This window comes from Neomonachus schauinslandi, chromosome 5 (genome assembly GCF_002201575.2).
Source record: "Neomonachus schauinslandi chromosome 5, ASM220157v2, whole genome shotgun sequence".
In the NCBI taxonomy this organism is placed as follows: Eukaryota; Metazoa; Chordata; class Mammalia; order Carnivora; family Phocidae; genus Neomonachus; species Neomonachus schauinslandi.
The window spans coordinates 46,956,870-47,028,958 of NC_058407.1; the positions used below are offsets into that span (position 1 = coordinate 46,956,870).

Below are 72,089 nucleotides of genomic sequence, written 5' to 3' on the forward strand. Positions count from 1 at the left end.
TCTCATTTATCTAAATCCAACTGGTGGTAGGGAATGTGTGTGTAGGGAGGCGGGGAAGCACTTATTCAGGGATCCAGGATGACCAAGACCCTGCCAACTTCAACATGTGACTTCCACACGGTGGCTTCTAAGGTCACCCTTGGTGTTGATATCCAGCAAGCAGATAGGGAAAAAGAGTGTGCAGGAAGACAAGGTTTTATATGAGCCAGGCCTAGAAGAGACATGTATCACTTCTGCCCACATTCCACTGCCCAGAATTAGACTCTCTGCCCGAGCCCAGTACAAGGCCCTGTCCTGGCTGGACAGCTGCTTCCTACAGCGGGACACTGTGGAGGAAAAGCACAAACCTTAGGTTGGCAATTAACTGTTCTCTGCCACAGACGCATCCTCATTTATTTAAGCTTCAGGAGGCCAGCTTTCCTCTTCTCTCTCTGCTGCTTTTCTATTTGTCTTTTGTCAAAGGCAAATTGTAAACTATGGAAAACTATTACCTGGGAAGTGTAGGTACACTGGTTCAGATGTGGTGGGGGTAGGGAGGAACACTCTCAAGGAAAAGCCTTTAAAAGATGTATATCTTTGACCCAAGAACACATCTGAAGGACCTGTCCTAAGGAAATTAGTGGATGACTGCTCACACTGCATGTATGAGGATGCCTGTAAGCCAGCTAGGTGCCCGACATTAGAGACCTGTATGCACTTACGATGCCTCCGTATAATGGAATACAATTGGTTAAAATAATTGTGTAGATACCTACAAACACAAAAATATGTCCACACGTTGTGACAAAAGACTCCTAAACAGTGTTAAGTAAATTTTTAAAAATACATTGGTTACTTGTGGCAAAAAGGCTAGAGGACATACATTAAAATGTTTACAGTATTTATCCCTGGTAAGAGGGCTATTTTCTTGTTACACATTTATATAATGTCTGAATATTTTATCATTGGAAAAAAAGGTGAAGCTATTTTCAGCTTGAAACAAACAAACAAAAAAATGTAGATAAAGGCAACGGGAGCTTAGGTGACTGAAAGCAAGTCTGTGAATCAGACCTGGCCTCCCAGACCCTGTCACCCGACACTCAAGTGGCTATCGTGAGCACTTTTCTCTGTTGAAGTGACTGGCTTTTGTCAGGCCGATCGCAGGTTATGACGGGAGAGAATGGGCCTCCAGGCAGTCCGCAGCAGCCCCCGCCCCCGGGGCGCCCCGTCGGCGACTCAGTGGGCCAGGGCTCACTGTGCCTCCGGCCTCGGCATGGGGAACGCCATCAGGGCCCTGGTGGCCTTCGTCCCCACTGACTGCTGCCAGAGCTACGTGGTCAAAGACCTCTGGGAGATGCCGACGGACAAGATGGTGGACCTGAGTGGGAAGCAGCTCCGCCGCTTCCCCGCGCACGTGTGCTCCTTCCAGGAGCTGGTCAAGCTCTACCTGAGTGACAACCACCTCAACAGCCTGCCTCCTGAGCTGGGGCAGCTCCAGAATCTGCAGATCTTGGCCCTGGATTTCAACAACTTCAAGGCTCTGCCTCAGGTGGTGTGTACTTTGAAACAGCTCTGCATCCTCTACCTGGGTAACAACAAACTTTGCGACCTCCCCAGTGAGCTGAGCCTGCTCCAGAATCTCCGGACCCTGTGGGTGGAGGCCAACTGCCTCACCCAGCTGCCAGATGTGGTCTGTGAGCTGAGGCTCCTTAAGACGCTGCACGCCGGCTCCAACGCCCTGCGTCTGCTGCCAGGCCAGCTCCAGCGCCTCCGGGAGCTGCGGACCATCTGGCTCTCAGGCAACCTGCTGACTGACTTCCCCGCTGTGCTGCTGCACATGCCCTTCCTGGAGGTGATCGATGTGGACAGGAACAGCATCCGTTACTTCCCCAGCCTGGCCCACCTGTCAAGCCTGAAGCTGGTCATCTATGACCATAATCCTTGCAGGAATGCACCCAAGGTGGCCAAAGGTGTGCGCCGTGTGGGAAGATGGGCAGAGGAGACGCCAGAGCCCGACCCCAGGAAAGCCAGACGCTATGCCTTGACCCAGGAGGAAAGCCAGGACGGAGAGGCACCTGCCCTGCCTTCTCTACTTCTTCCTCCCAACTCCTGAAAAGCTTCAGCTGTCAGTCAAGGCCAAGGACACAACCCCAGTGTCTTCTGGACACCTCTCCTTTAGAGTGCAAAGGATTGCTCTGGGATATGTGGGGTGCCTCTGCCAGTGGGGGCTGATCAAGTGAGAAGAAATGCCTCAATCACACCAAGAAGGAAAAATTTCTGGCCAACATCTCTCCCAAAGCGAAGCTGTGTGCTCTGGGTAGCATGAGGACTTCTTTGCAAGAAAATCCGCTTCTCCAAACAGCTATTTTGAAATACTGAAGAGTCAGAAGGGCCAGGACATTTTGTCCTTCTCCACTCTCCAGAAGTGGCTGTTCACGATGCTCATGAACTCCTCAAATAAGGTATTTATTGAAGAATTCGCCTGGCTCCAGCCCTTTACAGGCTATATTGTGTTACTATGAATGACCATAAGTGATAGGAAAATACTACTAATTCAGGCCGCTTATAAAAGACATTTTTACCTACTCGGTCAGACTCACAGACTCTGTGCTGTTGCAAAGGCTCAAGATGAAGCTTCTTCCCTGCAGCTCAGTGCATGCTGGGAGAAGACCCGATGGAAAATGCCTCCTGGTGGAGTCCGGCTGCCATTTTACACTTGACAGAGGTTCATGCTGACTTAGCTGGTTTTCCCTAAAGGGTATGACCCAAGATCTGCTCTCAACTGCTTCCTGTTACCACAATGCTAGAAGTCATCTAGAAAGTACAACCTCTTGTTGGCCATGTGGTCTTATTAAAATCAAGTAGTTGTAATCCTGCCTGCCTCTGTAGGGCAGAGTCCCTGTTTATTCACATTAATGAAGCAGAGCTGAACTGAATCCCCTTCCGTCGAGGGAAACATTTCCAGAGCCATATTAGGATAAAGGCAGTAGGTGAAAAATGTTTACTCGAAACAAGCATCTGGAAATCTGAGTTGCAGGTTGTGGTATACATAGGACGCTTCTGCCTCTAGCCGCAGCTTCTCAGCCTTTGCTCTGATTTCTGTTGATTTTTGTAGATACAGTCTTTTGATGGTCAGTGTATAGCTTAGATATTTTGGCCGTTTTTTAAAATGTAAATTGTGACCTTTTCTTCTTCCCACAAGTACATCAACCTTAAAGATACTGCTGTCAGTGGGTGATTTAATATAATATAGTCCTTTATGTTTTTGAACCCTTCCAGCACGGACACAAAAAGTGTCCTCTTTACTAAAACTTTCATGTGTTTAGCTTTTGAAAAGTTACTTTTGCCATAAAAGCAACTTTACCCAGCAATGTTTGGTTCTAAAATGACACTGCACAGATTATTTTCAAGTGTTTTCCTACTATAAATATTTCTTGCTAAACCAGAGGAAGAAAACGTTTCATATCACAATCTCTTCCTATTGCTACCTCCCAATCTGTAGAATATTTGCAACCCACTGATTAGACTGCCAACAGATCCCTTTAATCATTCAATATAATAGGCTGTCAAATATTTAACTGCTTTAGTAACCAGTCCAGATTTCCATTAGGCAACTAGGATTTACAGTTTATTTTCTCATGTCTGACTGACTGAAATGAAACTATACTCAGTTGATGCTAGAAACGTTATGCCAACAGAACTGCCTTCTCAGCTGTATCTACAGCCAGCCTTATAGATGGCTCTGATTTCTTTTGACCCTGGCTTCCTCCTCCTAAGATGAATGGGCCCACCTTTTCCACAGCTGTAGGCTATAGCCATAAAACAGAGTGATGCCAACTGACCTATACAGAGTTCTTGTGTACAGAGTTAACTGGTCTGAATCAAATGTCAAATTATAAACATTTGGCACGTAGTCCAGTGGTTTTCTTCTAAAATAACATACAACAAACATTTCTCAAACAATATGGTTAAGGGTTCACCACTGCTTTTGCTACCCAAAAATGTTTTCACTACAGGATTTCAATCAATTTTATAAAGTAACCATGTAAATGCATAGTAACATTTCTGTAACCCTCTGATGTTTTTTTGAAATTCTGACATAATTAAAAAGTTAAAAAGGGGAAAATGAAGCACCAAATGTAACTTTTTACTCGTAATTTTAAAAGCCCTGAAACCCAAAATGTTATGCATCAGAGAAAAATCTTTTTTTAAAAAAGATTTATTTGAGAGAGAGCATGCGAGTGCACACATGGGGTGGGAGGGGCAGAAGGAGAGCAAATCCTAAGGACCTATTACTAGGCAAGATTCGGGGTGTGGGGGATCAATATAGTACTGACACAACCAGATAGGAGTGTTAGAAGTCACCACCCATGAGGCTAGATGAACAGTGAACAGCAATGTTACCCTAATCAGGTAAGAGCTAAAAGGCATGAAGAAAGGGGCTACCAGCAAAACTGTAGTTGATAGGTCTCACAGGGATGCAGCCATTTCCAGAGACAAAGAGCAAGAGCCGGAAGAAAGTATCAATTCCCTATCCCCATATCTTGCCAGTGCCTCCTGAGTTAAACCACAGAAGTGGTGAGGCAGTCAGCAAGGAAAAGTGGGTTGGCCCATGGCCTCCAAGCAGGCAAAGAATGGATCGTGGCTTGAAGACAGTAAAAGGAGAATAAAGAGTATACATATTACCCTTCAAAGAAAAACTGAAAGCTACTTAAAATAGATTTAAAAATCCTAAGCACTTAAGACAATTTTTCATGTGCTTACTATTAACATACATTCCAAATCTCTATTTCCATGTCACAAAAGTTTTGTGAAAAACTGCTTCTGTATTTACTGTTTCTGAGTTACAAGAAACTCCATCCTAAAACTGTTATAGGAATAGTGGGGCCTAGCTTGGTATTTAAGTTCTGACTGAAAAGACATTAAAATTTGTGAACCTGAGATAGTCTAGGTCTATGACAACAATGTAAGGTCTTCAAAGGATATGAATTCAAAGAGGAAAAGAGGCATGGGTGTATTTTTGGATGTACCAATGAAGCTCCCATGTTTTTATCTCTTTTTAGATTAATACTTAACAGGTGTATTCTTTTTAAGACCTCTGGAGAAAACATGCCCAAGTACCCTTTTAAGATCTTACTCCAGGCTATCTAGTACTCTCAGACAGATGTTTAAACCCACTTCTACTGAAACCTCTGTAGGGTTTCTTGGTCATGATATGCTCACCTGTTGCACCCGAGGTATGGAGGTGAAAACAGATGTTATGATGTGATAAAGTACTTAAAAAAAAAAAAAATCAGTGCAATTCTCTTTGATAATCTCAGGAAAAGCTTCTCCTTCATGTCAATGTTGGAGGATACACACTAGGACCACAAAGAAAAACACCAGTTCTCCCAGTTTTAATTGCTTCTACAAAAGTAATATTAAAATGTTGAGACAAACTTTTTAGACAAAACCAAGACAGACTGGGGGCACTTGGCCAGCTCAGTCGGTAGAGCATGTGACTCTTGATCTCAGGGTCATGGGCTCAAGCTCCACGTGGAGCCTACTTTAGAAAAACAAACACAATAAAACAGGTTGTTTTATCAGCATTTCTTTGAAAACCCTTTTGCTCCTCTATGGGAATAAAATGTCTCTCCATTAAGGTAGCAGAGATACCCTGTAAAAAAAACAACCTACTGCTAGGCTTTCTCTCATTTCTGCTATACATCGAGGCATTAATAACCTCCAAATCTAAATTCACCTTTAAACCATTAACTCAGTACATACCTATCCCTATTCCCACTCCTTCTCGAATCCATTTGCCAAAAACAAAAAATCCTAACTGATCAACAATGCCTAAATCTAACCACATCCATCTTTTTTAAGATATTACCCATTAAAGCATCAAAGGTGCTTGAGAAACAGCTTGTAACAAATGACTTTTAAAACAGGACTCTTTCAAACTTGAAGTAACAGAAACCACGACCATTTTGCCCTATGTAAGAGACAGTACTTAGACAACACAAAATCAAACTGAGTACTAAACTTTAAGATACTTTCACTAAATAAAATTAAACAGCTAATAAAGGTTACATATGATTACAAACCAAGAGATTAACCTATGTTTATCACATCTGACTTTGACTTGACAAGATCATTATTTCATAAACGTGTACGGTCCATCATCAGTTAAGCCAAACAACTCCATACTGAGAGTATAATCATTTGCTCCCATTAAACAACAAAAAAAAGTACAAGCCACCACTAAGACAGATAAGAAAAATTAATTGTTCAAATTTTTATTTTGATGCACAGTATGAGAAATGAACTTTTAAATCAACTAAATTTTATGGATAATGAAACAGCAAATAAATTAGACCCATGTTAAAATAGAAGGTCAGTTAAATGTCCAAACTTAAGGATATAAGAGCCACAGATAAACTTCGATTCCACAGTCTTCTTCAAAAGGTCGAAGTCTTTCAAACACAACTTTGCTATGAACTAACTGGTCCAGAGCTCAACAGCACATGGGAATGTTTAACAGGGGTGGTGATCAGGGACACGTTTCCTGCAAGTATTACAAAACAAACACTTAAGAAAACGCAATGGTAAAATTGAAAAACATGACTGTAACCAAGGGTTTATATTAAATATAAACACAGCTGAAATCCTAATTTTATCAAAACCATTATAACCAATTCCTTATAACAAGGATGTTTCTACCTCATTACTAACATCCCTCAATTATTATTGTATTAGTAAGAAGACAGTACAAAATCTGTGGAATGTGAAGATCATAGATATTTAGCAATTCTCAACTTCTCATCCAAACAACCTATTTAACAAATACATATTCTCCAAAAAAAAGGTTAATTCATGTTTTCAACTAATGTGTGAGGGCATTTTACCAAATCAAAGACAAAGACAGTTTACTCTTAACCAGAAGTTGTAAAATGACAAGGCTTGGGGCGCCTGGGTGGCTCAGTCGTTAAGCGTCTGCCTTCAGGTCATGATCCCAGGGTCCTGGGATCGAGCCCCACGTTGGGCTCCCTGCTCTGCAGGAAGCCTGCTTCTCCCTCTCCCACTCCCCCTGCTTGTGTTCCTGCTCTATGTCTCTCTCTCTCAAATAAATAAATAAAATCTTTAAAAAAAAAAAAAAAAAAGACAAGGCTTTGGGACCTCTAGATGAAAATCTCTGGATCATTATACTAAATAATGAAAATGAATGCCAGTAGATACGCTAATGACAGGGTCAGGTAACTCACCAAAGTATGTAAACAGTGCCTTTCAACACATCTTAGGTGTTAAACTTTTACTCTCTGGTGAGAAAATAGTGAATCTCTCAAGGAGGAGGCATGGCAGGGTACTAGAGAATTTTTTTACTTAAGCACTGTTTTACTTTACTTTTTTACTTTACTTAAGCACTGCTTCCAGAGTCAAGTATAGCAATCATTCTAGAGAAGCAGAGAAAGTATAAGAACAGATCCAAAGAGTACAGCATACTGGGGCAATATAAAGAAAGATCTTCCAACCCTGGAAGCTTATGGGAATATGATTAAGGATGCTGAAAGATATCAATACAGAAAAATTTCTCCAGCAGCTGTCACGGGGAAACTAATCTGGAAAACGAGTCCCCTGGAAGTTAAGTATAAAAAAGTTCCAAGGTTGAGGTAAACACAATTACTCATGTTTCTTTACTACAAATTACTGAGTATGTCTACTAAATTTAATAGACACTTAAACCACTAAAACAGTGGTATCAGATCAAATGAGGTATTCTAGTGTATTTCAAATGTGGTTGAGGGTGCCAAGTCATTGCAAAGATTTCTGAGGGTGGGGGTGGTTATGTGACCTTGCCGTCAAGCCAGAAAACTTTATAGACCTGTTTCCTTTTGCTATCATTCTGCTTAAAAAGACAGGAGAGGGGCGCCTGGGTGGCTCAGTGGTTAAGCGTCTGCCTTCGGCTCAGGTCATGATCCCAGGGTCCTGGGATCGAGCCCCGTGTCAGGCTCCCTGCTCCGCGGGAAGCCTGCTTCTCCCTCTCCCGCTCCCCCTGCTTGTGTCCCCTCTCTCGCCGTGTCTCTCTCTGTCAAATAAATAAATAAAATCTTTAAAAAATAAATAAATAAATAAAAAATAAAAAGACAGGAGAAAACAGAACCACACTCAACCATCTTTGCTGACACAGCTTCCAAGAAACTTTCTCTCAACTCCTTCCCTCACCAATGCTCCATTCCAAAATAGGACCATTCCTCATTACCCTACCCTAACCAGTACCAGAGAAAGAGAATCTTCAGATTTTCCAGCCCAGTCCTCCTTCCACTACACCACAGTAGATTTAAATACCACTCCCCTTTTCTCTCCACATCCAAATCACTATTTTCTCCTCTTTCCTTCTTCCAATAATAAGAGGATGACAGCTGCCATTTACAGAAGCAAGCCACTGAAGGGGTGCTACTGGGTTCCACACAGAGATTCCTCATAACAGAGTCCACTTGAGGTGCAATCTCCTGATAGTGCTCCTCCTTCCCTCCTGTTCCCAGGGACGAACTCCCCTGTGGTCCCCGTGCTCCATCTAAAACCAAGCCCTTCTCTCGTTCTCTCATTCCTCTTCACAGCTACTCAGTGGGCTGCTTCCTCTACCGCATCCATCACCCCGCTAGCAGATCACTTCCACGTACAGCACTGACTGTTCACAGTAGAGACCCACGTCCTCTAGCTCCCATCCCACTTCCCTGCTTCCATTCACAAGAGACTCCCCGAAAGCAGTCTATATACACTTCCGCCGATTCTTCCTTTCCTGGCTCTGTCAAACCTACTTCAGATTTTTGTCCCCTCTACTCCACGAAACTGCTTGTCAAGAATACCAATGACCTCTGTTGCTAAATCTAATCTTTAAGGTCAATTTTCAGTTTTTATCTTACTGGACCAATATATTTTATCACTCCCCAACCCTAAATACTTCCTTTGTTTAGCTTCTGAGGAAAACCCCATCCCTGGTTTTCCTCCTACCTCAGTGGCACCCAGGCCCCCAACCTTTAAAATTTTGTATTATGGAAAATTTCAAATGTACAGAAAAGCAGAGATTAATATAAAGAAGCCCCACGTATCCATCACCCAGTTAATAATTATCCTTTACCTATACTTCACGTTCCTTTTTAGTGTCCTCTGCCAGTTGCTCTGAATCTTTCCAAACTTATTACTGGAATTCTCAAGTGTCCAGTGCCTAAAACCCCTTCCTTCCTTTAGCTACATTCCCTCTCTTGGGGACACAACCGGTCTCATGGCTTTAAATACATGTAGGCTAACAACTCCTAAACTTACAATTACAGCTCAAGCTTCTCTACTTCAGCTTCAATTACCCAACTGCTTCCTCAGTGGAAAGCTCAAATGTCCAAGTCTGACAACCCCACCCTCCTTTCCCAAAGTCTTCTGCTTCTGAGATAAGAAAAACTCATTTATCCCAACAAAAACCTTGGCTTATCCTTCATTCCCTTTCCTCTCACAGCTTTTATCCAAACCATAATCAAATTCTGCTGGCTCTACCTTCAAAACCTTTTATCAACCCCTTCTCACCACCCTTACCTCTATTTCCTGGTGCAAGCAATCATCGTCTCCCATCTACCTGAACCACCACCGTAACAGGCAAAATTAACGTTTTAGTAACTACTAGTAAGAACAATTAAAATTGTTAAACTGAATCTCCAAAAGTTAAGATTTTCTGGCTACTTAACTATTTTTTGTGTGAATGAGTTTCTGTAAGAATTTGACATCTTAGAAAAACTGATGAGGGGCCGCAGGGTGGCAAAGCTGGATAAGCGTCTGACTCCTGGTTTCAGCTCAGGTCATGATCTCAGGGTTGTGAGATCGAGCCCCGCACAGGACTCCGAGCTCAGCGAGGAGTCTGCTAGTTTCTCTTTCCCTCTCCCTCTGCCTCTCCCTGCGCTCGTGCGCTCTCTAAAATATATAAATCTTTAAAACAAAACTGCTGAAATAGGAACATGTAAGGAACTCTGCACATTACGAGCTTAAGATAATCTATATGAAAAACTGTACAGGACAGAAAATGACTAGAGCAAACTCAGCCTAGTGAAAAGACATTCGTTCTTAACACTACAGCCCTCGCTCCCATGTAATCTGGTTCTTGATCTTTCTGAGCCTGGCTCTTCATGGACCTTTCAATCCTGAGAGCTCCGCTGTGTCACCCATACCTCTCTCCCTCTAAGCTTTTCTGACTTAAAGAGTTGTGGCTACATATTTTAAATAATGTGCATAATACCTTTAGCTAGGCAGAAATGCCTTTTTCTTTCAACTACAATTACCAGATACACACATTTACCTATTTCGTGCTTTCTAAAAAATGTTTAAGGGCTACGATACCTTGGTGCTGCTTTGATAATGTTGTCCACACGAAGAATCACCTCTGCTGCTTCAGCTGCACTCAAAAGAACTTGTCGCTTTACTTGGAAACTTTCTGTTATACCCAGTACTGCCATATCTCCGATGGTACCTTCCTTCATATCTAAAAAGAGAGAATATTTACTAAATAAACATTAGTTTTAACAACTAAATTATCAAAATATCTCTAATGACTTACAACAAATGAAGTTAATCCTGTTATAAAAAATAAGATTACAAGACTCAACTATTCAATTTATTTAGAGCATTCTCATCAGCCTAAAACTCAAGGGAAGACTTTTAGAAAATTAAAAGGTCAACTACTGATCATCTGTACTAACGGACAACTAGCTCAGGTAACGGAAAATTTACACAGAACACTCAATCGCCTATCTTTATTACATACATAAATGTGTATGTATATACATGTACATATATATATATATGTAAAATTACTGCAGAAAATGTGCTCATCACTAATTACCATGGATTCTTAAGAACTGAAAGAATTCAAAACTCATCTACTTTTCCTCTTGTGAGAATCATACTTCACCTCCTGACAGATCATTATTCATTAGCTCTCTCTTCTCCAGCGATGGGATTATCTACCCTCTATGACTATTCCTGTAATGTCTTGGGACAGTTCATTGGGAAATTTTTCAATTTGAATTAAATTTGCCCTTTTGGCCACTTTTATCTATGTAAAGACCTGAACTCAAGAATGCCTCATAATAAGTTTCCTATGAGAGTGGGATTTAATATTTATTATAAGAAATTTAATAAGGTTTATACTTATTTCAGAATATTAGTACTATTTATGTATTTAAATCCTACAGTCAACACATAATAAACTAATTACAAGTCTTCTAACTAGTTTTATACCCCTTATGGAAGAACAGTTCTGACAGTGTTGAGAATACGAAGTTAAACATTCTCCTAGGACATATAATGGTTACGGAGGCAAGCACCATAGAAATCTTCTCTATGCTTATCCTAAGAATTCATCTTAAAAAAAAGAGAGAGAATTTGGTAAGGAGTTATTTCTTAATTACTACAGTCGTTTTCTTACCCAGTCCAGCAGTTGTATTGCCTTCACTATGGGCAGCTCGGAGCTGTGCCACCAGATCCGCACTGTCATAGCCTGCATTATCAGCTATGATAGTTGGCAACTATAAAGTGAAAAAAACAAATGGTAACTATTCTACAATAAGAGAGGTGATTTAGTCCTAACTAGGACAGCTTTTTAAAATTACGCATTTAGAAACAATGAAGTATTGTTCCTTTTAATTACTGCTCATAAAAAAGATAAGCTCCCGAATCAAATTTAAGTGGTGTGAACCAGTTCTTTTTCTTAAAGCCAAAAATTAGCAAACATGTCCAAGAGAGAAAAATGTATTCATTTAAAAAACCATCAATACTCACAAAATGTGTAAGTTCAGATGTCTTTACCAACTTACCATTCTTAGGGCTTTAGCATAAGACTCCATTGCAACAGCTTCTTTGCCTGGTGTTCTACTGGCAAGCTGTGTCACAGCATGAGCCATCAGCATCTCAGAACAACCTGCAGATGAAAATGAAATTCCAATAAATTACGATGTTTAGTTATCTCCAACACACTGACTTACTGATTTCCCTTAAGACACATCAAGCATTTTAAAATTAAGTGCAAACGCATTATATACAAACTTTCTAAAAATCATTAAAGCCAAAACCATTACTGTACTTTAACAGAACATGTTTAATATTTTTAAAACGCTTACCTCCTCCATAAACTGTTCTAGAATCCTTCACAGTTTGGGCAAGAACACAAAGAGCATCATGCAAAGATCTTTCTGCTTCATCTATAATTTGTTGAGTGGCACCACGAAGAACAATGGTACAAGCTTCACCTAAAGTTAAAAAATAATATTCTTAGGTCACAGTGAATACAAAAAATAAGAGTTTGCCTTCTATTATTTATGCAGATACTGGTTATGATTATTATTTGGTTTTAAAAGCTAACATGTCCTCTGCTGTTATACATTCTTTTTGATAATTATCCATGTTCACAATAGTTCTAAATTATCTAAGAAACAATCATGTTGAATATACACTGTTCACATAGGCAAGGTTAACATGAGTTTGACCTCAAGAGACTGAAATAAACATGCATCCTATGCTTCTCACTAATTAAGACACACCATACTCTAGTAAACAGAGTATTTCTTTTAACTTCAACAGAGCCTATCAAAGATTTAGGAACCTAAATCAGGATCTACATAATCACTCACCAAGGGCCACCCCAGAAAAGTGGATGAGTTTATCTTCTCCAATCATGACTTCCTCAATAAGCTTGCAACTTCCGAGCTTCACTAGTTCTGGGTGGTCAAAGGTAGAGGCAATTTCACCACCTATGAACATAAACATATGTTAATTAAATGCACAACACGTTTAAAATTTGTTTCCTAACCAGAACTAATGAACAGACATTTTTTAAGTTCACTTTTAAGTTCATTTTAAGAAGCACTTCATTTGGGTGCCTGGGTGGCTCAGTTGGTTAAGCGACTGCCTTCGGCTCAGGTCATGATCCTGGAGTCCCGGGATCAAGTCCCGCCATCGGGCTCCCTGCTCAGCGGGGAGTCTGCTTCTCCCTCTCCCGCTCCCCCCTCTTGTGCTCTCTCACGCTCTCTCTCTCAAATAAATAAATAAAATCTTTAAAAAAAAAAAAAAAAAAAAGCAGCACTTCATTTAAACTAATCTTTAAAAATCACCCTCATGAGAGATGCTCTATTATCTGACATAAAACTAATAAAACTGAGGTAAAGAGATACTTAAGAGTTTCTTCCAAGGTTACATAGCTCAAACAAATAATACAGTGAAGCTGGGATTCAAATCCACGTAATCTGTCTTTAGACTTATATGTACACACTGTATAATACTATTTCCCAAAGGTTATTTTTTTCCCCCCAAAGGTTAAATTGGGACTTTAACATTTACTTTTAAGTCTGAATTTAAACTCCGATTCTCTTGAATCTAGTCTACAAGACCAGTAGCCTTATGATCCAACTTCCCAAAACATGAAAGTATTTGACTAGTTCTATTATGTCTACAAGATGACACTAGAAACTGCTTACAGGACACCTGATATCTGCTAATCATCATGATAACTGAAATCTCAGAATGCCCCTATAAGGCCCAGAAAAAGGGGAAATGTATACTGAGAATTTCCCAGAGCAAACCAAATGAGGTATCAAAAAAGTAAATTATTCTGGGGCGCCTGGGTGGCTCAGTCGGTTAAGCAACCAACTCTTGGTTTTCACTCAGGTCATGAGATCCAGTGGTGCAGCCTCGCACTAAGCGTGGAGTCGGCTTGTCCCTCTCCCTCCCCCTCTGCTGCTCCCCTCCCATGCACTCTCTCAAATAAAACAGTTTAAAACAAAAAGCAAATTTATTTTTATATCTTATTTCTATTCCTATTTTCCCTACATCTCCCATGGTGTAAGCTGAAAGATTCAGCCATTTCCTTCCCTGGTTCTTAATTGCAAAACTTCGGTTTCCATTTTAAAATCCTTTTCTCTAGTTCTTCACTCTTTTAATAAAGTAGATTCCCTCTACCATCATCAGCCAACCCCTCTTTTCCTACTCCTTACTGTTAAGTCTGAATAATTGATACTTTATATCTATTTTACAAAAAATTTATTAGAAAGAACTCTGGTCTTTCCAACTCTACTGATTTATGATGATCTATTTAGCTGACTTTTTGACTTCTGATTGGCCTGAGCCTGAGACTGCTGTATGTTCTAGGTGTGAGACACAACAGATATTTGGGACACCCCATACCCCCAAAATGAGACTAATTTGGTTTACGAGAATTTTCATTTATCCTAAATTCACTAACTTACCTACATTAGCTAACAAAATATTTCTATAGACATTTACAAGTACCAATTTCATGCATCCTGACACCACATAAGCTAAGGATGGGAGGCACCACAGGGCCAACTTTGCAGTGGGTTGTGCTTGGTGCAGTCAATATTCTTCTGAGTGTACGTGGCAATTTCATGTATCAAGTCCTTAAGATATCAACTTACCCCATGAATGTCCTATCATCCACATTTATTTCTTATGTTATTATCTTTAATTTTGTTGCCTTAAAGGAGGAATTACACCATAAATTTTATCACCTTAAGCATCAAATACATATGGCTCTTAAAGAACTTTAATTAAAGCAAGTAAACCCACTTCAAACTAATTAATGAAAGAAAAATCTCTCCTTTTAGGTCAGAAGACCACGCTTCTCAAAATATTAAAAATGGATTAAGAAGTTATTCTGAGATGAAACCAATTCTACCCTTTACAATAATTAGTATACTTTATTTTTTAATACTCATGGCACTTGAAAACTAAATTCAACATCCCTAGTGGCTTTATATCTCAAATCCCTCTCCGTAATTCTCATTTCAAGATCTCAAACCAACTTTCCAACCCATTCATTCATTTTCAAGGGCCTGAAAATTAGAGAGTAAGGGCTGCAAAACTTAGTTTTTCAAGGCCTACTTAACAGTTACTTTAAAAACTATTGCTACAACAAAGTCAACAAGTTGCAACGCTATGTCATTTTGACAGACACATTATCTTACTTATAAACATTTCTATTCCACACAACTGGGAGTATGAAACTCATACCTCTGTTGACTGGTATTACAGTATACTAACTTTTCATTATTCATTGCTGGATTGTTTCACACTTATTTCAACATTACTTCCACAATTTTTTTAAAAAGATATATTTTATTTGACAGTGGGGGGGGCGGAGTGCAAGCACACAAGGAGGAGCAGCAGGCAGAGGGAGAAGCAGGCCTCCCGCTGAGCAGGGAGCCCGATGCGGGGCTCGATCCCAGGACCCTGGGATCATGACCCCAGCCGAAGGCAGACGCTTAACCGACTGAGCCACCCAGGTGACCCATTACTTCCACAAATTTAAAAAAATTAACAAACACAATGTTTAAAAGCACTTGACCCACTCTCTGACATATAGTTAAACGTTCACTAAAGGTTACTCTTATAACTTACTATCACAAAGGACGCAAAGCATTGGACTACTCAGCACTAGAAATAAACAAAGGAATAAACTAGATAAAACTTAGTCTTTTTTTAAGCTTTAGTTTCTTTAGAGGAGGGGTAGATCATTGGTCCTGTGGGTTTGTGAGAAAAGATCTAGTACCTTTAAAACAATGTAACAAAGATGGGGCTCCTGGGTGGCTCAGTACTTGAGCATCTGCCTTGGGCTCAGGTCATGATCCCAGGGTCCTGGGATCAAGCCCCACATTGGGCTCCCTGCTTGGTGGGAAGCCTGCTTCTCCCTCTCCCACTCACCCTGCTTGTGTTCCTGCTCTCGCTCTGTCAAATAAATAAATAAAATCTTTAAAAAAACAAAACAATGTAACAAAGGTATCTATAACCTATGGCAAACATGGCAGAAAATTCAGTCTCTAAGGATGTCAAAAAACTGTAAATCAGATTTCAGAATATTTATACTCTAAGCCCTTTAGAGTATTTCTTTGTACTCTCAAAAGTTACATTTACTAACATTCAATAAATCCAAGAGTGATTAGTGTTAGAAATTAATGCCTTTTTTCTCATACCTGTGACAAGAGCTAGGCGTTCCACACCTGCAAAATCTGCATGTTCAATCGCCATAACACCAGCAGCACCAAAGAGCTGTTCAGGGTAATTATAAATTAACTGCCTATAAATAAAATAAAAATGTTAAAAATTGCTATTTCACAAGACTAAAATACATTAGACTAAGAAACATGGAACCATTTTTACCTTACCAATAAAGAAATACAAATTAGAAATACCATATACAAGAATTCATAAGCCACACAACTTAGTGCATCCATGCTAGCACTGCAAACAAGTTGTTTTTTATGTTGCTATTGACAGGATAAACTGGACCATAACTCTGAAAAGCAACGTAGCAGAAATGCATCAAAAACCGTATCAATGTTCAAATGCTTTAATTCCACTCCTGAGGCTCTACATCAAGAAAATGAATTCAGGTATTAAAAATCTTTAATGAAGGTATGTATAAAAATTTTTACAGAGAACAGCAAAACCTGCCAATATCCTCAATGTCCACTACGAGTGTGTTTGTGTACATCACAATTTATCAATTATAAAAACTGTAATGTTAAGTAAAAATTTACATTGTTAGGTTAAAAAAGTTTATAGCATGTGTTCACAGCTAAGTGAAAAACTGAAACTTGAACACCACACACATACATACACAAGTCAGCTTAATAAAAGAATGAATTTCAGGAAGGTTAGACCTCAGATTTTGTTCCTTCTTTATACTTTTCTGTTTTCCAAAATGAGGAGATGTTATTTTTTAATAGGAGTACAAAAGGACAGGTTTAAGTTTGGAACTTAAAAAAAGGCCAAAAAATTTTTTTAATTAGGTGTAAGGGACAGTGCGCTCAGTTTAGTTTCCAACTCTTGATTTCGGCTCAGGTCATGATCTCAGGGTCGTGGGATTGAGCCCCACGTCAGGCTCTGTGCTGGGCATGCAGCCTGCTTAGGATTCTTTCTTTGCCCCTTCCCGCAAATATTTGATTTTTCATCAAATATTAACTGTCTGTCAAAGTTAACCACTGCCATTTCATTGCTAGAAATGTGCTGTTCCTCTTCGTATTTTCACCATTTAAAAAAATCCAAGAGATCTAAGCAGAGGTAAAATTAGACACAAAGGCCCTGAGGTGGGAATGAGCAAACAGTTCAAAGCAGTGGGTTCAAGCCCCCTGAACCTGGAGGGGAATAGAGGACTTCTTGCCAAAACTCTAGCCTGGGCTTCTGGGGCAAAGGCGGACATGGTGAGTATAAGACTCCTCCACTGCCCACTCTAGACACTGCAATGAGGTGGCACACACTACCACTGGATCCTAGATACTTGACCCTATAATATCAGGGTAGAAGCTGGCCAGAGAGCCATGGAAGAAAGCTGTGAGCCCAGAGTGCCTACCACCTGACACAGATTCCATGTTATGCTGCCTCAGGCCACTGGAGTGGATGTAGTCATGACTTTTTATAGAGCCTTTTCTAGTTTTACTGAAAAAAATTTTCCATTGCCTTTGGAAAAAAATCCGTGAACACCTTAGATACTAAAAATTAAGAAAGAAAACATGGGAAAAGTTTACATATACTTCATACAGATTAAAGCCCTAAAACTCTGTTACTTTTCATTTCTTATTTTATTCCTTTGCTATTAGCTTTCTGCTACTTCAAAGTCCCATCATTTAATATGAAACTGAAGCTCTCCACCAAATATATGTATATGATAGCCCAAAATTAAGATGCAACTGCCAGATCAGAAAACTATTACTGTTAATATGAAAAGGTTTATTAGTCAAGTATATTAACATAAAACATCACCAAAATGGTGACACAAATGCTTTGCTGTAAAATTCTATTTAGAAAAAACACCAGTTCCTAAATAACAAGTCACTAATTCAGTATGAAGTATTTTCATATATCTTTGTAGACATAAATCATTAGATTATTACAAATATTGTTAGCAAAAGCACAGACCTGTTAATAAAGCAATTTATCCCATGCTTAAGAATACGTTCAACTTTCTCCTTCATTTTTTCCTTTTCGGCATGTTCTATTTCGGCAACCTTTGCTGTAGAATCAACTCTTACCCTGGAACCAAATATCTAAGACAAAGGAAAGCATAAAAATAGTATCACTTTCATTACTCCTGAGTCGCACAGCTTAATTTTTATGTAAATACACTAAAATTACATATTTGAATACATTCATATGTATTCTAGGTTTTTTTTAGTGCAAGTGACTCCCAGCCTGAATTTATAAAGCAGCTAACAATTAGAATTCTAAGAAATGTAGTTAACATACCTTTATTTTGTCTGTATCCATACCAGTATTTGCAATGAGAATTTTAGCATTTTCAATTCTCTTCGGTTGATTTACTCCAATTTTTTTATCCAACAGAAAGCCTACAACACATTGAGTATTTTAGTAAGTACTTCAAAGCTATATTGATAAATCTTTATGTCTGCTTTATCAAATTACTTTTTCAAACAACATGCATTTAAGTCCAACTCACCAAGTTCCTAGAACCTGTAAAGCATTCCACTAAAGCAAGTGATCATAAAATCAATTTAGCAGGTGGAAATCTAAAGACACAGCACAAACCTTAAGAATAAACACAGTATTTTGAAACTTCTGTTTCACATATATACAAAATATGCAGGTGTGGATTGTAATATAAAGCTAATAAGTCCACTTTCATTAGCTTAAAACCAATGCAACAGAAAAACTATGAAGATTCGGGAAAACGAGGTATTGCTAGAGATTACTGAACTTTTTAAAGAACTGAGGCTGGTGATAAAATGAAAAACAAGAAAACAAAAAACCACGTACAATGGAGTCAAACAAACCTAACCCCAACCATGCTCATGCTGCTTACAGGCTATGTGTACAACCTTGGACAAATTAACCTTAGCTATTCTTCTGTAAAACAAGAGTTTACCACAGTGCTAGTTTCTAGCCTATGGGCCTGTAATTTGGAACTCTCTCTCCAGGCTTCTTTTAGATGCATGCATAACTTTTCCTTTTTAAGACATTATCATCTTGGGTTTTCTGCTCCATTCAGATGAACCTAATTCTCAATCACTAGTTCAACATCATGAGGAATAAATAAGATTTTAAGTAAAATTCCTATTAGGATGCTTGCACAGAACATTCAAGAATGGTAGCTATCCTTGTTTTCATTATCTTTCCCTACCACTAGGCCCTATTAGAAATGCTACACAGCCCTTGCATACAAAATCAACAAAGAATATTTTTAGAATTGTTACTCCTTTGAAATAGAGACAAATGGGGCGCCTGTGTGGCTCAGTCGGTTAAGCGTCTGCCTCTGGCTCAGGTCATGATCCCAGGGTCCTGGGATGGAGCCCTGCATTGGGCTCCCTGCTCAGCAGGGAGTCTGCTTCTCCTTCTCCCTCTGCCCCTCCCTCCTGCTTGTGCTCTCTCTTCTCTCTCTTTTCTCTCAAATAAATAAAATCCTTAAAAAAGAAATAGAGAGAAATGACATACAGCAAAACCTGGAGTACGAATCAATGGTAAAACACAACTTGTTCCTGTTTCTCCTCTGTAAGAGAACGTTTACACATTCCACTCCATAAGCCATTTTGTAAATACAATATAAAGATGTTCTGAAAAATTCATACTCTAAGAACAAAATACATTATTACTAAGGAAAGAGCAGTTGCTAAGATTTATTTACTACTTTTTAAGAACACCAAGAACTATAACCTTAATACCCACCAATTAAATGATACACAAACTCTTCCTGGAAAAAATGCCATTTGAGAATAGCTGACTTTTACTAAAACTACAATTTCTCTTTATTAGAGACTGCAAGAACTTCAAGGTATAGAGTAAAACCTAGAGATTAGCAAAGAAATTCTGGGACGGTGTGAAATGAAGCACACAGTAAGTATAATAAATGGATCAAAAAACCAAAAATGGTTGCAATGATTTCTATTCTTAAATACAAATTTTCTGGCTTTGTAAAGTGTTACCAGTCCTGACTAGATAAAATCAGGATTCACTATGTAGCCCTCAACGTCTGATCAAAGCTTGTTTTCAATGAATGAATGTTTCACATTCAACAGACTCATACCTTCGTCTAAATAGGAATCTGCCAGACTTCCTCCAAGCTTCTTGATGACGTGAATTGCCTCCAGATTACCAGAGCCTTTCAGTCTGAGAACAGCTTCTACAGCTAACTGAGTAAAATGGTCTTTGTGATGAGTAAGAAGTTTTGAGGATAATGTTGTTCCCGCAATGTTCATTAAATCTTCACGGAATTTAACTTCGTCAGAACTAAAAAAAAAAAAAAGACTCACGCCTGTTTTTAAAATGCTTCTTCAAAGGTATCCATCCTATTTTTCTTTTCAAAATTTATCCAAATACTTGTCAATAGATAATTTCACCCCAGTCAGGGCTCTAAGCCATAGCAGAAGAAAGTTCACAGTAACCAAGAAATGCAAAATTAAAGGATACTATTTTCCCCACCATCTGGCAAAATACCAAAAGAAACACAAGCAAACTAAATACCAAATGCTTCAAGAACATGGATAAATAGGTACTGCTATACAGATATTAAGAGTGAAAATTAATAAACGTTTTCTAGAGGATTACTTGTAAATAAAAATGCCTTAAAATACACATATACATCTGGACCCAGCAATTATCCCTCTTCAAGCATTTTTTTGGGTTTGTCACAACTACTATTAGAAATCTCAAACTTACCAAAACAGATCTCCAACTATAGATAGATAAATTATACTACTAATAAATTATTGCAGAAAACTGATTATTGCAGAAAATTACACTAACAATATTACACTATTGCAGAAAATATAGACACCCAAAAATATGCTTTTTAATCAACTAAGTTAGAATGATTATGCAATGATTCTATTTGTTTTATTTTTCTTGATTTTTACATGCAAAAAAACTGGAAACCCAAACTATATCTCGAGTGTAATGTGGGGGTCTGTTTTGTTATCGGGGCAGGATGAGGCAATAGGGTCATGTTTGTGTATACTTTTCACTGTTTTCCAGACTTCCTGCATTGAGCCTATTTTGAAAAGAATGTTAAATGTTTCAAACAGTATTATTTTGGTATACCAACCCATGATCAACTGCAGAATTCAACAGAGCCTGTCTTGCCGCCTTTGTGGCTTCTCTCCAACCCGCAATGATGGTCTGTGGGTGAATCTTTTTTGCAATCAAAGATTCTGCTTCCTATTAATAAATAATGGAAAACACTCTTCAATAGAAAACACGCAGAAAGGACCTGACTACTTCTGATACAAGAGCAAAAAAAAAAACCAATAAAATGAGGTTAAAGTTGCTCAGATACTCTCACCCTTAGTAACTCTGCTGCTAAGACAGTAACAGAGGTAGTGCCATCACCAACTTCATCATCTTGAACCCGTGACATATCTAAAATTAGAAGCTAGTTAGTAACTCATTTGTATTCGATATAAATGCATCCTAAATTACTTCTCCGTAGCTTACGTAACTCTCCAAACATACCCACAACCAACCTGAATCTCACTTATCTAGGTCTCCCCACCTGACAAACTCTTTGGAACTTCTCAGTCTGAAACGTTTTATTATTAATAACTACATGGCACTCCAGAAGCTTATATTTTAATAATGATAATAATTTAAAAGGGGACATCAATTAATTGAAAATAGTTAGTCAACAAAGCCTATTTAAAAATGTGTTTCAAACTATTAATGAAACCTTATCGTTTTCAGACTCACCAACTAAAACTTTAGCTGCTGGATTGTCCACACCTATGTTTTTTAGAATAGTTGCACCATCATTGGTTACCATAAGAGAGGCATCTCGTCCACTGCTTAACAGAATTTTATCCTAAAAGGAACATACTTGATTCAAGTTAAGATATAAATACATCTGAAGAATGCATGGGTCAATCTGTACTCTCATTTACTGCTAATGTGTAAATACTCTGTATGGCAATTTGGTAGTATCCATTCAGATTTTTTTTTTTTTTTTTTAAATGCATACACTCCATAAGCAAACCTTGGTGTCTGCCCCTAAAAACACTAGAACAGGGAGACATTAACAAGGTTGTTTCAGCACTGTAATAGCGAAAACAATGAATATAAAATACAAAGATCTACACCGAAAGGGAGTTTAAAAAGCAACCTACAGAAAAACTACACACAAATACCTATGATAAAAATATATATATATAACAAATACATAATATGCACATAAATCTATATAAAAACAAGTATCAGGAAAACTTACATCCAAATAGAACTATGGTTGTCACAGAGGACTTCAGCTGTAGGAGTACTGTTTTGATTTTTAGGAAGGAGAACATATCATGTCTTACATATACAAGAGTTAACTTTCAAAGTTTAAAAAGCATCCCCAAAAAACTGAGCTATTAACTAGATTTCCAAATATGGCTCTAAAGCAGAATCAAAACATAACAATTCCTTGTTTTTCTTACCATGCCCTTAGGTCCTAATGTGCTCTTTACCAAGTCTCCAATAGCGATGGCACCAATAAAAGAAGACTGGAGTAAAAAATCAAAGATTGAAAGTAAAAATCAATTTTACAGTCTTAAAATTCCTAAAGTACAACTGTATCTTTAAAAGTATGGGAGAACAAGGCTCACCAGCCGAGCAGTCTCTGCTCTCTCTTCATCAGCTCCAGCCTTGAAGATGTTAACAGGTGCGAGGGAAAGGGACGCCTAAAAGGGAAAATCAACAATCAGTTTGAATACCAATATTAACACGTATACATAGATGCGTTCCGCCAGAAATACATGTATATATTTAAGAGAAAATTAATTTACAGCATAGCGTACTTTTTCAAACAAACGACGATCTCCGTCATTGGGGCGGTCACTTACTTAAGGGGAGTGAGGGACTTGTACAACCTGTGTAAGCAAGGAGTTTGCCTTTGGGGTCTACAAGTGCTCTACGAGTAAAAATTATACACCAAAAATGACTGCTAAATATGGCAAGACTTAAGATGACTTTAAGGATAAAGCAGGCAGGGGTTGCAGGCCACTCGTGGAGGCCACTCGCGCAACAACCGCCAGGCGGACGAGGCAACGCGGCCGATTCGCCTCCATCTTCACCCTCCAGCCCTTCCAGCCCGGCTGCTCCAGGCTCCGCCCCGAGAGGGAGGGCGGGGCCTGTAGCGCCAACCCGCTGGGGCACTAGAAATTTCTTCGCTCGGGTTGATCCCCGGGCCTCGGGTTCCGCGACTATGAAGAGGCCGAGTCAGCAAAAAACGCTGGCATGAAGGCCCACACCTCCCCGTTAGGTATGGAGGGCTTCGCCGGCGGGCCCGGCGCAAGCCACACGCCGAGGCCCGCGCCACGTGCGGCGGTCTCCGGGGACAGACATGAGGAGCCCCCGGCCACGGAAGGGCAGAAGAGGCAGCGGGCGGGGGGCGCGGCGGGGCACGGCGGGGCGTGGCGGGGCGCGGCGGGACGCGGCAGGGTTTGGGCAGGGCCAGTGGGGCCAAGCTCACCATGGTTCCGAGGAGTTCGGCACAGACGCTAATCCCTCAGCTCACGCCCGGTACCAGAGGGAAGAGAAGCCGGAAATGACGGCACACGCTCTCCTGCAGGGGGCGGAGCCCCGGCGGGCTCGCAGCTCCGGCCTGGCACCGCCCCCTGGGGAAGGGAGGGTGTGCCGGTTTTGAGTGAAGGACCGCGGTCAGAAAAGCCTCGAGTCACACTGGAGGGCGGGGCTTTGACTCGCGCTCCGCCCCCTGCGGCACCACCCGCTCGGGACCGGGGTGGGGAGGATCTGACGTATTGGGTGGAGCCGGGCAGACTGGGAGTAGAACCCCCCGAAGAACAAAAGGGACGCCGCCACGCGGGGTTGCCATAGCAACGGAGTTCCTTCTTGCGTGTTTAATTTTCCTTAAATTTCCTTAAGTTTAATCTTTAAAAAAATTTGCCCTAAAGTATACTAATAACGAAACGATTCACCAACCTCACCACTTCTTTCCCCAGAAGCAAGCACATTCAGCTTTTTCAGTTTGTGGAGCTTTGGGGGATATCATTATCTTACTAAATATTTTTATTGCTATTTTAATTTTAAACGTTATTTATTGAGTTACGAGGAACACTTACATTCCTTTCATTGAATTTTATTTTTTTTAAAGATTTTATTTATTCATTTGACAGAGACACACGAGGGAGGGAACACAAGCAGGGAGAGTGGGAGAGGGAAAAGCAGGCTCCCCGCCCGAGCAGAGAGCCCAACGCGGGGCTCGATCCCAGGACCCCGGAATCATGATCTGAGCGGAAGGCAGACGCCCAACCGACTGAGCCACCCAGGCGTCTCCTTTCATTGAATTTTTAAAAAGCTGTTTTTAATTGGACGTTGACTGTCTAGGACAAAGTCTTGTGAACTCTGATGGAGACATTTACTTTATCTTTGCCCTGCTTGCTCATTTTCATGTCTCACATTTCACTCGTTCTTTTCCCCTCCACTAGTAGAGATGACTAATATACTTCTACATGTGTTGGTAGAGACCAAGATTGATTACAAATATTTGTTTATAAAAACAAAATTTTCTACTTAACTCTAAGTTGACCGCCTAGGACGGTTACAGTAAAATGTGCTTTTAAAAAGTCTATTAGTTTTCTATGATCTACTGATACCCTTTTCTTCCTCTGAGTAATTGATCACTTAGCAAGTGCTTGGACTTACTGGCAATCGTTATTAACATTGGTAGATGTTCTCAATTTTTAACTGTTTTTACCCTTCAGATATACTTTAAGAGGGTTAGTTTACGTCAGGGGTTGACAAACTATGGGGAGGGAACAAATCCAACCTCCCACCTATTTTTTTATGGCTAGAGAGTTAAGAATGTGTTTTACATTTTTAAATGATTGAGGCAAGAAAAAAGACTATTTCGTGATACATTAAAATTATATGAAACTTGTATTTTGGTGTCCATAAAGCTTAGTTGGAACACAAGCATACCCATTTTGTTTAATATGTATATATATATATTTTTTAAGGGTTTTTTTGTTGTTGTTTTGTTTTGTTTTTAGTACTCTCTACACCCAGTGTGGGGCTCGAACTCATGATCCTGAGATCAGGAGTCACATGCTCTTCCAACTGAGCCAGCCAGCTGCCCCTACCCATTCATTTTTATATTGTGCAGTGATACAGAATTATACAGTAGCAGAGTGGTTGTGACAGACTGTCTAGCCCATAAAGCTTAAAATAGTTATTATCTGATCCTTTACAGAAAAAAAATTGCTGACCCTGGTTTACACTATTCTCAAGGTCCATCATGAAAAGGGGTGTTCAGATTAGACAAATTGTTATTTTAAATCTACCAAGATTTTGAAAACTTGGCTCTTCTTGCAGGAAATGCACTTTAATGGGCAGATTCCCCAATCACACACTGAGAAAAGTCACAATGAGAAGCTGAGATGCCTGCACGATATTAAAAAGGGCTGTTTCCATTGTGGGCCAAATCACTTACCTGGAAACATTATCTCCTCTGGCAGGCCTGAGGCTTCCCTAAGCCGGAGACTGTGCGTGATGGAAAAACCGCTTAGAGAAGTTGGGGGGATAGCCAGGGGCATTTGGATGGGGACTGGGAGGCAGGCCTTGCCACCTGTGGAGCTAGGCCAGAAACAACCAGGAGATCCCCTATTTGGGGACTCCAGGCAATTTGTCCTTTCCCCTTTACATGTGTTTTTGACTCCTCCTCCTTCCTTTGGGGTCACCCTTGTACCCGAGGGGTTGAACACTCAACTTCTGGAACCAGGCTGCATGGGTTTGGATTTCAGCTCTTCTAGTTACTAGCTTTATAACTTTGGATGGGTTCCATAGGTCTGCCCACCCTGATCTACAGCAATGGGAGAAATAACAGGATTTGGTGCTTTAAGCCACTACATTTTAGGGTGGTTTGTTGCACAGCGGTAACTAACCTAAATACTCTTTCAACAATGCCTTTGAAGTGGCATTTATCCAGTTTAACTTCCATTTTTATAAGAGCCTAAATCAGTCTCCCTGCTTCATTAAAATGTCACATCCTCCAGTGTTCCTCCACGTTGATGTCAGAGTATCTATTGTTTCTCCAGTGTTTAAAATCCTCCAAATTCTCACCTCATTTAGATTAAAACAGAAATTCCTTCGTGTTCTACACCTGTGTGCTCTCATTTCTTCCTCCTTCTCTATCCCCTACCCTGCCTTTGCAATCTATGCTCCAGTCATACGAACCCCTGGCCATTGAACAATCATGATCTATGTATAGTTATATACAACTGTGCCTTTGTAAATTATTCCTTCTCCCGAAGACAATCTTTCCTCCCCTCCTCTAAATCTATGAAGACTCTCATCAAACACCTTAGGGATTACCTCCTCTAGTTTTTCTCCAAAATCTCCATTCTTAGACTGAGTTTGATGCCCTTCCTTTATGTGTGTCTGTATCATACCACTTATATTAAGAATTAGAGTAACAATTTTTTCAATTCTCCTAAGGTATACAGCTAGTACCATTCTAGAGGTATCAGAAGAATTTATTATATACAATTTGTCTCAGGGCTTAGTTCTCTGGGGGGGGGGGCGGGGTGGGGCAGAAGGGCATTGCCCCCATTAGAAAACTACAAATCCTTTTGAGCACAAGGACTGCTATCTTTATTAGTAGCACAGGACCAGTTCATGTTCATCCATTAAATAAGAATAACATGTGAATAGCTACTGTCTTCAAAGGACCTCAAAAGAAAAATACAGAAATAATCCAAAAAAGTTTTTAATTTCTGAGAACAAATGCCCAAATTTCCCAAGATGCGGTCTCTGCCACATCGTAACCAATCTATGGGTTCCATGGTGTCTGGCACATAGTAAGCAGCCAATCATGTGTGGACTTGTCTACCCCTTCATTGTTTAAATGATCTCCATCTTGAGCTGTACCCAAATAGGCTTTGCAGTGTCACACTGTGACTTAAAAACAGGTTTGGAGTCCCAAAGCTGAGAACTACTAGTTTGAATGACCACATAGATAAAACTGTGAGAGAGTCTATCAAATATTTATAACTTCATTTCGCTTTGATGAAACATGATCTTTAACCCATTCATTATATGATCACTTTGAAAATGGAGGCAATGATATGAGACTAAGAAATAAAACCTCTTATCATAAAGTTTTAAGAAATGTATGAAATATAAATACAGGAAAACTTTATATAGGTATCCAACCAAACTTTTATTGGGGTTTTATTGCAATCTACTTTCGGCAATAAGGGGAAAGTAACCATAAGAACTCCGATCAGATTTTATTCAACAAAGCAGTTTTTCATGAATGCTTAAAGGTCAGTGTATAGTCAGCTCAGCTTCCAGTATCAACTTGAGTACCTCATTATGGAAATTTATGCCAGAATGACAACAGTAAGGCATTGCAAGATCCTAAATCATCTAAGATTAAACCATATTTTACATATAATTTTTAGGACAGTATACTAATACTCTACAATAAATAAGGATTTTAAAAATGTGTTGCTTAGCCCTTGTTGAACTAAATTCAATTATTAGCTTATTCTTTAAGTACTCCAGTTAATAAAGGTTTGATTGTACTCCAAGAACTCTGACTTTTCCAAAGATAAAAAAATTAGTTCTTATTTGCTATGACAGAAATTAAGCTTAAAAGCACATTCACACTTGTCCTTAAAAGCATGTTTACATCATATATGAGACAACTTCTCATGCCTGGTGATACGGTTTATATGGCAAAAAGTCATAAGCAAAGAACGACTAGAGGGCAATCCTCCCAGCTCCACGTCCTCCAAAAAGCCACACTTGGCCTCAGTGTAAAAGTTATATTTTATTGCCATGCTACAAAATGTATGAAGTTGGCACTGATAGGGAGAAACAGAGAACAAAGGGTGGGAAGGGATAGAGGGCAAAAGATGTTGTTACATATACAACAAGGTTTTAATCAACAGTGGTAAATTTTGCCAATATTAAAAATGCAAACCAAAATTTAAAATGCTGATATGAAACAGCATTAATATACAATTTATGCATAGTACAGTATCACTTATGTCTTTTATTAGAGAAATGTGGAATGTTTATAAAAGAAATTAACCATAGGGGATAAAATTCCTATTTCATATACAATTTGGCAATGGTAGTCCCACTGTTAGACAATTTTTTATAAAAGAAAAAATTAAAAATCTTAACACGCTACCTTTATACAAAGTTGCTATATTTATGCCTTTATGTAGGAAAAAAACATTTATAATGCAAATTAGGACATACAATATTACAGTATTATACAATGTAATGAAAATAAAAACGTAACACGAAGTTTTTCCTTTATAAAATGTATATTTTGCATTTACTAATGCAAATGTGGCACACCGGTGACTACTGTACTATTAATACCAGTCCGTTTCCATGCTATTATTGTCCAATTGTCATAGAATTGCAATTGTATTGATGCTACAGAAGAATCGTGTTATACCCCCCAAAAAATGAGGAAGTAGGAATGGGGAATAGGGATGTAAAGAACAGGATAGATAGGGTGCTGGTTTGGGCAGAGTATATTGTGGTATGTCCTAAAATATCTGTTAGTTTTTCAAGCCAAAAACATTTTCTATACATTCTATAATTTCGTACCAATGCCTTTATTCAAATTTGGCAAACATCAGGGAAAAGGTAATTAGTACCATATACCTCACATATCAGAAATATGAATGCGATGCCAATACATCAGTTACTTCTGAATGTTGTCTCTGATGGTATGTCTATTTCAAGGAGATATTTTTATATATATATGTATATACACATATACATATATATATATTTACACACATACTACACATTGCACAAAACACTTGGGCATTATGGGTTAGGAACAGCACAGGGGGAAGTGGAAAGTACTTTTTAGCTTGTTAAAACCTTTACCTTGAGGCAAAAATATGGTGGCACATTACTGGGAAATTATGAAAACATAAGGCCCCTGTCCCATTTTTAATAGAACATTACTGAGGTACATTTTTATATGTTGTGCCACAGATCTTTTTGAGGGGGGGGGAATAAACAAACACTAGCTTGACTTGTAACATTGAACCGTGGGGTCAACATTAATATCTATAAAAACAAAGATTGCTTGGCAAATTTTCTTAAGTCCCAAATGTGATCTATTCTGGATATACTGGGAAGTGAAAAGCTTTTTGCTGAGTCTTCAAGAGTAAAGTGCATATCTCATCACTCCACAGCAGCAGTAAATAAAAGGAACGATTTGCCAATCTTCCTGGAGGGAGGGAAGGCACCATATTTTCATTTTTAAAGGAAGATGAAACTGGGAAAGAAAACACATGAAGAAAAAACACAGGTAATACCCATATCAGTTTCCAACCCTGGTCTGGGATAAAAAGCTGTTATCACCTGTATGGATGAAAGAGGACTCTATTGGGGGGAAAGCATATGAACGATGATTATATTTCCAAAACCAAAAAGTGGGATCCCCTGGTCTATCAACGGAACAGAATATCTAAAATTAGGTCCGTCCCAGAAAATCTGAAACATATGGCCACAATTATATCCCAATAAAATATCTCATTCTAAAATGCACCTAGTAACAGGTACATTCTTCCAGGACAGAGCTTAATGCCCACGACTAGACTACTGCAAAGGACAAGTAGTGTTCTACATTACTTTTTATTAAATAGGAACACAGGTGCTTTCCAGAGACATCTAGAAATAAACACCAGTTGTATACATCTTCCTAATACTCAGAGTACCTAAAATCAAATTCATAGCAGACAAATTGGTCCCATTTTCATTTTTAAAGCACACAGTATTTAAAGCATACACTGCAATGATTATATTGGAGCTACCTAAAATATATAAAAACTAAGTAGAACCTGGAAGGAGAATGAAAATGATGAGGAAAAGAAAGAAAATAAAGTATCCAACCTCCAAAATGAATCAATAGGTCAGCCCTTTCATTTGGAGGTTCTGTCTTGACTGCTTGTTTTGGAGAAAACCACGTGTACTGGTTCCATTATAATTCTTAGTCCACGTTACAAAAACCATCACATAAATTTGGCACGATTAGCAATCTACTCAGAAGAAAGCATAAATGGGACAATATATTAAAAATGGAAACTGCACACCTATACCACTGTTCTCTTTTTAGAGAACAGTGAACACTTTAGTAAGCACCAAGTTCACAGAAAAAAAAAAAGAAGAAAGAAAATTCTGCTATGCACATAAACCAATGGCACTGAAAATAATAAAGACACCTTTAATAATTTATTTTCTTTATAATGGTCCCACTCTATTATTTTGCTAATCCATCCACTGTCCTATAATTAGGTTATTTACTGATCAGGTTGGGTGCTACATTACTGAAACCTTTTCATGCTAAATTAACCTTCATTACATCTGGTGGACAGATCCAAATCATGATCTCAAACTTCCTCATATTTAGAGAAAACAGCAACCTAACCTTTCCACTCTACCGTCTCTTGTCTTCCTAGTGTTTGAGAAACTGGAACATTCTTGATTTTCCAAGAGTTAGACATATGGAATCTCTTCAGTTTACATAAACTTCAATTCATTTTAAATCTTAAATTATGACACAATCTCATTGCTCTAAGACTTCCTCTGTACCTGCTATGCTGGCAACAATCCTAACGTTCTAATGAAATCAAGGGTTAATCAAAGCTCCAGCTGTGAGTGAAAGGACAGCAGAGCTGAGGAGCACTACTGCGGGCAAAGTACAATTGCAGCCGTGGGCCGAGGGAATCACTGCTAAAGTGCTGGGGAGAGTGCCCACAGAGAAAACACAGTACCTTTAGGGAACTTTGCATGTTCAAAGTAGCTTCCTTTTTTCTCGGCTGTTAAAGAGATCACCTATGGACACAAGTGAAGTTTCAAATTGAGCGAACATTTTTATCAGCTTGAACAGTAAACAGCATATAAATAAATACTGGACAAGGGCAACCCTGTTATAGAATAACAGTAAGTTCCAAATGAACCTTCAAAACCACAATTTGACAAAAATGCAAACTAAACAACAACGAACACATAATCCAATTTCAAAACTATGTACAGACTCAAACATTTTAAGTGGAAAATAGACATGAAGCAACAAAATAAGCCATCCCAAACGCCAAAGGAAAAAACTGAAGGTAAACGGCAACCCAATGGCACAAATGCCTCCAGAAAACAATGTCACTGTTACTAATCTACAGGAGAGAAACTTCCAAGAGACCGTGGTTCAGATTTCCAAATGTTTTTGGGTAAAGTGACCTGAGACTGATTTCTTGCGTCTAGTGTAATTCTGATGAAGATATGTGGGCATGCCCCTCAAATGACATGAGATGAGTAAACAGAAAATCTTGTCTCCTTCCTGCCTTTCAACACACCAAGAGCGAACCACATTCACGGGCACAGGACTCTTTCTAGTAACGCAGAAGGCAAAGGAACTGACTGGTATATAAGGAGGTGTGGTACTTCTATTTCCTTTACATATGTTTTGGCTCAAGTCAAAAAGCCTACAATTAATGAAATAAAGGATTCCTCATGTTACATGCTGGAGGCCATATACCATGAATAGTGAATCTACAAAGAGTACTTTCAAAGCCTAGAGTTATCTGTTAGCAATGCACATTATCAAGAGGCTTTATAAAATGTTTTAAATGCCAACCATGACTTAGACATGAATGATATGCGTCAGTCCAGAATATTGATAAAAATCAACCAGCATGTCACTCACTTCAACTCTCATTTTAAATAGGCACTGTGAAAATGGGAATGCTGCTGTACAGTAATGAGTAGTATATGCTGAAATTAGTGTTCTTTAATGAGTACCTGCTCTACTTTAATTCCCTTTAGTTAAAGAAGCACAGGAAATATTCAGAAAAAAATCTTATCAGTCTATAAAAGGAGTTAGTGTTTAGAAATGAAAATGAAGCACTTGCATCTTCATTTTTGAAAACTTCACAAAGGTGCAAACGATGTACCGCTTTCCAGGCTCACATGGGCAGGTCAGTACTATTATGTCTGGTCTTCCTAGAGGTGCCGTCATCTCGGGGCAGTGCTTTCTGCAAATTGGACATAGCAGCAGTTCTCTCGATGTCTATCACAGCATACAGCTCCGTGCGCCTCGTAGGCGTTTGCGGAAGGGGAGTGGTAGGCGTTTTCGGAGTCTGAGGGTTGTCAGAGTCACTGCCGCCTTCCAAGTCAACCTGTATGTAATTGAGCTGCCTGTGTTCTAAACTTGGGCGTCTGATATCAAAGTTGAAGACTGTCGGAGTACAGTCCCGACGCCTCGAATAGTCTATCTTGTGAGCACTTGCTGGCACTGTTACATTCTCTGTATTTACATAGTTATGCATTGGATCTAGATTATTATGGTAGCCATTTAGAGATGGGGTCTTTGGTCCTAAATTGTCATCTTCATCCCTACTTAGCTTGCGGGCTTCCCAAACAGGAGGCAAAGCTGGTAAATTTTCATAGTTTAATAATGCAGTTCTTCTCTGAGCTGAGTTGTTGATATTCTGGGTATCTGAGGTACTGCTAGATGTCAGACGACCTCTCCTGACCCCTGAGGCACTAGGGATAGATAACCCATTTATATTTTCATACACCAGTTTGTTAACAGAGGGTGCATCTCTTCGCTCGTCACTGTCATATCCAGTGTCCCATTCTGTGCTATTGGCACCACTTCCGCTGACTTGGTCTCTTCCAAGTTGCTCCAGTTTCTCCTTTTCCATTAACTGCTTTTGAACAGGGGTTGGTCCTAAGACAAATTTCACTCCTTCGGGTTCAAGAAGAATTTGAGGGTCCCTGTCCTCAACACTACTTGGTTCTTCTTTTGGTGTGTTGCTTTCAGCACTCGAAATCCTCGCCTCCAATGGGACATGCACACTTGTGCGGTTCTTCCGCTCTTCTTGCACTCCTGTAGTGTTGACATAGGTATGTACCTAAAACAGAACAGAAGAGTGGATCAAGAACTTGCTTAAAACAAAAACAAAGAAAGGGTGACCGTATCAGTTAAATTTTTTTTTTTTAAAGATTTTATTTATTTATTTGACAGAGAGAGACACAGCAAGAGAGGGAACACAAGCAGGGGGAGTGGGAGAGGGAGAAGCAGGCTTCCCGCCGAGCAGGGAGGCCGATGCGGGGCTCGATCCCAGGACTCTGGGATCATGACCTGAGCCGAAGGCAGACGCCTAACGACTGAGCCACCCAGGCGCCCCCGTATCAGTTAAATTTTAATCGATTAGCTTTCTCCCTACCCTATACTCTTCCTTCAAAGCTTCTGTCCTTGTTCTTCACTAATAAAAAGGTGGACAGAGGAGAGGATTGTGGAAATACATTCTTTACTTGATAGAAGAATAACTACTCTAGGGGCGCCTGGGTGGTTCAGTCAGTTAACGGCCTGCCTTCGGCTCAGGTCAGGATCTCAGGGTCCTGGGACTGAGCCCCATGTCAGGCTCGCTGCTCAGCGGGGAGTCTGCTTCTCCCTCTCGGTCTCAAATAAATAAATAAAAATCTTTAAAAAAAAAAAAAAAAACCAGAATAACTACTCTAAAATAGCACATAACATTGTACTTGGTAATGAAAAGCATTCTGTTAAAAAAAATTCAGGAACAAATTGGGATTACCATTTTGATGTTGTTTTAGAAAAGCTCATCAATGCATTAAAACATGATTCAGAAATAAGGAATAACAAGTATTAAAAAAAAAAAAGACAAATTTATCATGATTTGCAGATAATGTGACCAAATAAAGAGATAAACCCTACTAGATTTAATAAGAGTTCTACAAAATGCATTGATATAAAATAAATACCACCTACTAAGAAATCGTCACTATTTAAAGAAAAGGTCAATAGTATTTTGGGGCAACACTATAAAAATGTTTGGAAGACTAGGGGCACCTGGGTGGCTCAGTCAATTAAGTATCAACTCTTGATTTTGGCTCAGGTCATGATCTCAGGGTGATGGGACTGAGCCCTGCATCAGGCTTCGCGCTGGGGGAGGGGAGGTGCGGGGGGCGGCGTCTGCTTAGGATTCCCTCCCTCTCCCTCTGCCCCTCCCCCCCCCACAAGCGAGCGAAGTCTCTCTCTCTCTCTCTCTCTCTAAAATAAATAAATCTTTAAAAAAAGTTTGGAAGACTATACAAAAAATTTGAAAAAATTCAAAAATAAAATGTAAAAACTGAGGGAAGTGTAATTATAGTAAATAAGAACTCATTTACTATGTAAAGAACACAGAGAAACAGATTTTAAAACAGTAAAAATTTCTTAATCATATGTGACCATTTGGTTTACAAAAGATAAGAATAACTAATTAATATATAGACAATGTTCAACCAAATACTTCATTCCTCAAATGAAAAACAGAATAGTTAGAAACGTTAAATAGCTTCATAAAAACATTGACAACAAAATCTACCTTCCTGCTAGTAGTCCACTGATATAAAGAGCAGTATAAATTCCAAATCCATCAGCGGTTATTATAGCAAGAACTGACCATTAGTTATATCTGTTTTTACCTATAGATGCACCTGTCCTGTGAGCCCACAGGCTACTGTAATGCTACGTTTCCCTCCACACCTTTACATATTTGGCATATGTTAGAAAATATAAGCTGTTTCCTCTGATTCTTCACTACAAAAGTCATAAACAGTGAAAGCTAAAATTCAGATTAAAATTTCCACGTATCAGTGCAGTAATGCTTTCACTCCACACTTTAATCCATTATCCCGTTAGACAGTAGTACATGCTTACTTGCTCCTCGGCCACAAGCAAAGGATGTGTAGATTCTTCACCTACTGAAGGCAGGCGTGCACTTCCCACAGAAGGATGTCTGCTTGAGGGGTGGGATGAGGCATCACCAAATGAGGGATATCGGGGATATCCATTAGGTAAATTCTGAGCAGCAAACCCTGGAGCTGAGTTTTTGTTTAGTGGTTTAAGAAGAAAAGCAGGATATCGGGGCAGGACAGAGAGATAAAAGTGAATGAGAATGGAATCTGCACTGAGAAAATTAAGCAAGGTGTTTCTGGCAAGACACAACAGAAACCAGAGCACAAACAACACCCTCCTTCCACTCCAACTTCCCATTCACATTTTAGGTAACATAGAACTTTTAACGTTTTCTTACTTAAAATATTAAAAATGTTTATAATTATAGCTCTAACAGTTTAAAAAAAAAAACTGACAACCATTACACTTACGTTATTAGCCAATGGTGATTTCTAAGGCGTTACAGATTAAATATCCATAATCCAAAGTTTATAAATGTCTATTATTCAAAATACAAGAGGGAGCTTTGCGCAGTGGCAGTATCGTAGCCAATGAGGTTTATCTGAGGCGCGATTCTTGCTAATTGAAAACTTCCCAAAATACAAGAGGGAAAATTGGTACTTACTTGTAGGTGTTCGAGGTGTTCTGGGGACTTCCAATTCTGTCTGATGATTATTCCTTTCTACAACTGGCTCTTCCACCACATTTATACTATTATTTTGCATAATCTCTTGCAACATGTTAAATAATTCTTCTGCACGGGCACACTTAAAGGCAAAGATTCCTACAAATATAAAAGAGAAGGGGAAAATGGTAGCTATAGCTTTAAAAAAGATACAGGAACACCTGTCAAAGAACAAAACTGTGAAGTAAGCATTCTATGCACTGACAGGAAGAAAGGCCCTTTAAGTAGATGTCTGATAAATTAATGATATTCTCTGTTTCAAAACATAAACCCAAAAGGAAATTCACAGACTAATTTTCCTATGTCTAAGTGAGAGAGCCCAAAACAAAGCAGACAAAAACAAGATTTGAACACTTGCTTTGGTCTGCTTTTTAACAGCAGGGGGGCACCCAAGTCACCATTACCAAGGTGATCTTTTACCATTTGACAGTCCCTTGCTGGATGGTTTACTTAAAATCCTTACCTTGTTTAATTATTACAACAGTTCTATAAAGTAGGGATTAGCATTCCTCTCCGATAGAGAAGAAACCTGATGTTCTACAGAGATCATGTAACTTGCCCAAGACCTTTCAAGCAGTAGGTAGCAAAAAAATCAAACCGTGTTCTCTTTGACTCTAAAGTTTAGGTTCTTTCCCCAAAAAGTTGTAACAGTAAAGATACACAGTCAGTTTACTGGAACTAATCATCTACTGAAAATCTTAAATAATATGAGTCAAAATTCTGTACAAAGAGAATGTGCTTAATAAATTCCTGATAAATGAAGACACAGTTTATTATATCTCTTTTCTTAACAGTCCACTTAGTTGGGGAATTTTTTTTCTATCAGGAAAAAAGTATTCATTTAAACATTGTAAATAGAATAACTGAAAACAATTTTCAAATGTGTTACTGTTTGGGGAACAAAAAAATTAAAGGATCTACCTACCTTGTCCAGTTTGACACCTTCGGCCACTTTCAAAAGAAAAGAGATTTGAATCATAGCCATAGCGCCGCAGGCAGAGGTAGTGCCATTTTACCGAGTCACGTTTGCGAGTGTATAAAATCAGTTCTGTGTCTGTAAGTTCCATTATGCCAGAACCTAACTCATTCCCATCATCATCCACATTAATGACCTAAAAAAGAACGTTTAATTAGTGCCAACCTAATGTGGTCATTTGACGGTCACACACGTATTTCACCAGTCTATCAGTAAAACGCACTGTTGCTGATTGGTTCACTTATTCGCTCATTTGTTAGTTCATTCATCAACCAATGTGTGTGCAGGGCATGGACTATGTAGCAGTGAAATATCTGGTTCTATCCACAAGAAGCTCACATGCCCAGTGAGCATAGAAGATACACAAACATGAAGTCAACACAAAGCTGTATATGAGCAATGGACAAATGGGTGCAACAGAGGCTGCAAAAGGCAGTAACTGTGGCCTAGGGTGGCTGGGGAAGCCTTCACGTGAGAAGAGGAGGGACTTCGGCTGGGCCTCAGGAGAGAACCAGTGGGTCAGCGGTTGTGGGGCATATCCTGAAGATGCAGTGCTATAGCAGAGACGAAGAAGGTATGTTTCAGAGAGACCAAGACAAGACTGGCACAGAGTTCACGGAAGGGGAGGCCTTACACTGCTGAGTTTCTGAAAATGGCCAGAGACTATGAGGAGTAGGTAACACTTGGAGAAAACGGTCTATATTCCTGGGACTGGCAGAGCGCTTTCCACATATTTTTTCCATTTAATCCTTATAACAATCCTAAACTGCAGGTAATGCTATTTTTTTCCACTGTACTGTACAAAACTGGAACAAACACACAGTGATAATGTAACCTGCCCAAGGTCACAAAGCTACAAAGCAACATGGTTTCGACTTACACCTGGGTCTGTGTGATCCAGAGGCCATGATGTATGACAACCTGAGGTCAGGCTACGGGAGACACTAAATGGCTGTGGAGAGGTAAGAAATGGAGCATCTGTGCTCTAGGTAACAGAACACCAGAAGTTTTAGACTGATGAAAGAGGAGGATGAGTATGATGTCAACTGCAGGACGGATCACAAAGGTGACTGACTCAAGGCAGAGTTCTGCTAAGAAATTATCCAGACATGAAGCAATGACTGGGAGGTGGTGACCAGACTGAAGAGGCACCTATAAAATGGCATTAAAAATTTTTTTTTACTAGAACTGTATGGCTCTAATTGGATATAGAGGACCAAATGGAAAGTAAAAGAGGATTCCATACTGTCAGTAAGAACATATTGTCATCATTTGTTAAAACAAGAAAAGGCAGAAGAGACACAAAGAGAAATAGAAGAGTCTAGAGATAAAAATGAGGAAGTATGATATATAATGTGAAGAAAAAGAAGAACATCCGAGTAGGCAGAGAAATATAACTCAACCAGTTTTACTAACCTTAAACTTGTTCCGATGGTTATCTGGGACAGTGTCTTTATCTGGACAGCTACAACAGCTACCCATGGCTTCTTCAGAAGACCATGTGAGCACTACATGAAAGATAATTTGGAAAAAATTATTAAATGTAGGATACAAAACTCATAAAACAGAAAAAGACTTTAGAAATCATCTATCACAAGTCCTGCATTATTTTGATGAGGAAATTTAAGCCCAAGAAGGTACAGGGCTGAGCTAGATTTCAAACATTCAGCTGGTAAATTTGGCTCAGTGACAAGGAAAATAATTTTGTGAGGTAGACTTCATAGAAATCTCAAATTTCCAGTTTAATTTGCAAAGGTCTGCCTATTTTAAAATTATCTTTAAAAAAACAAACAAACCAATTAAGGTCTCATCTCATATGTAACACTATTTAAATAAAGTCATTCATGGAATTAACCCTCAATGGTTTATCAGAAATTTCATGTCCCTCTTTTAATAAAATGCCAAAGGGATGTTGGACTTTAAGGTTGGAAGGTATTTTGATTCTTATTACTCACTGTAGTATATCCTTTATGTACCTCACCAGGCAAAAGCTGACTGGTAAATAAGACACAAAAACAAATTTGGAATATTCATTGAGAGAGAAAACCCAACAATCAAGGAGTAACTCAACATAGAGAATTTTGGCAAAACTGACAGAGCATGTCTGTCTAATCCTTCTTTCCCACACAAGGTTAGAGATAACAGGTTATAGGTGACACCAAGTGTTGAAGAAAACTCCAAATGAACAAAGGAAAAATCCAAAACATCACTTAAAAAAAGGGGAAGAATCAGAATGAACGTGACAATATTTGGAAAAGGGGGAGGGAAGAAAGCACAAGAAGCTATTTAATATTTAAAAACATAAATTTGATAAAACTGGCTTAAAATTCTTCAGGGGCTCTTCACACTATATTTAGAAAAACATTCGGAGCTTGTCAGCACGACACGAGGTTCTTCACCATCTCGTCCTGGCTACAGATCTAGTCAAACTCCCTTTGTCTCTGCTTCAAGCCCTCCCAAGTCATACTCAGCAGTGCCCCCAGAGCAATTTGTCCTGCCACATCCTTCCACGCTGCTCCCTTCCCTTCAAGATCCTACTGTGCAGTTCCTTCAGGGAGCCTTCTCTGATTCCAAGCAACTGGGAGAGTTACACCCCCAAGGCACCCTGGGCTTCCCAGTATCATAGCATTCTTCACATTGCTTACTTAGCAGAAATTGTGATAGATCATCTGTTTACTTAACTATCGCTCCCCCTCCACTGTAAGCTCCTTCCCAAGAACGAATTTGCATTCCCCATTCCTAACACATTACCTAGCCCACAGCAGTGCTCTGTCTCTTGTGAGCTGAATGAACTGAACTGTATGTACTTAACAAAGGTAAAGAATGCTGGCAGGTATAAGTATTAAGCAGATGAAAAAGTGTACCAGTGCACAAACCAAAAGAAGTGATAAGTAAATATTAAAGTTAATTAAGACTCATATTCGGTAGTTTGCTCTAAGTAATATGCCAGCTAAATAACATGGCATAAAGATGATTAAGTCACAGTACGTACTTCTGAAGAGTCATGAGTCTAGAGGGAGAGACAGAGATGTAAACAGATAATGCATTATGATTAAATGTTATATGAAAATATGAGAAGAGTTCTGTGGGCACAGAAAAGGGAGCAAATAACTTTCTGGGTTAGCAGGGCAGGAAGCACCATTTGAGCTGGTACTCAAAAGGGTGAACAGAAACAATGCGCTGGGCAAAAAATAGAAATAGGTACTTGAGACAGTTAAGAGTACAAAGAATACAAAGACAAAGGTCATGAAAGATCATGAAAGGTGGTACTGCATTCAGAAAAAAAGTGAGGTGTCCAAGACGACTGGAGTATAGGGTCAGCTGTAACACAAGCAGGGCCCAAACTGCATAAAGGTCCTGAACAACGAGGTAGGGATCTGGGACTCCAAGTAACTTGAAGCTAGATGGCATCCAGTGTCTTCCTAGTCAAATGGATATGACTCTATCATGGCATTTATCACATTCTACTGTAATGTTTATCTGTCTCAACATTCACTTCACTGTGATTTCCCTGAAGATGGGAACCTTTTCTTCTTAATTTTCTAGGGCACTAAGCATATCACCTGACATAACCATGTCCTGACGTGGTCCGTTAAGTGTTTAATTTAAAGAAATTAGGGGCACCTGGGTGGCTCAGTCTGTTAAGTGCCTGCCTTCAGCTCAGGTCATGATCCCAGGGTCCTGGGATCGAGTACTGCATCGGGCTCCCTGCTCAGTGGGGAGCCTGCTTCTTCCTCTGCCTGCCGCTCCCCCTGCTTGTGCTCTCTCTCTGACAAATAAATAAATAAATAAGGTATTTAAAAGAAAAAGACTTGGAATGCCTGGGTGGCTCAGCCGGTTAAGTGTCTGCCTTCAGCTCAGGTCATGATCTCAGGGTCCTGGGATCGAGTCCCGCATCGGGCTCCTTGCTCAGCGGGAGGCCTGCTTCTCCCTCTGCCTGCCGCTCTCCCTGCTTGTGCTCTCCACTCTCTCTCTCTGACAAATAAATAAATAAAATCTTAAAAAAAAAAAAAAATTAATACAGGCATACCTTGGAGATATTGCAGGTTTGCTTCCAGACCTTGGCAAAAAAGCAATGTCACAATAAAGTGAGTCAAATCAACTTTTGGGTTTCCCAGTGCATATAAAAGTTATGTTTTGCACTATACCACAGGTTATTCATGTGCAATAGCAGTATGTCTAACAAAACAATGTATGCACCTTAATTAAAAAATACTTCATTGCTAAAAATGCTGACCATCATCTAAGCTTTCAGTGAGTCATTACCACTGATCCCAGATCATCATAACAAATATAATAATAATGAAAAAGTTTGAAATACTGTGAGAATTACCAAAATATGACACAGAGACACAAAGTGAGCAAATGCTGTTGGAAAAATGGCTTTGACAGACTTGCTCAAAGCAGGGTTGCCACAAACCTTCAATTTGTAAAAATCACAGTATCTGCAAAGCGTAATAAAGCAAAGTGTAATAAAACAAGGAATGCCTGAAACTACTTAATAAATTATGGGATGAGAAAGAGGCAAAAGAATACTAAAAACATTTTTTTTTTTCCAGTAGAGGGACAAATGATAGAAACAAAGTCTTACCCATCCTCACCACCGACCTGCTCCTGAACATAAAGAGCTAAGAGATGACTACAGTGTAGCTTCTGCCTCAAAAGGTGGCGCCTCAAAGGAATGTTTTTAAACTATTTCTCAAAAGGAGTAGAAAATCATTCTTTTGTTTTAGTTTTTTTTGTTGTTTTTTTTTTTAACTTTTTTAGGTAATCTCTATACCCAACGTGGGGTTCAAACTCACAACCCCAAGATCAAGAGCCACATGCTTCACCGACTGAGCCGGCCCGGGGCCCCTAGAAAATCATTCTTCTACCTGCCACCTTCACGGGCTACCTGTTAAAGGCAGCACCTCCTGTGTTGTCAAGGATATGTGGGTGGTGGTACAACCTAGTTGAAAACTCTATCCACAGGAACTGTGTCAATTCAGTACGACAACAATTAATGAAAAGCCTAACATGTGACCCCAAAGCTTTGTATGCCATACTAAGGAGAATGAATTCTATCCTACACATGATGGAAAGCCAGCGAAGAATTTGAAGCAGGAAAGTGAGGTGCTCAGGACTTCATTTTAAATATATCCACCTGCAGAATAAATTTAAGTGGCAGTTCAGTTCAGAGAAGAAAAACCAGTTGGGAGAATATTGAAAAATGAAATATGCTACAGACCTAACACCAGAACAGCAATACTAGGAATAAAGACAAAAAAAGAGGAATTTTTAAACTATTCAGGGAGACCCGTCAGCAGCATGGAGCAGTTGGCTAGGCAGACAGGAAGGAAGAGGCGGTTTCCAGTGTGGCAGATGGTGGGTGCTGGTTCTATTACTGGAGACAGAAAACACCACGGTGGTCTTCAAGTGGAAGTGATGGTGGTTAGTTCAGTTTTAGACATGTTAAGTGGAGATTCTAGAGAACAACCAAATGGAGATATGCAACAGAGAGTTAAATACATGAGTACGGATTTGAGGAAGGAGGTAAAATACTGATACACACATAGTATTTGAAGTCATAAAACAGGAAACACTGCCCAAGGACAGTATAAAGAGGGGTCTACAGTTGGAATTCTGGGGAATTTCAATTCTAATTCTGGGAAATGTGGAAGTATTGAAGGAGAGGGAAGAAGTGAAGGAGAAAAAAAAAATCAAAATAGTACCAACTGAAAAAAGAAAGTGTCAAGAAGGAGGGTTCCACTCATGGTAGACTGGTAGAGGCAGAAATGAAACTGAAGTGAACAAATGGAAGATAAGGAAGTAGCCCCCCAGGAATGGAAACTGCTCTTTCAAGAACAGGTTCAGAAAGGAAAGGGCAAAGTGCTTCAGTGCAGACAGACATGGTTTCAAAAGAAAATATGTTGCCTGAGCTATTTGTTTTCAGATGACATAGATTGATGCAGGTTTGTGATTAGTAGGTCAAGAAAGATTAAAATTTTTAGGACAAAAAGCAAAGGAAAAAAATGTGCTACACGATGGATCAAGACAAAAGGGGAGACTGAAGAAGAGGAGTTGCAGGACCCAGAGAAGTCTGCCACTCGAAGTAGGAATGCCTTGTCCTCTGAGGAGAGAGGGAAGACAATAAGGATGGCTGGAGCACAGTAGAGAAGCTGAAGTAGGTAACACCTATCATCCTGAATGTCCTTTGTGAAATAGAAGGCAAGTCCGCAGGATGAGGGACTTGAGGAGAAGGCAGGATTATTCACAGTGGGGCTGCCCCAGAAAGGTAGCAGGATGATTAAGCAGGCTGCCCTGAGAGCTCAGCGAAGGCTGGAGAGGAAGATTATGCTGTGTTTGCAGCAGCACTCAGCAGTTCAGAGGGCAGACTGTTCAGGTGACCCAGGGTCAGAGGGTTAAGAGGACAAGGAAATTAAAGGATATTGGCAATAACGGGGGTTTGAAATGATGGATCACCAGGTCTGGTCAGGACAGAAGTATAGAAAGAAGAGGCCTGATGAAGTGGGGACAAAATGGAGGCAAACAGGAACAGGAGGCCTCAGTAAGTTTGAAGAACAGGCTCAGGAGGAGCGGGAGACTGAAATAACTGAAACAATGGGAAGTTGTGGTCAATCTTCCAACACAGAAGGAGACTTTTTAAGGTGGAGTCTCATCCACATCTCTGAGTCCTCCTCCTGAACCACAAACTCCAAGGCAAGGGAAAAGGCAAAATCCTAGATATTCTGCATTTATGACCACCAGATTAATATTTGGAGACCACATCTGAGTTGTGTAAGACCTAATAATGTGCATTAATACTGTAAACACTTGATAAAAAACCACATGATTTCACCATCTTACCCAACCAAATTCGTAACTCAGCAAAAACATAACTATGCTCTGAATTATATGTTAAAAAAAAAAAAAAAGAAGCTAGCAGGAAGGGAAAAATGAAGGGGGGGGAAATTGGAGGGGGAGACGAACCATGAGAGACTATGGACTCTGAGAAACAAACTGAGGGTTCTAGAGGGGAGGGGGGTGGGGGGATGAGTTAGCCTGGTGATGGGTATTAAAGAGGGCATGTTCTGCATGGAGCACTGGGTGTTATATGCAAACAATGAATCACAGAACACTACATCAAAAACTAATGATGTAATGTATGGTGGTTAACATAACATAATAAAATAAAATAAGTAACACTAAAAAAAATAAAAACTGTCCTCAAGGGGAAAAAAAAACATAACTATGCTCTCTCAAGAAAGCAACATGGGAAAGTAACCAAGGGTACATTCGAGAACAAAAGGTAGCTACCGTTTGGGAGTTTGGGAAGATCAATACTGCAGCAAGTTGGCTGAATATTTTAAATTCATAAACACTGCCTTAGTTTAATTAAAGCCATTTGTCCTTATTTGTTGGAGGTGACAGCAAGTCAGGAGGCAACATGATTGCATTCAAGAAAACATAACTAAAATCTCTTGTTTAAAAGAATATAATGTGTACTTAAAAGTTTTTTTCTTTTTTTTCCTACGGTAAACCTCAACTTACCTAGATCTGGCCATTAATATTCTTAGCCTCTTCTGCAGCATCAGGGGTTTAATCATACTTCAAAATACCATGTTTTCTTTGTTTGCTGACTTAATCTAGAAACAGAAAAAAGGCAGGAATTTCTTACTTCTTTTAAAACAATGATTTTCCTTATGAGACTTCTGGTAGCACTGTTCAATTAATCTATTTCAATAAACTCAAGTATAAAAATATAAGATTTATTTTTAAAGTGCAAATGACACATATAGGTTATCATTCACACAGTCAAGTAAAAACGCTATCGTCTAAGTTCTAGAATGTTTGGGTATCAGAAGCTTTAGAAGCCGCTGACTCTGATTCTCCACTACAGCTATGACACTGGACAAATTACTTCTCTACAGTCTCCTTGGCCATAAAACGAGAGGTCAGAATAAACCACCTCCGAAGTTCCTTTCCAGTTCTAATTTCACTGAGTGGCAGGCTAATTCTCCACTTCCAGTCACTTTTCTTAAACCTCACCGTCACTCCTCCTAAGAACAGACTCTTTAGAGTCCACCCACTGTACTTTTTTCATCTACAAGAGCCCTCCAGAACCAATCAGAGGACTCAGTCATCAGGAGACAGTCTAATACGAACAAGCATGCCACACAGTCACAGGATCATGATATACCTTATAGCAATAAATTACAATCTAGAGTTTCAAGAGATTGCAATGTGCTTTTGGGAAATTCCTGGTCAATCTAGTCCCTTTTTATAACACAGAAAAAAATCAAACTCAAACATGGGTGCTAACATTTACTGAATAACTACACTGTATCAGGCATTAGGGGTTTTGCAAACAGTCTCATTTTAATCTATATATTAACTAGAGTTAACAAACGATTGATATCCAAAATGAACATTTTCAAATCATGAAGCCACATGCCCACAAAATTTTCAATTCTGGACTTCAAACCAATATACAAAATAAGCAGTTTGGCCAGGTGTTTGCTTGTGCCCCTCATAAGCTGCAGCAACACACCTGTTAGAGTGGGCAGCAACCCAGTGCTTCCGCCTTAACACACCCTTCTTTTCTCCAGAAGCTTTATATCATGCTTTGTCTTAGGCTTGTAAAATTATCTAGCTAATTCCAACAGAAATCATTTCTCTTATATGAATACATATTGTCTGTTCATCTCTCTCTTCTGGGAAATGTTAGCCAGCCAATTAACTCAGAAAAATCTCTCTTCCTCTTTTTATTCATTCCATTTATAAGCAACTCACAACTCCCATCCTAAAATAAGTTTAATCATAGTAAATATTATTAAAAGAAGTGAGAGTGATCCTTCCATAATCCTAAATCAAGGAAAAGTCTTAAGTTTTGAAATGAAACATATTAAAGAATCAGTGTACCAAACCTACATGTTGGTTCTTGAAAATATTAAAAAGCATCCAACAAAATGTCTGAAAACTGATTCTGTCCCACATTTAGACTTTTTTCTTTCCCTAATTTTGAGTAAAATACACATAAAATTTACCATCCTATTTTTAAGTGCACAGTTTAGTCATGTTAAATATATTCAATACTGTTGTGCAACCACTATCCAGAACTTCTTCCTCTTACAAAATTGAAACTCTGTACCCATTAAATAGCTCATTTCCCCTCCCAGCTAATCCTGGCAACTACCATTCTACTTTCTGTTTTTATGAGTTTGACTACTCTAGGTACCTCATATAAATGAGATCATACAGTATTCATCTTTTTGTGCCTGCCTTATTTCACTAGGCAAAATGTCCTTTTTTTAAAAAAAAAAAAGATTTTATTTATTTATTTGAGAGAGAGAGAATGAGAGAGAGCACACAAGAGGAGGGAGGGTCAGAGGGAGAAGCAGATCCCTGCCGAGCAGGGAGCCTGATGCGGGACTCGAACCAGGGACTCCAGGATCACGACCTGAGCCAAAGGCAGTCGCTTAACCAACTGAGCCACCCAGGCGCCCTAGGCAAAATGTCCTTAAAGTTCATCCATGTGATAACAGGTGTCAGAATTTCCTCTTAAAGGTTGAACAATATTCCATTTACACACACACACACACACACCAAATTTTGCTTATCCATTCATCTACTGATAGACATTCATCCACCTTTTTGGCTACTGTGAATAATGATGCAGCTGTGAACATGAATGTACAAATATCTCTTTGAAACCATGCTTTCAATTCTCTTAATTTAGACCCGGAAGTGATATTGCTGACTACATGGTTATTTTATTTCTTATTTTTTGAGCAACTGTCATACTGTTTTCCATAGCAGCTGCATCATTTACTTTCCCAATGGCAGTGGGCACACGAGTTCCAATTTCTCCACATTCTCACGAACATGTTTTCTGTTTTTGCTTGTTGGTATCAGCCATCATAATGGGTGTGAGGTGGGATCTCAATATAGTTTTGATTTGTCTTTCCTTAATAATTAATGATCTTGGGCATCTTTTCATGTGCTTATTAATCATTTATATATCCTTTTTGGAGAAATGTCTATTCAAGTTCTTGGCCTATTTTTGAGTTGGAATGTTCTTTTGTTTTGGACTTTAAGAAGTTCTCTATATATTCTGGATATTAATCCCTTATCAAGTGTATGGTTCGCAAATATTTTCTCCCATTCTATGGGTTGCCATTTTAGTCTGTTGAATAACTGTGAAGTCCAATTTGTCTATTTTTGCTTTTGTTGCCTCTGCTTCTGGTGTCATAACCCAAGAAAGCATTGCCAAATCCAATGTCATGAAGCTTTTGTTTAATGTTTTCTTCTAAGAACTGTATTGTTTTATGTGTTATATTTAGGTCTTTGATCCATTTTGAGTTAATTTTTATATGTGGTGTTAGGTGAAGGTCCAAATTCATCGTTTCGCATATGGAAATCCAGTTTTCCCAGAACGATTTGTTGAAAAGATTGTCCTTTCACCATTGAATGGTAGTGGCACTTTTGGGAAACTTTAGTTGACCATATATGTGAGGTTTTGTTTCTGGGTTCTCTATTCTATTCCATTGGTCTTGTAAATCTATCTTCATGCGAGTACCATACTGTTTTGATTACTGTAGCTCTGTAGTAAGTGAAATCTGAAGTGTGAGTCATCCAGTTTTGCTATTCCTTTTCAAAAAATGGTTTGGCTATTTGGGGTCCCGTGAGATTCTATATAAATTTTAGGATGGGTTTTTCTATTTTGGGGAAAAAAAATCATTGGAATTTTGATAGGGGTTGCACTGAATCCGCAGATCTCTGAATAGCACTGACATTTTAACAATATTACATCTTCTAATCCATGAACATGGGGTGTGTTTAGTTATTTATTCTTTAATTTCTTTCAGCAATGTTTTGTAGATTTTATTGTACGAGTCTTTTACCCCTTTGGTTAACTTAATTCCTAAGTATTTTTTTTAACGGCACTGTTCCAGTAAATGGAACTGTTTTTTGTAATTTTCTTTCAGGTTGTTCATTATTAGTGTAGAGAAGCATAACAAATTTTTGCATATGGACTTCGTATGCTACTACTTTGTCGAATTCGTTTATTAGTCCTAAAATTTTTTTGCGTGGAATCTTTCAATATTTTGTATGTCTGTAAGCTCTAGTTGGTTATGCCCTCTATTTCCTTACTTATAGTCTATCTATTATTATGAGTAGGGTACTGAAGTCTCCAACTACTATTGTAAAACTATTTCTGCCTTCAATTCTGTCAGTTTTTACCTTGTGTATTTTGATGGTCTATTAAGAGTACATAAGTGTTTATAATTGTTATACCTTCTTGCTCTGTTGAATATTTTATTAATATATAATACCCTTCTTTGTCTCTTATAACTTTTTAGTTTTATTATTTTTTAAAGATTTTATTATTTGACACAGAGAAAGCACATGTAGGGGGAGCGGCAGGCAGAGGGAGAGGGAGAAGCAGACTCCCCTCTGAGCAGGAAGCCCGATGCGGGGCTCAATCCCAGGACCCTGGGATCATGACCTGAGGAGAAGGCAGATGCTTAACCAGACTGAGCCACCCAGGCGTCCCTCTTATTACCTTTTTAAATTTAAAGTCTATTTTATCTGATATTAGTATAGCCACTCCTGCCTTCTTTTGGTTACTATTTGCATGTAATATATTCTTCCACCTTTTTACTTCCAATCTATTTGTCTTTGGATCTCAAGGGAGTCTCTTGTAGATAGGATATCGTTGGATCATGTGTTTTTATCCATTCTGCCAATATGTCTTTTGACTGGAGAGCTTAGTGCATTTATAATTAATTACTGATAAGGAGGGACTTCCGTCATTTTGCTATTTGTTTACTATATGCCTTAAGCTTTCTTTGTCCCTCATTTCCTATATTGCTGTCTTCTTTGGTGTTTAGCAGATTTGTTTTATAGTGAAATGTTTAAATTCCTTTCTAATTTTTTCTGTGTATATTCTATAGCTATTTTCTTTGTAGTTACCATGGGGATTAGATTTCACATCCTAAAGTTATAATGGTCCAATGTGAATTTATCCTAGCTTAACATCAATAACATACAAAACCTCTGCTCCTTTACAGCTCCATCCCCACTCCTTTCAGTTATTGATGTCCCAAACCTATCTTTATATATACACTGTGTGCCCAAATACATAAACTAATCATTCTTTTAAAGGTATTCGTCTCTTTTTTAAAAAATTTTATTTATTTATTTGAGAGAAGAGAGAAAGAGAGCACGAGCTGGGGAGGGGGATGGGTAGAGGGAGAGAGAGAAGCAGACTCCTAGCTGACCAGGGAGCCTGATGTGGGACTTGATCCCAGGATCCTGGGATCATGACCTGAGCTGAAGGCAGACACTGTATTAGTCTCTTATATAGAAAACAAAAGAATTACAAGCCAAAATTACAATACTAGCTTTTTCTCCCCTTTAAAATGTATTAGTTTCTTAATCATGTAGAAAACAAAAAGTACAGTTATAAATCTTTGTTACAATAGTACTAGCTTTTCTAACTCCCCTGTATTTATCTTTAGTGAGATCTTCATTTCTCCGTATGGCTTCAAGTTACTATCTAGTGTCCTTTTGTTTCACCCTGCAGGACTCCCTTGCACATTTCTTACAGGGCAGGTCTAGTGGTAATGAACTTCCTCAGCTTTTGTTTATCTGGGAATGTTTTAATTTCCCCCATCACTTTTGAAGGACAGTTTTGCCAGATACAGAATTCTTGGCTGACAGTTTTTTTCTTTTAGCACTTTGAATATATAAGCCCACTGCCACCTGGCCTCCAAAGTTTCCAATGAGCAGTTTGCTAATAATCTTATTGACGATCCCTTGTATGTGATGATTTGCTTCTCTCTTGCTGTTTCCAAGATTCCTTGTCTTTGGGGTGTGCCAGGGTGGCTCAGTTGGTTAAGCATCTGCCTTCAGCTCGGGTCATGATCTCAGGGTCTTGGGATCGAGCCCCAGGCTGAGCTCCCTGCTCAGCGGGGAGCCTGCTTCTCCCTCTCTCTCTGCCCCTCCCCCCCACTCGTGCTCTCTCTGTCTCTCTCTCTCAAATAAATGAAATCTTAAAAAAGAAAAGATTCCTTGTCTTTGGCTTTAGGAAGTTTAATTATAATGCATCTTGGTGTGTGTCTCTTTGAGCTAATCTTCTTTAGAGTGCAAAGAGCTCCCTGGATGTTTATATTCATGTCTTTCATCAAATTTGGGAAGTTTTCAGCCCTATTTCTTCAAATATTCTCTCCCCCCCTTTCCCTCATCTCCTCTAGCACTCCCATAATATGTATGTTGCTCCACTTGACTGTGTCCCACAGCTCTCTCAGACCCCGTTCATTTTTCTTCAATCCATTTTCTTTCCATTCCTCAGACTTGATAATTTCCATTGTCCCATCTTCATGTTTGCTGACTTTTTGTTCTGCCTACTCACAGCTGCCTTTGAATCTACTGAATTTTTCATTTTAGTTATTGTAATTTTCAGCTCTAGAATTTCTATTTGATTTTTGTTTTCTCTTTATTTAAAGGTATTTTTTTGTTCTCTACATTTTCCTTTAGTTCTCCGAGCATCTTTAAGACTGTTGTTTTCATCTTTCTGTAATATGTCTGTCATCAGGACTTTTTCAGGGACAATTTCTGTTGATTTATTTTTTTCCTTTAGATGGACCATACTTTCTTATTTCTTTGTATGCCTTGTGATTTTTTTGCTGAAAACTGGACATTTTAATCTAAAAATATGGTAATTCTTGAAATCAGATTCTCCCCTTTGCTGTTTTTTGTGATTGTTTTTATTTTATTGATTGTTGTCAGCTGGCTCTGTGCCAACAGTCAGCCGGACATGTGAACTTAAGGTCTTGTCTTCTCAGATCTTTTCTGGGCCTTTTTCTGGACATGTGAGGTCACCTTCAAATTTTCCCTGTATATGCAGTTGTTTTTGAATGTTGCAGTCTTTATGTCTGTTTCCCAAAAGGGAAAAAAGAGAAAAATAAATGGGGCAAAAGAAGGTGCTAGTCCTTTAAAATCCTAGAAGTCACTTTAGCTGGAGGGGAGGGGCTTGCAACAATGGGGGAAGGTGCAACAACAATGGTTGGTTGCCCACTTCTTTGTGTGAACCTCTGTGATCAGAAGCAGCAATCAGTGACCCAAGCACAGATCTCTGACATTTGGAAAAGAGGATCTTTTCTGCCTATCTTGGCTCTCACAAGCTGGGTATAAGCTGCACAGGGCTGGGAGGAAAAGATGGGTAGCTGTGCTAAGAGCTGAAACTGACTGAAATTAATCACAATTTATGTCCAAGCCTTCTGGCACATGCAAGTCTTCAGTAACTTCAATAACTTGGAAGTACCAAAGCAGCTATAAAGGATTCTGCCAGTGCAACTGCTGCCTAGGTGGGGAGATAGATTACTGATGCTTCCTGTTCCACCATACTTTTTGAGTATCAATATATATTTAGTTTTATCATTTTATTTCCTTGATTAGTAGCACTGCCAAAGTACTGTCAAGTTTTTACTTGCTTTTACTGCTTTTCCAATGCAAATATTCAGCATGTCAGTTGTATCAGGGATTAAAAGACTTTATGGGCTTCATTCAAAAGGATACTTTCTATACCAAAACACATTCTGAGCTCCAAATAACTGATATACCACAGCACTCCTGGAATGAACATAACCCAAATGGATCACAGGTGTCCTGCATTTGACTCTGAAACATGAATGCTTTAGAGACTATCCATGACTTGTTAACTGTCTTTGGTTTCCTCCCACTAGCAAAAGGCTTAGAACCAAAAGGTGATTTGGAGGTAGTGAGAGGAAAGAGGTAGCTATAGACATTATATGGAGCTATAATCTTGCTGTAACATGGATGTTACTTTGTAAAATAGGTATATCAGATCAACTATGACTCCATACTCAAGAAGAATACAATGATTTTACACGAAAATTATCAAGAAGCTAAAAATTATACTAAATATTATCTATTAACACCTTATTTTTCTATAGCAAACTGATTTTAAAGCCTTCACTGTACACTAGACATAGATTCATTTGGATTATCTCAATCTATACAACCACCCTATGAGGTAGGTACTATCATTATATTTGTGTTCCAAATGAGGAAACCAAGGCTTGAATAAGTTAGGTAGCTTTCCCAAGGTATCAATAGCTGATAAGAGAAAGAGCCAAATTAAATCCAAAACTCCAAAGCCCAAGCTCTTATTAATTAATACGTATAAAAAGCTTAAACCAGTGCACGGTATATAGCAAGCAATTAGTAAATGCTAGCCACTGAAATAATAACAATAATTTATTTTAAAACAATGTTTTAGATGGCAGTCAGTCAACCTTTCTGTGCCTAAATTTCCTCATTTATAAGATTAGGATACCTATTTCACAGAGTTATTGTGAAAACCAAATAAATTCTAGCTATCAAAACATTTAGAAAATATATAGTGTTTAAAAAGACAAGGAATTATTATATCACCACTACAGGTAAAATCCTGTCTCTTGTATTACAAAGGAGCCTTTTGCACTATAAGCACAGAAGCCTACAAGTTAAGCACTATCCTCATAACAAGAGTTACATTAATAAATTTAGTAAAGCTGTCTTAAATTATTCCAATATGATTCTTGCAGAATGACAAGCAAAGAGAACACTGAACTCTATTCATGAGTGTGATTATAAATTTGGTGCTTAGGAAGGTATATTTGCTCTTTCAGTTCACTAGCACTGAGGGTGAATTTGGCTTATTCTACAGTAGTTCTGTTCAAATGTAGCCACGACAGAATATCTATAGTTAGAAGCATAGCAATATAACTCTAAATTTGGGGCACAGCTAACTGCCACATTTAATTACATTAAAACAATCAAGAGAATGACATTCAAAAACCGTGTTCTTTATGTCAGTGGTCTGACTGGTTATTGGTTATGTATTCATTTCCTGCTTATTCTTAAACACTGCTAAGAATTTTTTATTCTTTATATTATTTTGAAGAAGAGTTAAGAAACAAACAAACAAACAAACAAAAAACAAGCTAAGGGGAGAGATTTCTCAGTATATTCTGCTAGTCACCAAAACCAGAGCCATTCTGAGAAAGGTAAGGACACCTGCAACATAGTTTCCCTGTTAGCTGAAAACTGAAGTACACACAAACACACAAAACCAAAAAAGTACCCAACTATTTTTTAAGCATCTATCCATGAATATGGTTGTATCTGCATATTGCTAAGTCCATACAAGGAGATTTTTCTTCCTTTAGGTTTTTTTACTAGAGACTATGTTGGTGAACTACTTTGCAATTCATAAACATCTAACCACACCACCCTCCTTTTTAAATTCTTCAAAAAATCAATTACATTACTTACACACTTCAATATCTGGTACTTTATTTTCTGGAAACTCTTTATGTCTAATCTAAATTCCTGGTACTGCAATTTAAACCAGATTCCTCTCATTTCTGTTTTCTCTGTAAGAGATAAGTAAAACCAGCATGATCAAGAAAACTTAAAGCACATACTTATGTATATTTAAACTATTAGCAATTCATTTTCCTGTGGATAAATCTAAAATATTAACAAAGTAACATTTCCTTATTTCATATATAGTTGTTTGTCTAAAGCTAGCAAAAAATTACTTAGTAGGTAATAATAATTTGTAAATAATTACCAATATTAAGGAGAGAATAAAAGAATAAAAAATTGAGCCCATTAATTTTTCCATCTTCACATTGATGCATTCAACAAGTATTTCCTGAGCACCAATTCTCTTTGCCAGGCACTGAGTTAAATGCTAGAAATAAGATACAGACATATTCCCTGATTTCAAGGAGTTTACTGTTTAGTGAGGGAGACAGAAAGAAAATGAAAACAATGAGTTACAAGCCCATAGGCCAGTGCCATCAGAACATCCCACAGCAGAAGGAAAGACAAGTGACAAGAGGCCTCCTGAGAAAGGTAACCTCTAAGTCAAGTCCTAAAAGATTGAGGGGAGTTTGCTAGGGCAAGGGGAATCTAGACCAAGAAGAGTGCAGGCAAAAGCACAGAAGCATAAAAGGATATGGCCTGCTCCAGACACAGCAAATAATTCCTTACAGCTGGAATGTAGGGTATGCATGGAAAAATATTAAGAGATAGGTAGGAAGACAGGCTCGTGTCATTTCATGAAGGACCAGTTTGCTCTTCCATAGTTCACATTCTCCCTTATAATCTTAAAGATGCCACTAATGTCTTACCAAAATACTGTCCTATAGAAGTTGAAAATCTGGAGTCTGTAACAAGGAGAACTTCTAATTCCTAACAATTAATTCCTAAGAATACAATTAATAGTGTTTTACTGTTGTCTATGATGCCCAAAGTCTAACCTACCAATCACAGCATCCATCTATAAACATAAGCATTCTCCCAACAACATCTAGAACTGCCTACAGTGAATGTCACTATAGGATGATGACCTAAACCTCAGCTACTCCTTCAAGACCCTAAAAAAGTTACCCACTTTAACCTCGTATTTCACACTGAATTTGAAAAAGTCATTTTCAATCATACATTCTGACTTTTTTTTTTTTTAAAGATTTTATTTATTTATCTGACAGAGAGAGAGATAGCGAGAGCAGGAACACAAGCAGGGGAAGTGGGAGAGGGAGAAGCAGGCTTCCTGCCGAGCAGGGAGCCCGATGTGGGACTCAATCCCAGGACCCTGGGATCATGACCTGAGCCGAAGGCAGACGCTTAACGACTGAGCCACCCAGGCGCCCCATACATTCTGACTTTTAAGGATGAAATGAAAGAATCTATAGCTGTATCTTTACCATTTATCTACCTATCAACAATTGTATGTGTACACTTAGCAAATAGTCACAAAATGGTACTAAAATGGCTTGATAAAAATAAAACAAGAGAAATATTAAAATGGAAGATGATATAAAACACCACTTTGCCTTTAATTATACTGCTCATAATTCAATCCTGGAGTGATCTATAACTTTGGAATATACTTATACCTAGAAACCCTGGTGATGAAATTTATACAATTAAGTCTGAGTGTCCATAATACCTGACCTAAGATATAAAAACACAACTACAGATGTGCAAACCGAGCAGATGAGTCACTCTGCCTTAGCTAACTCAATAATGTAATCAGTACCAATGGCAACAATCCCAGCACCTTCAATCATAGGAAAAAGTATCATCAACCTTGGGAACTCTCAAAAAAATTCTTAGTTTAGTACTTTATGTTGTGACATAAAAGTATGTACAAGGAAATCAAATACCATCCTCCAGTAACATCAAAGTGATGAACATTCTATATAACAGATTGCATAGCTCTCTCCACTAAAAATCCACAGACTGCACCACAGAAAGAAGACATATAATTGTAAGATAGCAGTAAGAAAGTCTAGGCATTCTCCAGAAAAGATTTATCACTAACTCTGAAAACTGGAATAAATATATTTGACCTTACAGAGCTAGTGCATTCAATTTTCTCTAAGTACTGTATATCAGAATTCCATGTTCATATTCTTCAACGCAGTCATTTCTATATATTAATTCATACAATTGTGTCAAATTAACAAACGATTGCTTAACCCTCATAATAAACCTCTAGTTTATAAATTTCCCAATAGAGAGTAGTTTACTAGCCCAGATTGAACTCTAGCATAATAAATATTTAACCTATAAGGTTTCACTAAACAGAGCAACAGTAAGAGGTAAAACCTAAATATGAATTTTACAGTATTTTGCGTAGTAGGGTACACCAAACAGTTCTTAAAAAGCATCTGGCTTAATTCTGTAAAACAATAAAACACTAAATGCAAGCCACTCTACCTTCAAACCTCATGTTAAATATGAAACTTATTCAGTATCAATCAAGTTGTAAATATCTACAAAATAATACAAGACATGCAAGAAAATCTCTAGGTATCTTTGCTTTTTCTATTATATGCTTAACCTAGAACTAAATAAACATTAATGAAGGATATCAGAAAAGGAAATGAAGTGGTAATTTTCAAAACTGAATATTTAAGTGTATAGGGAGAATATACCCTAAATCTGTATTTCCAAACACAGGTGGGTATCATGCTAATACTAGACTCATATTAAAAGGCTAAATATCGGTTTGTATATATAAAATGTACACATACAATCTGCCTAAAGTAAGGTTAGGCAAATGCCACGCAACTCTAAATAACCTTCAAAACAAATTGCTTCATGAATAATTCATCAGTTTCTGCATTTAACTCAACCTAAAATGCTCTTAAACATATTCTCAAAGGAAAATAAGCTTGATTATTTTCTACTTTTAGAGCAATGTATTCAAAATTACTGTTATAATCTAGCATTAAAATTACCCGATTCAAGCACACCACTAAAAAAACTGGTTGATGTGTGTGTGTTTTCTAACACTCCTCAACCTCACAAAATGCCACCAACACACAAGGCTAACCAGAAATATTTACATCAGAGCACATCTATCCATTTGATGAGCTCTTATAGGGCCATTAACAAGCATTGTTTAAAGAACACTTAATGACCAAAAAAAAATGTTCATGGTATAAAGTTAAGCAGAAAATAAAAAAACTGTTCTTTTAAAATACAATATGGTAGCCAGTGTTAATTTCTTAGTTTTGAAGTATGTACCATAGTTTGGTAAGATTAGCATTAGGGAAGGCCAGGTAAAGGGCATATGAGAATTTCTGTACTAGCTTTCCAACTTTTCTGTGATTCTAAAATTGTTCTGTAAAAATAAAGTTTATGTTAAAAATTACACTTTGTGCCCAGTAGCAAATGTAAGAGGCTTCTTGTTTTAAAAAATAACATTCACACTTATTTTTTTCTCTCCCATCCCTACACACAACACATAAACCCAGAAAAAAAGACTAGACTAAAACACACTAAAATATTAACATTTGTTCACTGGTAGTAGGATGAAAAGCAAATTTTTCTCTTTATATTTTCTACAGTGAATTGCTTTTATAATCAACAATAAATTATTAACTAAAAAATATACAAATCAATACTTTATTAAAAACTTCTTTTGAAAGAAAAGTTATAAATGTCTAAGCAGAGCCCAAAGGCAGACTGCATACAAAACAGGTTAGGGCAGACTGTGAAGGATGCAGTGGCCAAGGGAAATTGCCAGGAGTATTTAAGTAGGCATAACCTAATTAGTAAATGCTGGAAACCTGCCAATACACAGAACTTAACATCCACTCTGAGGCTAAAGGTGCTCACAGCCAGCAAAGTTGTGCTCAGAATTCACATGTCTTAGAGGAATGTCCTGAAAGGCTCCCGTAACACTAAGGATTTGTGGAGATATATAGCTTGCGTTTATTTCAAACAAAAATAATGCAGTTGGGGATGCCTGGCTAGCTCAGTTGGTGAAGCATGTGACTCTTGATCTCAGGGTTGTGAGTTCCAGCCCCACATTGGGTGCAGAGATTACTTAAACAAATAAAATCTTAAAAAAATAAATAATAACAGGGCTCCTGGGTGGCTCAGATGGCTAAGCGACTGCCTTCGGCTCAGGTCATGATCCTGGAGTCCCGGGATCGAGTCCCACATCGGGCTCCCTGCTCGGCGGGGAGTCTGCTTCTCCCTCTGACCCTCCCCCCTCTCATGCTCTCTCTCATTCTCTCTCTCAAATAAATAAAATCTTAAAAAAATAAATAAATAATAACAATGCATTTGGACATCTGGTGCACAACTGCTCACTGAGAGCTTCTAGAAACATTCTTCAGTACCATGATGTGCTCTTTAGGTATTTCTCCTCTACTTTTTTCTTCTCTAGCACCTTCCTACAACCTATGCCCAATCCTTAGCCCTAAGGCCTACAAATGTAACTCCAGAATGATCAGGATCTAGAGACCAGTGGGATTACACAATCAAATCCTATTTCAGATGTCTGAAAGGTATCATAAAAGTTATTATTCTGATACCTTCAGGGCAAAATATGTTCTAGAACTCCATTAGGCAATAAGAGGGGAAACTAAGTCAATAACAAATGTTTCCCACTCAAAAATGAAAAAATAAAATACATTTTGTCCCTTAGAGGAAGTGCCAGTAGAATCAAACAGACTGCATTTTGACAGTTTCTTCCAAGCTGTAATCAGGCTGATTTACCTGTAGCAGGCTGGCTGTCCCTACTAAACTAGCACAATGCGGCCAGTTCCGGGTTTTGTGTCATTTTTTAAAAAGTTTTTTAATTCTTTGTTTATGGTGACCCTCATTCTCAGCTGATAGTACAGCAGGTCCTAGAACTGTCACTTAATCATGCATGTGCATTTTTTTTTACTCTTGAATCCTTGTGGACTCTATAATCGGGTAACTAAGCCTATTAAGAATAGGTGCAAAATACAGCCCTGTACTCAGAGCAAAGGAATATTTTATGTTAAAATACATGGTATCGGGCGCCTGGGTGGCTCAGTTGGTTAAGCAACTGCCTTCGGCTCAGGTCATGATCCTGGAGTTCCAGGATCGAGTCCCGCATCGGCTCCCTGCTCGGCAGGGAGTCTGCTTCTCCCTCTGACCCTCCTCCCTCTCATGCTCTCTGTCTCTCATTCTCTCTCTCGCAAATAAATAAAATCTTAAAAAAAATAAAAAAAAAATACATGGTATTTACTTCATGAGCTTTATTACAACAATTTTAAGCATTAGAAGCCTTTTTTGCTTACTTTCTAGTCGTAGTTAGGTTTAAGAAAATAGAGGCGACCAAAAAAAGATCCTCAGGTATGGAGGCCACAATAACAATGTTATTACTGCTGTTGTTCTTATTTTGAATACTAATGGAGATACATACTGTTTTTCATCAAAGCTAAGACACAACTGAGTTTAAGGCTGATATTTTATACACCACTAAGAAAAAAAGTTGCCAACTGAACTATGACATGCCACTGATTGTAAGAGACACCTAAATTTCTATTAATAAAATTGGAAAAAGTCTCTTAGAATCAATGAAGTAGGGGCGCCTGGGTGGCTCAGTCGTTAGGCATGTGCCTTCAGCTCAGGTCATGATCCCAGAGTCCTGGGATCGAGCCCCACGTTGGGCTTCCTGCTCTGCGGGAAGCCTGCTTCTTCCTCTCCCACTGCCCCTGCTTGTGTTCCGTCTCTCGCTGTGTCTCTGTCAAATAAATAAAATCTTAAAAAAAAAAAAAGAATCAATGAAGTATAGGATACAGTCAATGAAAACTATCAACTCATTACAAATGACACTAGGGAAGTATGTTAAAAATCTTTTCTTTGCTCCCTCCCAGATGCTAGAAGATCATTAGAATCAAGTGACAGGATTTCAGAGTGTCCAAAACCCAATGTTCTTTTAAGCCTAGATAAATATTTGTCTAGATTACAATCTTTCAGTGCAGACTGCTGGGTACTCTTTTCTTCATTCTTCAAATGGGGAAATGAAGTGAAAAAATGAATCAAAATTTTACTAAAAGCCAAATTTAGAATTTTTAGCTTCCCTGTCTACCACTTCAATTAACAAAAACAATATGCACTCTTTCCCTAAAGGTTTCATTGGCTTGTTCTCCTTCAGTTTTACCTTGATCTTAAACTCAGGGTATCAATCATCCAAGGTCAAGGTAATTCTGAAGAGCTATCTTCAAAAGTACAGCTAAGATCACTGGGATATTCCCTTTGAGCACAACTTATGATAAAATATAATTTTAAAGCAATGGTGAGAATATTTCTTTCTTTTTTAAAGGCAAATGTGGAGGAAACAAATGTCTACAGAAAACAGTGAGAATTTCTAAGATGTTTTACTCTGTCTCACTTTCCCAATATTTTTTCACCAGTTCTGGCTGAAAATCTATCACTTTAACTCCTTTTTTAAAAAGAAATCTGTGAACTTAATTAATTCAATGGTTAGCTACAAGAATATTAGTCTCATATAATTAGGTACATGTAACATTCTTGTCAAAGCCTTGAAAGTTTTCTACATGCAAACTGCATATGTGAATTCTCTGAAACTATGAGCCCTGCTAAATAAGGCAGAATGCAGCTAAGGCAAGATTTTAATTCTCATATAATTGATAAATGGCCTAAGACAGCTCTGCTATCTTAATATATTTTAATATACCACATCAGAATCTAAAATAAAAGGCTTTATTTCTAGCATTCTCAATTCCTCCAGCAGAAGGCAGTATCAATCTCTGATAAGGCCAGCAAGGCAGCATGACAGAATGAAAATATCCTGGGCTTTAGGGCAACAGGAATCTGAATACTTATCTAACCTCTCTGAATCTATGTTTCCTCATAGGTAAGTTAAAAACACCACCACCACCTACCTCATAAGGTTGTTACAGGTTTGGAGCCTGTGGCAGTAATAACAATTGGGGGCAGGATCTGAATTAGGGTAGTGAACAATGAAAATGGAAAAAGATGGATTAGAGCAAAATATAAAAGTTGGCATCAGTAACACCTGAGGACTGATTAAACTGGGAAGGAAAGCAAGACTCAAGGAATGTACATTCACTGACCTGGGCTGGGGAACACAGGAAAGACACAAGGTTTGGAGAAGCAGGTAAGCTCAGTTTTGAACACATTGCGATGCCCATGAGACATCTAAGTGGGAACAGGCAACAGGCAAACAGAAATACAGGTACGGAGGTGGGAAAAAAGATCTGAGATGGAGATATAAATCTAGGTCGTCAACTTATGGATGCAAGGCATGGGACAAGATGAGACTGCCTAGTGAGAAGAAAAGACCCACAGAAACTCAGAAACACCAATATTTAAGGGAACTGCAGAGGAAGGGAAGTCCACAAAACAGATTGGACACGCACTGTCCAAGAACGCAAAAGAAAATCTCGAAGAGGGTGCTATCACAAAAGCCTAAGGAACAGAATGATTTGAGGCGAGATGGGATAAGAAGCAGTGTCTCATCGGTAAGATTGCAGAAACCATGGAAAGTTCATTTGAACAAAAGAATATTTAGCAGTAAAGAAAAGCAGAGCAGAAACAGTCAGCTGTCAACAAATTTCTTTCTGCTTCATGGAATAACAGACTTCACTTGCTCCTGAAACAGAAATTGGACCAAAACACAGAAGTCTGTGAGAATAAAACAGACTTCATCTTCTAAAAAGAACGGAGTTCCCAGTCACTAGCAAGGTTCAGTAGATTCCACTACTGGTCAAGAAGTTGATGAGATGACTTTGACCTTTTTTTCAACTGAAGTAATTTTCAAGGACTAAAGTACATCTGAAATACCTGCATTAAAAGGACAAAGGTAAAGATACAACAAAAAAGCTCTTAAATATTTAGAAATATAAAGTAATGGCTCTATGAAGTTTTAAAAATCATTTTCAATTAATTCTAAGAAAAACATAAAAAAGAGAAAGGCATTTTTTTTTAATTTATTTAATTTAGAGAGAGAGAGAGTGTGTGTGTGTGTGTGTGTGTGTGCACATGAGCAGGTAGGAGGGATAGAGGGAGAGGGAGAAAGAGAATCTCAAGCACTCTACTGAGTACAGAGCCTGACATGGCGCTCAATCTCACAACCCAGAGATCATGACCTAAGCCAAAATCAAAAGTCAGACGCTTACCCAACTGAGCTACCCAGGCACCCCAAGAAAGGCATTTTTAACCTTCTGAGTCCAAAATAAAACATTTAATATAATATAAAAACTTGCAGAAAGTCATCCAAGATGGTGGCATAGGAAGAGCCTGAACTTACTTCCTCCCATGGACACACCAAATCTACAGCTACATATGAAAAAATTCCCATTAAAAAAGAACTGAAAACTAGCCCTCTGAACAGCTCCCTCCAAAAGGGATAAAAGGGCCACATCAAGTTAGGTAAGTGCGGCAGAGACATGGTCTCACCAACTATCCTACCTCCTCACCCCCCACCACAACCACCCACAGTAAGAAGTAATCTCACAGTCTGGAGCCTCTCCCCAAGGAGTGAAAAGTCTGTATACCACTTCAGGCACCCCAACCCTTGGGACTCATACCAGAGAGACAAGTCCCCAAAAACATCTGGCTCTGGAAACCAATAGGGTTTATGTCCAGGGGCCCTGGGGAGCTGTGGGGATCCTGAGATACTCCTTTTGAGGGGCCTGTGTGTGGACTCACTTAACCCTGGATCCCGTGCAAAAGCAGCAGTTTGACAGGTAACTGAATTATGCGTGAAGGAGACGTATTTACTAGTCTTAAAGTATCTGCTAGAGGAGCAAGAACCAGCTGGGAGTTTCTCTGGGGAGAAGAGGTATGAGCAAGTGCCAGGAGAGTACATCTCCCTCTACCTTACCATTGCAGGCAGGCACATGCGGACATGGCCTTGCCAAAGCCACGGGCATGCCCCACCCCAAAGTTCTTTCCTTGCCTTGCTAAAACTGCAGGCTTGTTCTATCCTTGGCACTCTCTAGCAGTCTCATAAAGCCCACGGGTGAACACAGTCCACACAGGGGATGCCCCTTGACCACCTGGCCCTGGAAGCCAAAGGGCTTGCATTTCTGGACTCCACAGGACTATAAACATCAGAAAGACAGTTCTAGGCAGGTTAATACACCCAAAGCACTGCACAAACAGCAAACAGAAACACACCCTCAGTACCAGGAGGTACAGGCTTCAGGTGTGCCACACACCTAGAGGTTACAGAGGTGCTCTCAGGGAACGTAAGCAGGGAGGCACCATCCGTGTGCCCTCCCTGGGCTGCACCACAGATTGCTGGTACTTCCCAGAAACAAGCTTACCGACTCCTCTGAAGCCCGGATTTTTGCAACTGTGGCTCAGGGGACACCTCCAGATCTGCTGGTCTGGAAGTCAGCAGGGTTTATGAACTGCAGTCCCTCGGTACTGTATATATTTGCATACTTTAATAAAAGCCTGAGGATCTGGCTTCCAATTGGCCTGAAACCAGGTACTGATTGAGATCACTCCCTCTGGAACACTGGGAGGTCTTGGCACATCCTCATCAACTAGGACCTGCTGAGAGTAAATCAGGCTACCCAGACAATCACAAAGGTTTGAGAAACAACCAAGAGCTAGAGCAAGGTTGAACAATAGGTTCACCTAGGTTCATCATCTACACAAAGCCACTCCTTCAAGACTGGGAGAGATAGGTGATTTACCTACTACATAGAAACAAATACAGAAAGACAAGCAAAATGAGGAAATGAATATGTTCCAAATGAAAGAACAAGATAAAACCCCAGGAAAGACCTTAATGAAACAGAGATAAGTAAGATAATTTACCTGATAAAGAGTTCAAAGTAATGGTCATAAAGAAGCTCATCAATCAGGAGAAGAATAAATGAACACAGAGAGAACTTCAACAAAGGGATGGAAAATATAAGAAAGTACCACAAAGAAGTCACCAACCTGAAGAACATACTATGAACTGAAAAACACACTAGAAGGGTTCACCAGCAGATGAGACAAAGTAGAAGGATCAGTAACCTGGAAGACAGAGCACTGGAACTCACCCAAAGAGAGCAGCAATCAATCAATCAATTAAAAGTGAGGAAAGCTTAAGAGACCAATAAGACAAAACCAAGCAAACCAACATTCATATTATAAAGGTCCCAGAAGGAGAGGAGAGAAAGAGAAAGGGGCAGAAAACTTACTTGAGGAAATAATGGCTGAAAGCTTCTCTAGCCTGGAGAAGGAAACAAACATCCATGTATAGGAGGCACAGAGAGTTCCAAATAAAATGAACCCAAAGGGATCCACACCAAGACACATTATAATTAAAATGTCAAAAGTTAAAGATATGGAATCTTAAAAGCAGTAAGAGAAAAACAACTTGTTACAAACAAGGGGAACCCTAATAAGATTGAATTTTCAGCAGAAACTCTACAGGCCAGAAGAAAGTGGCATGATATATTTAAAGTGCTGAAAGGAAAAAAGTTCCAACAAAGAATATTCTACCCAGGCAAGGATATCATTCAGAATTGAAGGAGAGATAACAAGTTTTCCAGACAGGCGAAAGCTAAACTGACCTTACAAGAAATGTTAATGGGACTTATTTAAGCTGAAAAGAATAACTAGTAAGAAAACACAAAGTAAAAATCTCACTGGTAAAGGTGAAAATACACAAAAGTAGTAAAATTAATTATAACTATGATAATTTGTTAAGGGATACACAAAATAAAAAGATGTAAAATATGACATCAAAAAACTATAATATTAAGCCACAAAAGATAAAGAAAAAAAAATTTAAACACAACACTAAAGGCATCAAAACACAGGGAAGAGAAGAAGAAAGGATGAGAGAAGAACTATAAAAACAGCCAGAAAACAATTAATAAAATAGCAATAAATACATATCTACCAATAATTATTTTAAATGTTATTTTAAATTCTCCAATCATAAGACAACAGAATGGCTGAACAGATTTTTTTTTTTTTTAAAGACTCATCTATATGTTGCCTACAAGAGACTCACTTCAGATCTAAAGACATACACAGACTAAAAGTGAAGGGACAGAAAAAGACATTCCATGCACATGGAAATGGAAAGAAGGCTGGTGTAGCCATACTCCTATCAGACAAAACAGACCTTAAAAAGTGTAATACAAGATGGGCGCCTGGGTGGCTCAGTTGGTTAAGCGACTGCCTTCGGCTCAGGTCATGATCCCAGGGTCCTGGGATCGAGTCCCACATCGGGCTCCCGGCTCGGCGGGGAGCCTGCTTCTCCCTCTGACCCTCTCCTCTCTCATGCTGTTTCTCTCTCGCTCACTCTCTAATAAATAAATAAATAAAATCTTTAAAAAAAAAAGTGTAATAAAAGACAAGGTTATTACATAATAATAAAGGGATCAATCCAACAAGAGATGTAACATTTATAGATATTTATGCACTAGCATAGAGCACCTAAATAGAGACAGAAAATATTAACAGGCCTAAAGACAGAAATTGACAGCAATACAATAGCAGGGGATTTTAATATCCCACTTGTATCAATGGATAGATCTGCCGGGCAGAACATAAAGGAAACATTTATTTAAATGACACATTAGACCAGATGGACTTAACAGATACATACAGAACATTCTACCCAAAAGCAGCAGAATACACATTCTTCTCAAGTGCACAGGGAACATTCTCCAGGATAAATCATATCTTGAGCCACAAAACAAATCTTAACAAATTTAAGAGGACTGAGGAGAACCTGGGTGGCTCGGTGGGCTAAGTGTCTGCCTTCACTCAGGTCATGATCTCAGGGTCCTGTTGAGCCTCCCTGCTCAGCAGGGAGTCTGCTTCTCCCTCTCCCTCTGCCCCTCCCCCCCCAGCTTATGTTTTTTCTCTCTCTCTCTATCAAATAAATAAATAAAATCTTTAAAAAAAATTTAAGAGGACTGAAATAATAAGCTTTTTCAACCACTAGAAATCAGTTAAGAAGAAAATTGGAAAAATCGCACATGTGTGAAAATTAAACAACATGCTACTGAGCAACCAAGGGTCAATGAAGATACCAAAGAGAAAATTTAAAAAATATCTTGAGACAAATGAAAATGGAAATTCAACCATCCAAAATCTGAGATGCAGCAAAAGCAGTTCTAAGAGGCAAGTTCACAATGATACAGGCCTGCCTGAAGAAACAAGAGAAATTTCGATCTAATTTTATACCTAAAGGAACTAGGAAAAAAAAAAAAAAGAACAAAGCTCAAAGTTAATAGAAGGAAGGAAATAGCAAACATCAGAGTGGAAATAAATGAAAGAGAGACTAAAAAGAAACATTAGAAAAGATCAATGAAACTAAAAGCTAGTTCTTTGAAAATACAAACAAACCTTTACCTAAACTCACCAAGAAAAAGACTCAATAACATCAAAAATGAAAGAGAAGTCACAACTGATACCACAGAAATACAAAGGATCATAAGAGACTACTATGAACAATTATAATCCAACAAATTGGACAAAGAAGAAATGGATAATTTTAGAAACACAACTTCCAAGACTAAATCAAAAAGAAATAGGAAATCTGATTCAGACCAATTACTACTAAGAAGATTGAGTCAGTAATGGAAAACCTCCCAACAAACAAAAGTACAGGACCAGACTTCATCGGTAAATTCTACCAAACATTAAAAGAAGACATTAATATGTCTCATTTTCAAACTCTTCCAAAAAGCTGAAGAGGAGGGAATGCTTCCAACTCATTTACAAGGCCAGCATTAGGATGTACTAAAACCAAAACCACCACAAAAAAAGGAAGTGAAGGGCCAATATCCATAATGAACATAGATGCAAAAATCCTCAACAAAATATCAGCAAACCAAATTCAACAATACATTAAAAGGATCATGCATCATGATCAAGTGGGATTCATTCCAAGGATGCAACGATGGTTAAAATCTACAAATCAATCAATACGATATACCACGATAACACGGTGACAGATGGAAACTAGACTCATGTGGTAACTTTGTGGTGTATACAAATACCAAATTATGCTGTATACCTGAAACTAACATATCCTATACCAATTTTACCTCAATTAAAAAAAAAAAAAAAAACTTTGGGGGCACACCTGGCTGCCTCAGTCGGTGGAGCATGCAACTCTTGATCTTGAAAGTTGTGAGTTCAAGCCCCATGCTGAGTGCAGAGATTATTTTTAAAAATAAAATCTTAAAAAAAAAAAAAACAACTTTTAAGTCTTAACCAAATTTTATGGTTGATTTTTAGTTGTAATAATCCTGTTTAGTTTAATGTGATTAAAACCTACCCGACTGAGTTTTTCTAACTTCTACTACTAAAAAAGTAATTCTTTCTTTTCTTTTTAAAGACCATCAGTTTGTTTGCTTACTTGTTTTTATGACAGAATTTAAAAGTTATCTGCAATTCTATTTTCCATTTGACCCTCCAGAGCCACTCTGCTCTGTTCTCTATAAGCCTGACCTGCATGGAATGCCAACAGATCAGGTTGGCTGCGGCTCCATTCCCCACTAAAGCTTTTCTGATGGCTCCTATCAGGCAACCCCCCTCCTGTAAGTATGGCTCTTGCTGGTTCAGGTGCTCATTCGCTCCCCTGTCCCTTTTAGATCTAGAAGTAGTAAGAGCTTCCTGCTATTGCTAACTAGCCTGTCATCATTCCTTGCTGGTTTCCTTTAACCTGTCTAACTTTGCAAATAATCCCATCATTGAATTCTTTTCTATTACACTTGTCAGTGTCCTGTTTCCTGCCAGAACCCTGATTGATACAAGCTGCTACTGATGTTTTCAATACAGTAATTATATAGTGCCCTCTAACCACTGGAGAAAACTACCTTATGAGAAAAGAGCCATGGTCACCAGCTTTTACATTTCTTATTCAAAACAACAAAATATCTAAGAAAGTAAAATAAAAATTACCAACCTAAAAATAAAAGGGAAAAGGATTTTCTACTAATTTTTAGGGAAAAAAATCTCTTTAACTTCACTAAATTTTATTATGATTAATACTCCCAAATCTTGTAGTCATCCTTGACACCTCACTCTCTCACGTTCCAATCTATTAATCCTTTCAGATCTATCTTCAAAATATATCCCAATTTCAACTACTGCCTACCCATCCCTACCACTAATTCTCTGGCTCAAGTTACCATCATTTGTCTGAATTTTTGCAAAAGGCTTCTAATTAATCTCTGCCTCTGCTCTTGTCCTGCTCCAGTCTTTTCTCAACAGAGCAACCAGATTAATCCTATCAAAAAGTGTTACTGAATTTTTTTAATGATAAAAAATCATGACTCATACACAAAGTAAAATAAATATATGTCCAAGATATTATTTAAGTCATTCACTAATAAGGGAGTCATTAAAATGTTACAACTGGTTCAAAGAAAAATTCCAAGACCCACACACAAACAAAGAATAGGGAATTCTGGTGTGAATTTACAAATAGATGTAAAATGGGTATATTCACAGGGCAATAATCAACTGTATTCCGCTGGACACAATTGATTTGCACTCCTATGAATGAGAATTGTTTACGTTTTTAGCAGTTTTCTACAGATTACAGAATTGTAAAGTAACTCAAAGAAAATGAGACAGATAAAACCCGATGGATGAGCAAGATAAAAACATGCTCATCATTTTTTGCCCATCTCAAAGTTGTTCACAACTTTTCCCGACAAAACCTTGCATGTCTCCTTCTATTCCCCTATAAGTAAAAAATTAAAGACTTTTTAATGGCCTGGACTACAAGATCCCACATATTTTAGTATTGTTTCCTGCCCTTCCTTCCCGCTCCACTACTGATCTCATGTACTAATTCTCCCCCCGACCCCAATCTGTTCAACCACACTGGCCTCCTGGCTGTTTCTGAAAGACACTAAGCATGTTCCTACTTCAGGCCTTTACAACTGCTGTCCTATCTGAAACCGTCTTCCTACAGTTACCCTTGCTCCCTCACTTGCTTCTGGTCTTTACTCACAGATCAATTTATGAGAGGACTTTCCTGAGCACCTTATATGAAATAGGTAAACCCCTGTGTCACAATGGTACTCCCTTTTTTCCCTTATACTGCTATATTATTCTCAAATGACTTCTTATTACCAACTAGCATGCTACATAATTGACTCGTTTTTGGATTCCCTGTTGCTATCCTTCATAGACACCACAAAATATAAACTCCATAGGAGGGCAAAGACTTTGTTTTCTTCACTGCTATATCCCCAGTGTCCAAACAGTGCCAGACTGACATACTAAATGCTCAGTAAGTTTCAGTTGAATGAATAAATATGTACTAGGTAATGTTTCACAATCACAACATACTTACCGATAAATTTTGCCCCTGAATTTCTTCAATATAAAAACATATCAATAAAACTACAACCAAATAATCATATATTTTTACTAATTAACATGTCACTTAATCGTTATTTATTAAGATTACATTTTAAAATGGAGCTCAAAATTTATTACTTAGAGTAGTCTGAACCTGACAGTTATTTCATGGAAAATGCTTTAAAATTTAGCATATGGTGTCACAAAATTTCTCTCAGAAGCCGTGTTACCCCTGGGCTGTCAAAGTGAGCAAGTATACTCACAAGACTTAGGTGGCACCAGATGTCCTCCTTCTCATACTACATAGATTCAAAGACTCATTTGGATTGCAGCTGTAGCAGATGTGATGATACCTGAAGAGTCTAACTGGGCAACTCAATTGCCTCAAAAATCATTATCCAAGCTGTACTATTTCCACCAAGCTATGTCATTCTTTGAAGTTCTACAGTCTTGGCACAGACCTAGGTGAAGATGAATAGACTTCTGAGGACTGAGACTACTATTTATGTTGGATTTCTGATCCTAAACCTTTCCCTAAGTTCTTGTAATTTTTAACCTTAAAAGATGCCTAGTAAATTAGTATTTTCTTTGAATAACACCTGAATTACCTGCCATATGCAATTTCAATACCAATATCTTTGGTCTAATTATTTGGTATTTCTTTGGTCTTGTTATTTGGTAGATATTTCTGCTAAAAGAGGAATACGATTATGTAAGTGGAAAGCTAAGTTTGGAATATCACAGGCTACTGAAATGATTTAGCTATTAATATTAGCTTCTTCAAATATTTTCTTTCTTTATACTAGCTGACTCAAAAATCTGCTTAAAAATTCAAAGGACAAAAGAGCTCCTCTTTTTCTTCCATCTACAAATAAGCAAAAGTAAAGTTAACAAAATAAGGCTTTGTTCCTCTTGTTGACAGGGTTGCAATTGCTTAAGATTAGGTTTGTTAGCATGCACATTTTCAGTTTTTAATTAAAACGCTACAAATTAATATGTCTATTTTGTCAAAACTAAGTATGCTACTAGGGGAAAATATCCAGTACACCGTCCCCATCCCCAGCCCCCCCAAACAAGAAAATAGGTGGGTTGGAGGCAATAAATGCTGTTTTCCTAATATATGGCCCCAGTGACACTTGTTTTAGTAATAAAAAAATAACCAGATCACCATTCAAGTGCTTGAGGCAAATTTATTCTGAAAAATAGGGAAATAAATTACTTACTGTTTGAAACCAGTACTCTCTTCAAATTATTAAAAATGTGTTAAGATCAAACTAATGTAACATTGTGTGTTAACTACACTCAAATAAAAATATTAATTAAAAATGTGGTAAGACTGAGACGCCTGGGCAGCTCAGTTGGTTAGGTGACAGACTCTTGATTTCGGTTCAAGTCATGATCTCAGGGTTGAGGGATGGAGCCCTGCATAGGGCTCTGCGCTCAGCAGAAAATCTGCTTGAGATTCTTTCCCTCTCCCTCCACCTCTGCCCCCCCGCCCCCAGCTTCTGCACGCCCGTGGGCACACTCTCTCTCAAATAAATAAATCTTTACCTAAAAACTATGGTTAAGATTATATCAAAGAATAAGAAAGGGTTTTTAAGTAACAAATTATACATTCAAAGGTATGGTCAATATTTTTTAATAAAAATTTTGTTGAAGATAAAAAAATTAAAATGATACTAAAAAGGACATAAGATCAATAAATACAACTTTCTACCATTTGTGAGTAGGCCAAAAGCTGGCATCAAATACAACATAATAAATGTTGGGCCTGTTTATAAGAACCAATTATGCAACACCCTCAAGCAAATTGCTCTTTTACTAGACTTTTAAAAACTTGGGTTGCTCCAGGAGTAATATGTATTTAAGAGTGGAATATGAGCAAAAATCTGGTATAAGTGTTAAGTACATGATTTCTGGGTTTAAAAACATACTTAAGGAACTCAGTGGTTTTTTTTAATAAACTTTATTTTTAAAACAGTTTCAGATTTAGAGAAAAATTGAAACTATAGTACAGAATTCCCATAGACTGACTCCACAGCTGGTGTTACAATGTTAATAACATCTTACATTAGTATGGTACATTTGCTACAATTAATAAACTAATATAGATATATAATTGTTAACTAAAATCCATACTTTATTCAAATTCCCTTAGTTTTCCCATAATATGTTTTTGTTGCAGGATCCTATTCAGGATACCACATTATATTTAGTTATATCCCCTTAGGCTCCTTTTGGCTACAGTTTCTCAGATTTTCCTTGTTTCTGACGACCTTGACAGTTTTGGGGAATACTGGTCAAGTATTTTGCAGAATGTCCCTCTACTGTGATTTCTCTGGTGTTTTACTCATGATTAGATTGGGGTCATGGGTTTTGGGGAGGAAGACCACGGAGGTAAAGTGCCATTTTCATCACAGCATATCCTTTGGAACAAACTATCAATAGGACTTATCACTATTGACCTGGCTAAGGTAGTGTTTATCAGATTTCTCCACTGTAAAGTTACTCCTCCCAATCTCCTTTCATTAGTGTACTCTTTAACAGGAAGTCACTATGCACAGCCCACACTCAAGGAGTGAGGAGTTATGCTCTACCTTGTTGAAGATGGAGTATCAACATATATTATTTGGAGTTCTTTTGCACAGGAGATTTGTCTCTTCACCATTCATTTATTTATTCAACAACTTATTTAAACCATATGGAGCCATGGGTATTTATTTTATAATTTGGGTTATAATCCAATAGTACCTTACACTTATTTTCTTGCTCAAATTTGTCCACCTTTCACCACTAGGAGTTCTTTCAGTTGGCTCCTATATCCCTCTAACATAGTCCCATCATTATGAGTTTAAGCACTTTCTTAATTTTTGACACTACAAGATGCTCTATGCTGATCTTACATATTGCTTGCCCCAGTTCTTGAATCAGCCATTTCTCCAAGGAGCCCTCGTTTCTTTTCACAGAGAGCTGTATTAGAAACCAAGATCTGGGAACCAGGTGTGCTCTTGCTACTGGGATGTCACTGCTTCCAGGAGGGCCTATTTTTAACTGAATTTTATGTTATTTTGGGATAACTTGCATAACAAAATATAGAAATACTTTCATGCATAGACTGTACTAGACCTACGGAGTTTTAAAATCAGTTAATGCAATTATAGATGCATTTAACATCATTTTAAAAATTTATTTTGAAAATAAGCTGAAAAACATAAAAGAAACTAAATTTTTTAAAATATAAAATTGGGACATGTTTTTTTTTTTTTTTTTTGAAAAAGGAAAGAGGGACAAATGCATAATGTCAGAAATACAAATGAAATGTCATTATGATTTCTGTAGGTCAGCAAGCAGTTCAGGAACTTTTCGGTCTCAGGACCCCTTTACACTTTTAAAAATTATTTGAGAGAGCTTTTACCTGAGTTATTATCTATTGATATTTACCAAATTAGAAGTTAAATGTGAGAAATGTTTAAAATATTTATTAATTTATTTAAAAGGATAAGCTTATGATGTGTTAATATAAATTACATCTATATGGAAAAAAAACTGTTTAAAAAAAACTTATTTTCCAAAAAACTTGATTAAGACAAGCGACACTATATTTCTGTAAATATCTGTAATTTCTGGCTTTCTAGAGGACAGCTAGATTCTTAAGACTTATTCTGCAATATGCTGTTTTGGTTAAAGTATATAAGCATATGAAGAAAATCTAGCCTCAGAACAGATACACAGTTGGAAAAGAGAATATTTTAATAATTATTTCAAATAACTGCTGATATTCTTGAAACTACACCTGAACTCAACAAATGGTAGTTTCCTGAAGGCTACACTATGGATTCTAAAACTGTACCAATGAACTTTTCATGTTCCATTACATTAAAATCCATTGATTTATCTTGCACTTAGAATGGATCTTTTACCCATATGTGATTTAGTATCATTACACATTGGTCATCTGGAAAATACTAATTCACTGAGTTATGCAGGTGTTCCAAATTGACACAATTCAAAATATAATATGAAGAAAAAGAAAATCA

The 72,089-nt window shown here is 38.3% G+C and overlaps 3 protein-coding genes and 1 pseudogene across 3 annotated transcripts; 2 read left to right on the forward strand and 2 right to left on the reverse strand.

Moving 5' to 3' along the window:
* The first annotated feature begins 1,246 nt into the window (after positions 1–1,246).
* LRRC10 (leucine rich repeat containing 10) lies at positions 1,247–2,092 on the forward strand. The gene has a single exon (XM_021678601.1). It carries the CDS (start codon positions 1,253–1,255, stop codon positions 2,090–2,092), a length of 840 nt encoding a protein of 279 aa, XP_021534276.1. The 5' UTR covers positions 1,247–1,252.
* A 4,149-nt stretch (positions 2,093–6,241) lies between these two features.
* CCT2 (chaperonin containing TCP1 subunit 2) lies at positions 6,242–23,555 on the reverse strand. The gene is made up of 16 exons (XM_021678602.1): positions 23,459–23,555; positions 22,593–22,667; positions 22,425–22,490; positions 21,703–21,814; positions 21,299–21,375; positions 21,062–21,174; positions 20,045–20,247; positions 18,253–18,353; positions 17,926–18,053; positions 15,981–16,084; positions 12,627–12,746; positions 12,117–12,245; positions 11,814–11,917; positions 11,426–11,525; positions 10,339–10,480; positions 6,242–6,526 (listed from the first exon to the last, which is right to left on the reverse strand). The coding sequence occupies exons 1-16, from the start codon at positions 23,459–23,461 to the stop codon at positions 6,496–6,498; spliced, it is 1,608 nt and encodes a 535-aa protein (XP_021534277.1). The 5' UTR covers positions 23,462–23,555; the 3' UTR covers positions 6,242–6,495.
* A 3,612-nt stretch (positions 23,556–27,167) lies between these two features.
* Positions 27,168–52,807, reverse strand: FRS2 (fibroblast growth factor receptor substrate 2). Its single transcript, XM_021678603.2, has 7 exons — positions 52,711–52,807; positions 43,918–44,012; positions 37,804–37,895; positions 36,337–36,523; positions 35,352–35,510; positions 34,709–34,872; positions 27,168–32,897 (listed from the first exon to the last, which is right to left on the reverse strand). The coding sequence occupies exons 3-7, from the start codon at positions 37,867–37,869 to the stop codon at positions 31,947–31,949; spliced, it is 1,527 nt and encodes a 508-aa protein (XP_021534278.1). The 5' UTR covers positions 37,870–37,895; positions 43,918–44,012; positions 52,711–52,807; the 3' UTR covers positions 27,168–31,946.
* Positions 35,249–35,357, forward strand: LOC123324898 (annotated as a pseudogene).
* Positions 52,808–72,089: the final 19,282 nt, after the last annotated feature.

What these genes read in the sequence shown, in the direction of transcription:
- CCT2 (XM_021678602.1), bottom strand. An exon ending in AGCAGCTAAAGTTTTAGTTG is followed by an intron (nt 21,376 to 21,702) that starts GTGAGTCTGAAA and finishes TTCTAATTTTAG; the next exon opens with ATATGTCACGGGTTCAAGAT. An exon ending in TAGCAGCAGAGTTACTAAGG is followed by an intron (nt 21,175 to 21,298) that starts GTGAGAGTATCT and finishes ATTTATTAATAG; the next exon opens with GAAGCAGAATCTTTGATTGC.
- LRRC10 (XM_021678601.1), top strand. Translation starts at nt 1,253, where the DNA reads ATGGGGAACGCCATCAGGGCCCTGGTGGCCTTCGTCCCCACTGACTGC.
- FRS2 (XM_021678603.2), bottom strand. Translation starts at nt 37,869, where the DNA reads ATGGGTAGCTGTTGTAGCTGTCCAGATAAAGACACTGTCCCAGATAAC. An exon ending in AAGGTGTCAAACTGGACAAG is followed by an intron (nt 35,511 to 36,336) that starts GTAGGTAGATCC and finishes TTATATTTGTAG; the next exon opens with GAATCTTTGCCTTTAAGTGT. An exon ending in AACACCTCGAACACCTACAA is followed by an intron (nt 34,873 to 35,351) that starts GTAAGTACCAAT and finishes ACAAAAACTCAG; the next exon opens with CTCCAGGGTTTGCTGCTCAG.